The sequence below is a fragment of the Rana temporaria genome, chromosome 7 (genome assembly GCF_905171775.1).
Source record: "Rana temporaria chromosome 7, aRanTem1.1, whole genome shotgun sequence".
Taxonomy (NCBI): Eukaryota; Metazoa; Chordata; class Amphibia; order Anura; family Ranidae; genus Rana; species Rana temporaria.
Genome location: NC_053495.1, coordinates 10,058,247 through 10,112,959, shown reverse-complemented (window position 1 = coordinate 10,112,959; position 54,713 = coordinate 10,058,247). Strand labels below are relative to the sequence as shown.

Below are 54,713 nucleotides of genomic sequence, written 5' to 3'. Positions count from 1 at the left end.
GATTGGGCTTATTTTTTGGCAGATTGCAGGGCGTTTTACTGCTTTTCATTGGTCACTTGACAGCTCAAAACTCCTGCACGAAAAAAACGTCTGTAAAAATAACAACGCCCAGATGTGATGGGAAATCTCCAATGGGGAATTGAGCTGAAACAAAACATTGTTTTCATTAAAATGGGAAGGTTTAGAACCTCTGTCTCAGTGACAACCCTCTATCACTGGTACAGGAAGTCGGGAGAGACCCCCTAAAAGAGGTCACAAGAAGCAATAAAAAAATATTTTTAAATATTAAAGCTGGTTATGGCTGATGTCGAGCGTTGGCCATTTGCCGCCGCCCTATAGAGGCTTTTACTGCTAGAGGGAGGCCGCTCTCTGCAGAATCTTGTTTGTGTGAGTAAAAAAAAAATATATATGTGTATGTATATATATATATATATGTGTGTGTGTGTGTGTGTGTGTGTGTGTGTGTGTGTGTGTGTGTGTGTGTATGTGTATATATATGTATATATATATATATATATATATATATATATATATATATATATATATATATATATATATATATATATATATATATACATACATACATACATACATACATACATACATACATACATACATACATACATACACAAATGTATGTGTGCACTTATGTGTAGGGGGACTAGTCACAGCAAAAGACGATCAGCAGGTGCCGGCCTATATGGATGACCGCTGGCGCCCACTAATCGGCAAAGAGACACACAGGACGGAGCTCTGCCTATGTAAACAATGCTAAGCTCCATCCTGTCTGCTGGATGTGCTGGATTTTGTTTCCCTGAAAAGCAGAGAATAAAATCCATCGCATCCCTTGGACCCCTTTCACACTGGGGTCACCGCTCATTTTAGTGGCGCTTTACCGATGTTTATGTGGCGTTTTTCGGCTGCTAGCGGAGCGTTTTTTTCCCCCGCTAGCAGCCGCGAAGAAGGGGTTAAAAACTCCTGTGTTGCAGCGCTTCCAAATCGCTTTTTCAGGTGCTTCGGAAGCGCTGCCCATTCATTGCAATGGGCAGGGGTGTTTTGGGAGCACCCCCAAACCGCCCCAAAGATGTTGCTTGCAGCACTTTTTCTAACGTCCCGCAAGCGCAAAAAAGGGGTGTTGCCATCCGGGACCTCTGGGCCCTTTAATAAAAATAAAAAAAAGAAACCTCTGGGCCCTTTAATAAATAAATATATATATAAACATTTGTAAAAAAAAAAGGGGGGGGGTTGCCATCCAGTGCCCTGGGACCTCTGGGCCCTTTAATAAAAGGGGACCTCCCGCCCTTTTTTTTTTAAAGGGGGTTGCCATCTGGGGACCTCCGGGCCCCTTACATGTGTACTGCCTGTACACACCCCTGATGGCGGCCTGTGTGAACCTAGGATGAAGGTCATGTTGTGCTGCCCTCTCTCCTCCCCCCTCCCTTACCAATTGACATATTTTATTTATACAAAACTATTATACAGGATTTATAGAGCACCGACAGTTTTGCACAGCGCTTTATCAACATTCGGACAGGCAGTACAATTGCAATGCCGCAGGAATCGAGGGCCCTGCTCGTTAGAGCGCACAATCTAAGATACTTTTGTTTTGCTGCAAACCACTTCCACGTTCTCACCTAGGCAAAACTTTTGACCCCCCTCGCCCCCTGTGCGTGCAGAAATGTGTCACTGGCTCGGGTCCTGAAAAAGCCCTGCGTCACATCTGCGCATGCGTCTGCTTCCTTCCCCTACAGGTTTTCCCGCGCACGTGCAAAAAACATGCTACCAGAGAGGTCCAAAACCCCCTCTTTTTACTGGACATCCTGAAGAAAGGACCCTCCAGTAGTAAGATAATTGCCATTGAGTGTTATCAGAGCGCCACCTGCTGTAATTTAGGACATGACCTCATTCACTCTGCTGACATTATTTTTTTATTGAGATGTGATGTTGTCTATAATGGGACAATTGCACACAGCTCAGTATTGCAGCATTGAGCACTCAGCAGTAAAACAAAAATAGAACATTTTTATTTAACTGCATTGATTTACTATTTGTGGCCCCTTGCACACCGGTGTCATAAGTGTAAATGAGAAATATTACAATACAGTAAAACCTTGTTTTTTTTTTTAATAACTTTTGACTTGATATACAAGTAGCGTCGTGTCACAACCAAGTATAAAAGAGAAGCGAGGCAATATGGTTACATTAACCACTTAAGACCCGACCTTTAGGCAGGTAAAGGACCCGGACAGTTTTTGCGATTCGGCACTGCGTCGCTTTAACTGACAATTGCGCGGTCGTGCGACGTGGCTCCCAAACAAAATTGGCGTCCTTTTTTTCCCACAAATAGAGCTTTCTTTTGGTGGTATTTGATCACCTCTGCGGTTTTTATTTTTTGCGCTATAAACAAAAATAGAGCGAAAATTTTTGAAAAAAAAATCAATATTTTTTACTTTTGCTATAATAAATATCCCCCAAAAAATATATAAAAAAAAAGTTTTCCTCAGTTTAGGCCGATACGTATTCTTCTACCTATTTTTGGTAAAAATCGCAATAAGCGTTTATCGATTGGTTTGCGCAAAATTTATAGCGTTTACAAAATAGGGGATAGTTTTATTGCATTTTTGTTAATTATTATTTTTTTAATACTAATGGCGGCGATCAGCGTTTTTTTTTTTCCGTGACATTTATGGCGGACACTTCGGACAATTTTTGACACATTTTTGGGACCATTGTCATTTTCACAGCAAAAAATGCATTAAAAATGCAACTGATTACTGTGAATATTACAATTGCAGTTTGGGAGTTAACCACTAGGGGGGCGCTGAAGGGGTTAAGTATGACCTCATCTGTGTTTTCTAACTGTAGGGGGGCGGGGGGACCTCTGTCCTCCTCTCTGCTGCTGACTGCTGAGATTGGGGAGGGGGGGGGGGTGGTGTAAGACGAGCTCTCTCTGCGGCTGGAATCGGCCGCAGGCCTTGTGTATGAGACACATGATCTAGGGGCAGGGATCCTCAAACTACGGCCCTCCAGCTGTTGTAGAACTACACATCCATGAGGCATTGTAACACACTGACATTCACAGACATGACTCGCATGATGGGAATTGTAGTTCCTGAACAGCTGGAGGGCCGTACTTTGAAGACCCCTGATCTAGGTGATCCAAGGTTTTCTGAAACTCCTTTCAGTTTTAGGAAGAAATCTTTTGTATTATAAGAAGCATTACAATTTTTTTGTGATTGTAAAGCAAATACTAAAGGAATCCCGCCGGTGACATTTTGTGTTTTCTCTCCCCCATCAGGTGCGAGAGGCTGGAGGAGCAACTGAACGACCTCACGGAGCTCCATCAGAACGAGATCATCACACCTGAAGCAGGAGCTCGCCAGCATGGAGGAGAAGATCGCCTACCAATCGTATGAGAGGGCGCGAGATATCCAGGTAAGACGCGACAAATGTTGCGGAGATCCTAAAAGTAAAAAACTCTGGCAACTATTGAATTTAAAGTTGAGTGTTTGTATGTGAGGCTTTACAAAGAGGGTGTGGTCTCTGAAATAACATCCTATTAGGCTTCAGTAACAGGAGGCGGGGTTTAATATCGCTTAACCACTTGCCGACGGCGCCGCTGTCGCTTTACTGCTACGGTGCGGCAATGCAGAATCCCCTATATACACATGATTCTGGTTTTCTGGGTAGGGGGGGGGGGGTGCACCACCTGTACTGTGATAGATCGCAGCATAAGCCAATCAGCGGGGTGCCAGCAGACATCCATTGGCCGGTGTTCTATTAAAATGGCAAAACCCATCAGATTAGGTAATGGGAGTGACGTTCCGTCGGCTGCGCATGCGTTCCACCGCTGCCAGGTTTGTTCATCTTGCAGAACACCTGCAGTCAGAAGGCGGCAGCGGACATCTTACTACACCCAGCTATATCTTGAATTTCAGAGTAATTTTAGCAATGAAGTGAGTGTATATAAATAAATATACCGGTAGTATATTGACATCTGTGATGCGGTTTGCATGTTACATTTTGAAAGAAGCTGGACGTCAGCAGTAGGAAGGGGGAGGGGGCCATGTTGGTACACCCCGCAGTAGGAAGGGGGAGGAGGCCATGTTGGTACACCCCGCAGTAGGAAGGGCAGGAGGCCATGTTGGTACACCCCGCAGTAGGAAGGGGGAGGAGGCCATGTTGGTACACCCCGCAGTAGGAAGGGGGCGGAGGCCATGTTGGTACACACCGAAGTAGGAAGGTGGCGGAGGCCATGTTGGTACACCCCGCCGTAGGAAGGGGGAGGAGGTCATGTTGGTACACCCCGCCGTAGGAAGGGGGAGGAGGCCATGTTGGTACCCCCCGCAGTAGGAAGGGGGAGGAGGCCATGTTGGTACACCCCGCAGTAGGAAGGGGGAGGAGGCCATGTTGGTACACCCGCAGTAGGAAAGGAAAGGAGGCCATGTTGGTACACCCCGCAGTAGGAAGGGGGAGGAGGCCATGTTGGTACACCCCGCAGTAGGAAGGGGAGGAGGCCATGTTGGTACACCCCGCAGTAGGAAGGGGGAGGAGGCCATGTTGGTACACCCCGCAGGAGGAAGGGGAGGAGGCCATGTTGGTACACCCCCGCAGTAGGAAGGGGGAGGAGGCCATGTTGGTACACCCCGCAGTAGGAAGGGGAGGAGGCCATGTTGGTACACCCCGCAGTAGGAAGGGGAGGAAGCCATGTTGGTACACCCCGCAGTAGGAAGGGGGAGGAAGCCATGTTGGTACACCCCGCAGTAGGAAGGTGGCAGAGGTCATGTTGGTACACCCCACAGTAGGAAGGTGGCGGGAGGCCATGTTGGTACCCCCCGCAGTAGGAAGGGGGAGGAGGCCATGTTGGTACACCCCGCAGTAGGAAGGGGGAGGAGGCCATGTTGGTACACCCCGCAGTAGGAAGGGGGAGGAGGCCATGTTGGTACACACCCGCAGTAGGAAGGTGGCAGGAGGCCATGTTGGTACACCCCGCAGTAGGAAGGGGAGAATGCCATGTTGGTACACCCCGCAGTAGGAAGGGGGGAATGCCATGTTGGTACACCCCGCAGTAGAAGGGGGAGGAGGCCATGTTGGTACACCGCGCAGTAGGAAGGGGGCAGAGGCCATGTTGGTACACCCCGCAGTAGGAAGGGGGAGGAGGCCATGTTGGTACACCCCGCAATAGGAAGGTGGCGGAGGCCATGTTGGTACACCCCACAGTAGGAAGGGGGAGGAGGCCATGTTGGTACACCCCGCAGTAGGAAGGTGGCGGAGGCCATGTTGGTACACCCCGCAGTAGGAAGGTGGCGGAGGCCATGTTGGTTTAATTTTTTTATTTTTATTGGATAGGTTATATACTGTTGCAGAAAGTAAAAAAAAAAAAGTTTTTCAAATCCAAATATTTTCCCCTCGCTGTACCTCTGCTCTCAGCTACAAAACCACCCTATGTCTGTTTCCCTCACTGATGTCTTTTTTAAGCCGAGCCATAAGGTGACCCATTTTTTTTTTTCTCCATCTCTCCTGCAGGAGGCGCTAGAGGCTTGCCAGACGCGGATTTCGAAGATGGAAATCCAGCAGCAGCAGCAGCAAGTGGTCCAGCTGGAGGGTCTGGAGAACGCCACGGCCAGGAACCTTCTGGGCAAACTCATCAACATCCTGCTGGCGCTCATGGCCGTGGTCCTAGTCTTCGTCTCCACCGTGGCCAACTGCGTGGTCCCGCTACTAAAGACTCGCAGTCGGACGTTAGGGACGCTCCTCCTAGTCCTGGTGGCCGCTCTGCTTTATAAACACTCGGATTCCCTCTCGGAATATCTGGAACGACTACTGTGGCCCCCGAGATAACCGCACTCCCCCCGACACAAACTGTGAAGTTTAAGTGGGTACGGTCTTCGGTCTTGCGAAACAAGAAGAGCCCATCGGCCTAATGGGCGGCGGTTGTGGGGGGGTGGTGCGGCGGTGATGCCGTTTTTTTTTATCCGTGGCAACTCAAGTGTTGGGAACCTGCCGTTTCGCACTGGCCCCGCCTTCCTCACGCCTTACAACCCAGGAAGGCGCTGCATTGGGCGCTGCATTGGGCGCTTTCAACCCCCCCCCCCCCCCCCCCCAACACAATCTCTAGAAGTTGGAAGTCATTGGGGCAAGCAGAGGGGGTGGCGAGAGTGTACTGTTTACATAGAATGAAAGAAGTTGTGAACTTTTTACTTATTTTTGGGCGCTTTGTTGCCCGTCGACTGAAGGAGAACTACTGCGTTGTTTTTAAATTTTTCCCTTGGACCCCCCCACCCTTTGCGTTTACTTGGAACTTCCCTTGCTCAGACCTCACTCCCCTGGCGCCAAAACCTCACCCCCCCCCCCCCCCCCACTCTCCCTGGACTTTCAGTACTGTGCCTTCAGGGTCTGCGACAAAAAAAGTTGGGGGGGAGGGGCAACTCTGACTTTAACAAGAAATTCCGGAAGCCCCCCCCCTTTGGAGCTCGGACAGTTTGCATTGCGGCAATAAGGCACAGCGACCTGCTTTCTGCCTAAACCCGGAAAAAAAACATCAACTTTTTTACTTAAGTGCCTTACTGCTTCTGTATCCCAGGGGAGTGGGGGAGGGGGAAGCCGGACATTTCTGCACCTTTGAGGGTCAACAAGGTGGTACCAAGGGGGGGGTCCAAAAACTGCCTTTTACTCTGAAACTCTGGACTTTCTCCCACCTAAGCCCCCCCTCACCTTAACCCTTTTATTTTTATTTTGCACCCCCTCTGCTGAGCCAGCACTAAACCTCCGGCCGCTGCACATTCCTAAGCGGCGGGCGGCGGACAATCTGAGGCGCTATTCACTCCAAAAGGGGGAGGGGCGGGGGGGGGTGGAGATTGCTGTACCTGCGATGCCGTCTCTACATTTTTAGCTTTGACTCCTCCCCTTTTTTGTTGTTGCTCAGGATGTTACCAATAGCGTCTGCCTTCCTGGCCCCTCCCCCCCTCTGTACAAACTGAGAGCAGTATTTATAGGCGCGGATTTCAAAGATGGGAACTCCAGCAGCAGCGAAGTTGTCCAGCTTGGAGCGTCCGGAGAGAACGCCACAGCCAGGAAAACCTAAAAGGGGGGGCAAGACCCATCAACGTCCATGGGGCCCCCCGGGGTCCTAGTCTTTTTGTCTCCACTGTGGCCCCACTGCATCATCGCGCTATTGAAAAAAACAAAAAACAGCGGGCCGGATTTTAGGGACGGTTTTTATTGAACTTTTTTATTATTATTTTATTTTTTAAGTAGTATTGTAGCCGTCATCTGTCCAGGGGGGTCGTGCAGCTCCTCTGGCCGAGAGCGGCTCGTGTACAACTGGCCGCACTTTTTGAGATGCTCATGCTGCTGAGAGCCACTGGGGGGCGCTGTTGGTGTAGTTGGGAGATTTTTTTTTTTTTTTTTGGAAGCAGTACTGATTCGGTACCATTGCTGTAAGTGTTTTATCTCCACCAGGAGGTTTAATATTTGAATTAATATTATTTGGAGTGAGAGGGGCGGGCTCGTTGAATAAATGAGTAATGTTTTTAAACTAAAAAGTGTGTCTCTTTCTTTTATTTTTCTAAATATGTTCTCTCTTTGGGGTCATTCAATGAAGTAGGTTATGCACCGATACCAGGGTTTGACAAATTTGCTTGGAATCTAGCAGCCAGCCCGAAAACGCGCCCCGTTCCCGCCAAGCTTGCGCGCAGAAGCGAACAGATACGTGAGCAGCGCCCGCATATGTAAACGGTATTTCAAACCATACATGTGAGGTATCGCCGCGATCGTTGGAGTGAGAGCAATAATTCTACCCCTAGACCTCCTCTGTAACTCAAAACATGCAACCTGTAAAAAATGTTAAACGTCGCCTATGGAGATTTTAAAGGGTAAAAGTTTGTCGCCATTCCACGAGCGGACGCAATTTTGAAGCGTGACATGTTGGGTATCAATTTACTCGGCGTAACATTATCTTTCACAATATAAAAAAAAAATGGGGATAACTTTACAGTTGTCTTATTTTTTTTATTAAAGAAAAGTGTATTTTTCCCCCAAAAAAGTGCGCTTGTAAGACCGCTGCGGAAATACGGTGTGACAAAGTATTGCAATGACCGCCATTTTATTCTCTAGGATGTTAGAATAAAAAATATATATAATGTTTGGGGGTTCTAATTAGAGGGAAGGAGATGGCAGTGAAAACAGTGAAAAATTACTCATTAGAACTGCTGTTTTTTGCTGTTTGTAATGTAACCTGTAATGCCAACGACCACCACAAGATGGCCACTCCTAGATTCCTTCTGCAGGCCTCAGCTTCCTTCTGTGAAGGCCGCAAAGCCGCGGCTTCAATTACCGGCGGGAGCGGGCCCGCCGCGATCGCGCGCCGGCCGGTAATTGAGACCGCTGCTTTGCGGCCTTCTGCAGCCCTAAGCTTCCCCAGGAGCCAGGTCACAAAGGGCACTCTCTTTGTGTTGTGATCATGCAATAAAACATCCGTTTGGACGCTATTTATGTCGCTCCATGGTGTGCTGACAAATATTCCTACTGTAACGTGTACCGGTATCCAGCTGGTTGTTGCTACGAGCACCCAAACCCAAGAGCAGATCCAGGAAAGTGTACGATGGGAATATGAAGTATAGGTCACAATTTCTTGTCGCAATTGCGACCTGGCGCCCGGATTTTGTCGAGGCCTGACCGATCCTAAGCGTTACGTGCAAACGCCCTAAAACGGATACCTTTTGCGGTGCGATTTGAGCCCATGCAGAATGAATAGGGCTCAAATCGCACTGGCAGCACAGTGGCGTAGTGGTTAGCACTTTCACCTAGCAGCAAAAGGGTCACTGGTACGAATCCCGACCACGACGCCATCTGCCTGGAGTTTGCATGTTCTGCCTGTGCGGGTTTCCTCAGGGTACTCCCGGTTTCCTCCCACACTCCAAAGACATGCTGGTAGGTTAATCAGATCCTGTTTAAAAAAAATAAAAATAATTGGTCCTAGTCTATATGTATATATATATATATATATTAGGGTTGTCCCGATACCACTTTTTTAGGACCGAGTACAAGTACCGATACTTTTTTTTCATGTACTCGCCGATACCGAATACCGATACTTTTTTTAAATGTCATGTGACAGTTTTCAAACCACAATACAGACTAAGGATATTTTCTTTAGAATTATGAAGAACTCTAACTCAAGACATTATAAAAGAATAAAAATTAGTAAAAATGAATAAAACATTTTTATTTGCTTGTCACGCAGTAGTAAAAAACTCAAAGAATTTTCATAGAACATGTTGATAAATACAAAAAAAGTATTCTATTTAGGTATCGGGAGCATTTGCGCGAGTACGAGTACTCCCGCAAATACTCGGTATCGGTCCCGATACTAGTATCGGTATCTGGACAACCCTAATATATATATAAATATGTTTTGGGGACCTTGGATTGTAAGGTCAAGAGCGTCGGGATCCTTCGGGGTAAATGACCGCGCTAGATCAAGAGGCAACTCAACTGCAAAGAACTGCGTATAATTTGAGCAGGAATGTAGTGCGGATCCTGTCTGAATCGCATGCGGTTTTCTGCACCGCTCCGGTATGAACTCAGCCTGGGCTCACACAGGAGCGGTGTGGGAAATCCGCATGTGGTTTGGACAAGATGTGAGTTCTAATGTTTTTAATAAACTGTCCACTAGATGGCGCTTTTCCCTTTCTATACACACACCCACAGGAGTGGCGGGAGGGGGGGCGGTGATATGGCATGTGAGTCGAACAGGAGTCACACCATATGACTGCTCACATTGCAATGCGATTTTTTTTAATTTTTGCAGTGCGATTTGAGCCCAATCCGTTTTCGTTTTGGCTCAAATCGCACAGCAAAAGTATTGGTAGTTGGGTTTCAGCGAGTACTTGAGTTACAATTATCAGTACTCTTGCAGTGAAACCTCGGATTTCGAGTAACACGGTTAACGAGCGTTTTGTAATACAAGCATTTTTTTTTGGAAAATCCTGACTTGGTTTGCGAGCGTTGTCTCGCAAAACGAGCGCGATTCAGGCCAAAGCGGTTTGCAGTACCGCATTTGGCCAGAGGTGGGGCGGAAAAAACGCAGTAATACTCGGTTCCTAAGGTTTTCAGAGTTCAGCTGAGCAGTCCCCAAGCCTTTCCAAGTATTTGAGGCTCTCCGGCGCCCCCCCTCCACCTTTGGCCACATGCGGTATTGCATGCCATAGAAGTCAATGCGGAACATATTTTCGTTTCCATTGACTTCTATGGGGAAACTCGCTTTGATATGCGAGTGCTTTGGATTACGAGCATTCTCCTGGAACGGATTATACTCGTAATCCGAGGTCCTGCTGTATTGGGCATTTGTTTCAGCGAGTACTTGAGTTACAAGTATCGGTACTAATAAAAATAAATGTACTTCTGTGCTACTAATATAAAGTGAGTGCTATATATTAAATCTAAGAGGTTGCTGCTCAACACCCAACTGTTAATAGCAGACCAGAGTAAAAAAGAAAAATATGTGAAGGGCTCCCTCTTTTCCAAAAATGCATTTACATGTGATGTAAATGCAAAATAAATAAAATAGAATAGTGACCCCTAGTGGGAGTATTGCATATGACACCAAAAATATATCTATAGATCACAATGAAAATGGCATGTGCAACCAGTGACCTCTAGTGGTTACAAAACTTATTAGATAGCTCTCTATATCTATCTATCTATATCTCTATCTATCTATCTATATATCTCTCTCTCTCTCTCTCTCTCTCTCTCTCTCTCTCTCTCTCTCTCTCTCTCTCTCTCTCTCTCTCTCTCTCTCTCTCTCTCTCTCTCTCTCTCTCTCTCTCTCTCTCTCTCTCTCTCTCTCTCTCTCTCTTTCTCTCTCTCTTTTCTCTTCTCTCTCTCTCTTTTCTCTTCTCTCTCTCTCTCTTCTTTTCTCTCTCTTCTCTCTTCTCTCTCTCTCTCTCTTCTCTCTCTCTCCTGTGAACCAATGCTGTCCACACACACTCCAACGGTGAATGATGACAAGTGAGTTGCACCGATACCAGTTTTTTTTTTTTTTTTTTTTTTTTTTTTAAGAGTACCGATCCTTTTGGTCAAGTACTCGATACCGGGTATGGATACTTTGCGGTACGATTTGTGACACTACAAAATAAATAGGCGCAAATCGCACTGCAAAGAACCCGCATACGATTTGAACAGGAGTGTGGCGCAATACCTGTCCGAATTCGCATGCGGTTTTCTGCACCGCTCCTGTATGAACCCAGGTTTTCCGTAGTGACTTCTCAGCCTGAGTACACACAGGATCGGTGCAGGAAACCACATGCGATTCGGACAAGATGTGAGTTTTAATGTTTAACTGTCCACTAGATGGCGCTTTCCCCTTTCTATTCACACACCTACAGGAGAAGGGGGGGGGGGGATATTGCATGCAATTCAGATCGGAATTTTACCGCATTCCTGTTCAAATCGCATGCGATTTTGTGCATGTGATTTGAGCCTATTCATTTTGTATGGGCTCAAATTGCACCGCAAAGATATTGGTATTTGGTATCGGCGAGCACTTGATCAATAGTATCGGTACTTGTAAAAAAAAAGCGTGTCGGTGCATCTCGGGGTTTAACTGGGTAACCAGTTTATCGGTGTGTACCGATACTTTTGGTCAAGTACTCGCCAGTACCAAGTATGGATACTTTGCGGTAAAGATTTGCGTTTATACAAAATAAATAGGAGCAAGTCACACTGTAAAGCATTGCATGCCATTTAAAGAAGAAGGCAGTGCGATTCCTGTCTGAAACTCATGCAAATCCCCCACCTCTCCTGTGTGTGTGTGTGTGTGTGTGTGTGTAGAAAGGCAAAAGCGCCATCTAGTGGGCAGTTTATTAGAAGTGTTAGAACTCACAATAAAGGAGAACTATAGGCAAACTTTTTCTCATTTTGGATAGAGTAAGGACGTTTTTTTTTTTGCCATCTTTGTCCCATTGAGGAGATTTCCGGTCACTTCCTGTCTTATTGGGTATCCTCCCCCCCCCCCCCCCCCCAAAACCTGTATATTCAGATTTGGATAGACCAGGGCTGTCTATGGAGGACTCTCATTGAATGGAAGCAGCAGGTTATCTTTGCTTAGACGAGTTATGACCTGGTGGTCACCTATATAAGTTCTCTCCATTACTGATCACTCCTTTTGGTATAAACAGAACAAAGGTATTTTACATAGGCGTGCGCACAGGGTGTGCCTGGACACACCCTAATCACCCCCTGATTCCTGGTGCCCCGTCTCCTCCCTGCAGCGCTGCCAGCTTGTCTCCTCACCTGTCCCTCACCTGTCCCACCAGCTGCTGCGGGGGGATGCTTCTGGATGGAGAGCGGGGGGAAGGGGCTGGTAAGTATTTAATTTACCCATTCCTTTTCTGGATGAACACAGTGATTGGTACCGATCGCTCCTCTGTTCATTCCTAACTGAAGCATAGTAAACTATATTTATTTGTGAGACATCAGGGGTCTGTTTAGACCCTTGATATTTCACCAAAGCCTCCCAATGGGGCTTCTAAAAAAAACAAAAAATAAATTAAAAATTATTACAAAACTAAAATTGTAAAAAATATAATAAAAAATAAAATTGTAAAAAATAATAAAAAATAAAATTGTAAAAAATAATAAAAATGAAAAAACTCCTGACAACTTCCACTGCTCTTCTGATATATAAGCATGTGCGTGTGTGCCCTGGGGTGCACACCTTAATGCAATAGGCTGCGCACACCAATGGTATTTTATTTGTGCCGTCAAATCTCCAGTTGTGACTTCAGTCACTTTTGTGGCTTTTCCTGGAAGTCCCCATTTCTGGATAGGAGTGGCCGCTCATCCCTGGAGAACAGAACCCAGCCAGTGCTGAAATATTACCAGCAGGTGGCGCTCAGACACAGGCTCAATGGTAACACAGATGATGACCTCCTGACGGTGGATACAGCCTGATACACTCAGTGATGAATAAAGCTACAATTGCAATAAACGCGTTGTTTGTTTTTTCACTTCCGAATGTGTAGAAATTGTAAATGTTCAGTCGCATGTGGAACTCCAGTGTTTAGGGGATCCAAGGTTTTCTGAAACTTCTTATAATTGTAGGAAAAGATAAATTTTTCCATTACAAGGAACATAAAAAAAAAAATTGTGATTGCAAATTTGGGTAAATTTCATGACCGGGAAATTTTTTGGTGGTTTGGCCCTTTTGGTGGTATTTGATCACCTCTGCGGTTTTAATTTTTTGCGCTAGAAACAAACAAAAAAAAAAAGACAGACTTTCTGCTTTAACCACTTAAGTATTACCCATTAGTGTGTGTGTTCCTCCTATAGAGGTCTATTTTTTGCTCTTCCTGCGCTGGGGATGCGCCTGCGGTAGTTGTGTTTGTATTGCAGGAAGTTTATAAATATAATTGGATGTATATGAGGAAGTTTACTGTTTTCATTGCCTGTCCTGTGGTCACATTACCAGCACGGCATGCCTCAAGGATGTCCTGGTCTGCTCCGCACATGGAGATTGCTGTCCATCAGAAGACGTCTCGGGATTCTGTGGTGGGATCACACAGCCGCGGCGGTGTTGTCCAGATAGTTCTAAGCTGGCCATACACAATACAATCTGATTGTAGAGTCTCCTTTAGATTTACCAAAACTATACGAGAACAAACCTTCACAATTCCTTCAGCTTGTATCCAGCCAGACCCTTGTACATCATAGACACACCTCCTAACTTTCTGAGACCTATTAGAAAAAGTATGTAGGTATAGGACACACCCCCTGCCACACCCCCTTAAAGGAAAAGTCTACAAAAAAATGATTGGTTAAATAAATCCACAAGTGCTTTTTTTTTTTTTTACCACTACTCTTCCTTTATACTGGCTTTTGGTATTTACAAAAGCAGCTATTTAGAAATTGGATGAGAGGTTTAGTCAGGGCTGCTGCCCCCCTCCTGTGCTCCTGTCCTCTCATGTCCCACTGCCCACCTTCTGTGCTTCTGTCTTCTCATGTCCCACTGCCCCCCTTCTGTGCTTCTGTCTTCTCATGTCCCACTGCCCCCCTCCTGTCCTGCTGCCCCCTCCTGTGCTTCTGTCCTCTCATGTCCCACTGCCCCCCTCCTGTCCTGCTGCCCCCCTCCTGTCCTGCTGCCCCCTCCTGTGCTTCTGTCCTCTCATGACCTACTGTCCCCCTCCTGTCCTGCTGCCTCCCTTCTGTGACACTGCCCCCTCCTGTCCTGCTGCCCCCATCTTGTGCCTTTGCCCTCTCATGTCCCACTGCCCCCTCCTGTGCTGTTCTCTCATGACCTACTGTCCCCCTCCTGTCCTGCTGCCTCCCTTCTGTGACACTGCCCCCCCCCTCCTGTGCTTCTGTCCTCTCATGTCCCACTGCCCCCCTCATGTCCTGCTGCCCCCCTCCTGTGCTTATGTCCTCTCATGTCCCACTGCCCCCCTCCTGTCCTGCTGCCCCCATCCTGTGCTTCTGTCTTCTCATGACCTACTGTCCCCCTCCTGTCCTGCTGCCTCCCTTCCGTGACACTGCCCCCTCCTGTCCTGCTGCCCCCATCTTGTGCCTTTGTCCTCTCATGTCCCACTGTCCCCCTCCTGTCCCGCTGCTCCCTCTTGTCCCACAGTCCCCCCTTTTGTCCTACTGCCCCCCTCCTGTCCCACAGCCCCCCTTTTGTCCTACTGACACCCTTTGTTCCACAGCCCCCTTTTTGTCCTACTGCTCCCTCCTGTCCCGCTGCCCCCCTCTTGTCCTACTACTCCCCTCTTGTCCTACTACTCCCCTCTTGTCCTATTACTCCCTCCTGTCCTGTTGCCACCTCCTGTGCTGCTGTCCTCTCATGTCCCTCTGTCCCCCTCCTGTCCTGCTACCCCCCCCCTCTTGTCCTTCTGCACCCTCTTGTCGTGCTGCCACCTCCTGTGCTGTTGTCCTCTCGTTGTATGGTAACGCCCACATTATGAATAGTGGCCCCCATGGGCATTAGATGCTGTATACTAAATTCTGTATGATAATTATTTGGAAACTTCTAAACGTTCAATACAAAAAATATAGAATTCATACAACACCATTGTGCTTTTCTTTTTAAGCTAGTAAAACATAAAAAAAATAAGTATTAAAACCAAAAATTACATTTTTGGGGAATTTCCATCTTTGAATAATACTTCTGTGGGATAATACATAGGTGTCCTTTTATGAAAGTGCGGTAAAATACCGCTTTTCAGTTCTCAGGCATTCTCAGGGGAGATCGTTCTCCTCTGAGTGCCTGTTCATGAAGCTTTGAAGATCGGTTCTCATGTTGAGATGAGGAGCGATCTACAAACGGCTGGAAACTCCTGAGAACGGCTCCTCTCTCTGTAATCTCACGTGATGTAGCGGGATTACAGTACGAGGAAGTGAACAATACAAAAGTTGAACACGAATCAGCGCACATTATACACCACATATTAATAAAATAATAAAGTTACATTCCCACCAAACAATATACATTAACCTAATTATTAAAAAACATTGGGGCAGATTCTCGTAGATCGCCGCATCTCTGCGGCGGCGTAACGTATCTCATTTACGTTACGCCGCCGCAAGTTTTACGGGCAAGTGCTTGATTCACAAAGCACTTGCCTGTAAAGTTGCGGCGGCGTAGCGTAAATCCCCCGGCGCAAGCCCGCCTAATTTAAATTCGGCTGGTAGGGGGCGTATAGCATTTAAATTAGGCGCGTTCCCGCGCCGAACCTAATGCGCATGCGCCGTCCCTAAAATTTCCCGACGTGCATTGCGCTAAATGACGTCGCAAGGACGTCATTGGTTTCGACGTGAACGTAAATGACGTCCAGCCCTATTCACGGATGACTTACGCAAACGACGTAAATTTTTAAATTTCAACGCGGGAACGACAGCCATACTTAACATTGGTTGCCCCTCATATAGCAGGGGCAACTTTACGCGTCGCAAATCTAACGTAAACGTCGTAACTTCACTGCGGCGGCCGCGCGTACGTTCGGGAATTCGCGTATTTTGCTAATTTGCATACCCGACGGGGAAAACGACGGAGACGACACCTAGCGGCGAAAAAAAAAATTGCATTTAAGATCCGACAGCTTAAGAGCCTTACGCCTGTCGGATCTAATGGTTATCTATGCGTAACTGATTCTAAGAATCAGTCGCATAGATGCGACGGCCCAGATTAGGACTTACGACGGCGCACATTGCGTTGCGCCGTCGTAAGCCCTTTGAGAATCTGGGCCATTGGTTTTATCAATATTTAAAGCTCATACATGTGCCTATTTAAATGTGAATGGTGTATAGTAAATGAATGAAATCCACATATCTAATGCAGCTATAAACCAGTCATATAAATGAAAAATACATTTATAATCATTAAATGTTTTTTTTTAAAAATAAAGTATACAAATATAAACCCGTAAAACTGTAATAGAACAGTCCATAGGTAAAACCATATTCTAGGGTTTACAATTTTTTTGTTACTAATAAATTAGAAATGATATAAAAATGACTTTAATAATTGCATTTTAATGCATGTAGAATTTATATATATATATATATATATATATATATATATATATATATATATATATATATATATATATATATATATATATATATATATATATATATATATATATATATATATATATATTAATCTATCTATCTATATGTGTGTGTGTGTGTGAGCTTATTTTTATACGTATATATATATATATATATATATATATATATATATATAGATATAGATATTTACGTATACAAATAAACACACACACACACATATATCTCACTTTCATAAAAGGACACCAGGGTCATTTATGAGTTCTGGACTTGGTGCTCGTGCTGTCATTATATTTTATGTCCACTAGATGGCAACCAAAGCACATTTCATTTTCTCCCCCTTCAATTGAACATTCCAGGAGAAGGATCTGGGTGTTTATAGCTCTTCTTAATGAAAGAAAAACAAAACAAAAAAAAGTCCATTGTTTGAAATGATTCTGTTTTTACAGCTGTATATCTGTTAGTGAAAAGCCCGCTAAGCCTCTGGCTGTAAAAAAAAAAAAAAAAATCTATTTTGTGATCAGAGGTTGCAGACTGGATGGGCAGCTTCATTATTCTTCAGCTTCATTATTCTTCAAGAGATCATAAAACAATAAAAGTATATGTAAAAAAAAAAACAATGAATAACCCGACGTTCACATCTCTGCGTGTGGCTGCGGGAATCGCAAAAATTCCCGCACCTGCAACCACCACCGGCAGTGAAAACGCAATGCTACCATTTATTCTGAATGAAACCCCAATGCATGTAAAATCGCAGTGCATGTGCGGGAACCGCAGGGAAATCGCATGGTTAATAAACCCAAATTTCTTGGAAATACATAAATAAATAAAATAAATAACATTCAATGCATAAAAAAAAAAATCATCAAATGATAAGCAAAAAAAGATCAGAAGATCCAATCACTATAGTCCTATGTAATTAAAAATGGTTCAGCGCAAAGTCTCAGAATTCTGACTTTTAATCTCAGAATTATGATTTCGAAATTCAGAATTCTGTTGATTTTTTATTTTTATTTACAATTGTGACTTTCAGTCTCAGTTTGAAAGTCAGAATTATGACTTTGAAGCTCAGAATTATGACTTTTAATCTCAGAATTATGATTTTTAATCTCAGAATTATGACTTTGAAACTCAGAATTATGACTTTTAATCTCAGCATTATGACTTTGAAGCTCAGATTTTTGACTTTAACTCTCAGAATTATAATTTTTAATCTCAGAATTATGACTTTTAATCTCAGAATTCTGACTTTGAAGCTCAGATTTTTGACTTTAACTCTCAGAATTATAATTTTTAATCTCAGAATTATGACTTTGAAGCTCAGAATTATGACTTTTAATCTCAGAATTATGACTTTGAAGCTCAGAATTATGACTTTTAATCTCAGAATTATGACTTTGAAGCTCAGAATTATGACTTTGAATCTCAGAATTATGATTTTTAATCTCAGAATTATGACTTTGAATCTCAGAATTATGATTTTTAATCTCAGAATTATGACTTTGAAACTCAGAATTATGATTTTTAATCTCAGAATTCTGTTGATTTTTTTTAAATTTACAATTCCGACTTTCAAACTCAGAATTTTGTATAAAAAATTAAACTGAATTCTGTAAAGAAAAAAATAATAATATTTTTTCAAACTCATAATTCTGTAAATTCTGTTTTTATTTTTATGATGGCCCCAGGGCTCTTCCATAGGAAAAATTCACGTGCCGATATAATCCAGCAATCTCCTGCACCACACGTCACATTCTGCTTATCCCGATCGTCAGATCTCAAAGAAGGAGGTCTGGCTGAGCTTTGGGAAAGATCCCACATGGATGGGTGGATAATGACTGAAAAGTATAGTGAATAACATTAGCGATCTTGTTACAATGACATCTGAAAGTGGGTGGGGATATATTAGACGGCAAGTAAACATGTTGTCCCTGAAGTTGAAAGCAGAGAAAATGGGCAGGTGCAAGGATTTGAGTGACTTTGATAAGGGCCAAATTGCACTGGCTAGACGACTGGTTCAGAGAAACTCCAAACCTGCAGATGTTCTCCGGTCTGCGGTGCCAAAAGTGATCCAAGAAATGAAAACCAATGAATCAGCAACAGGGTGATGGGCGGCCAAAGGCTCATTGATGGAGATGGGGAGGGAAGGCTGACCCTTGTAGTCCAATCCAATAGAAGAGCTACTGGAGCCCAAATTGCTGAAAAAACTAATGCTGGTTCTGATAGAAAGGTGTCAGAACACACAGAGCGTTGCAGTTTGTGGTGTATGGGGCGGATAGCCGCAGACCAGTCAGGGTGTCCATGCTGACCCGTGGCCACAGCCAGGAGTGCCTACAATAGTCACGTGAGCATCAGAACTGGACCACGGAGCAAAAGAAGAAGGCGGCCCGGTCTGATAAATTAAAGAATAGTTTGCAGAACACAACGAGTTTGAGGTGTTAACTTGGCCTCCAATTTCCCTAGATCTCAGTCCAATCGAGCATCTGTGGGATGTGCTAGAAAATCAAGTCCAATCCACGGCGCGGCTCCACCTCGCAACTTACAGGACCCATAGGATCTGCTACTGACAGCTTGGTGCCGGATACCACAGCGTGCCTTCACAGGTCTAGTGGAGTCCATGCCTTGACAGGTTATGGTGGGGGGTCATAATGTTATGGCTGATTGTTGAGTATATCGTCTGTTTGTCTAGCAGTGGCAGCTGGTGCTCAAAAATTTTTGGGGGGCACAAACAAACTGAAAAATTCTGAAACAGAAAAATCAATTGCAGCCAACGTGCCCATCATACGCAGCCAGCTGTGCCCATCATACGCAGCCAGCTGTGCCCATCATACGCAGCCAGCTGTGCCCATCATACTCAGCCAGCTGTGCCCATCATACTCAGCCAACTGTGCCCATCATACGCAGCCAACTGTGCCCATCATACGCAGCCAACTGTGCCCATCATATGCAGCCATTGTTCCCAGCAAATGCAGCCAACTGTGCCCATTATATGCAGCCACTGTGCCCATCATATGTAGCCACTGTGCCCATCATTTGCAGCCACTGTGCCCATCGTATGCAGCCAACTGTGCCCATAATATGCAACCAACGTGCCCATCATATGCAGCGACTGTGCCCATCATATGCAGCCAACTGTGCCCAGAAAATGCAGCGACTGTGCCCATCATATGCAGCCAATGTGCCCAGCAAATGCAGCGACTGCGCCCATCATATGCAACCAACTGTACACATCATATGCAGCCACTGTACACATCATATGCAGCCACTGTACACATCATATGCAGCCACTGTGCCCATTATATACAGCAAACATGCCTATTATATACAGCCAATGTGCCCAGCAAATGCAGTGACTGTGCCCATCATATGCAGCCAACTGTGCCCATAATACGTCAGTATGGGTGTTTGCAAGCTCATCATTTATGAGGGTGTCCAAGTCTTGCACTGACTCAGCAATGATATAATGCAGATAAATCAGGAGACCGACCTCCACAGGAGTTCTGCACTGACTGCCTGCTTGTTCCACGTCGGTGCCTCTGATAGTGCTGCTGTAGGCAGAGAGCCAGGCGATTAGCATTCTCAGGAAGGCAGTGATGATGGATGACATGGTTTCTCTCGGTTTCCTTTAACTCTGGAAGTGATTGTAAGTGTATGTGATGGTGACACGACCTGTCATTCCCCCACATCGATGTCACGGGGGGATTGAAGGGGGCTGGGATGGGGGGGGCTCATTGGAGGCATTGAAGGCCTTTTCCTGTCCCTGGCTTCCCCCGTCCAATGTCATCCTGCCAGGGACTGCAGATTGAATCTCTTATCAGAGCTCCCAGCTTCATTCTCAGCTTCCCCCGGATCTGCAGGCCCAGACCACCGCTAATCATCAGAAGAGCAGACCCTGGAGGAAACCGTGACCCCAAAAGTACTTCTCACCCCATCCCCCCACCGCTATACCGAGGGTGATAATTCCCCACCATCCCTACAGAACACTCCACACTCCGCTCCAAAAAGAGGGTGATCATCTCCCCCATTCCTACAGATACCCCCCCACCCCCCCTTCTTCAAGTCAAACCCTTTAGCGGCGCACATTTTTTTATTTATAGTATAAACTATGGCCCAGATTCACAGAGAGGTGGGCGCACATTACGCCGCTGTAACGCAAACGCTGTATGCCACGCCGACGCAGCGCAGAGAGGCAAGCATGGAATTCAGGAAGCCAGTGCTCCCAACGTTGCACCAGCGTGGCGTGGGTTTCGAAGGCGCAGGCCGGCATAGGTGGAAGTGGGCGTGACCCATGCAAATGATGGGCTGAGCGCCAGACAAGTACGTATAAGGAACTGCGCATGCGCCGTGACGTGGACGCATCCACCCGCGCATGCTCACAACCACGTTGGAACAACTGCCTAAGATACGCCGGATCACTGCGTACGCCATGAACGTAACCTACGCCCAGCCAGACACACGTCCTTGGGGCACTATTTCTCCCACTGACACCAACGATAGGGCAATAATTCCTGCACTGACATCAAACGTGGGGCACAATTCTTTCCTCTGATGTCAATGATGGGATATAAGTCCTTCCACTGACACCAATGATGGGGCACTATTCCTTCTACTGACACCAATGACACCAGTGATGGTGACCTATTCTTTCCACTGATGTCAGTGATGGGGTACTAGTCCTCATACTGACACCGAGGATGGGGCACTATTGCTCCCACGGACATCAATTGATGGGGCACTATTCTTCTTACTGACACCCAGGGCCGCCATCAGGGGGGTACAGGCAGTACACCTGTAAGGGGCCCGGAGCTTCCCAGGGGCCCGGAGGCCCACAGGGCCCCAGATGGCAACCCCTCTTTTTTTATTTATTTTTTATAAAAAATATATATATATTTTAATATATTTTTATTTTATTTTTTATTAAAGTGAAATATTCTTTTTATTGAACGGCCCAGAGGTCCCCAGGGCCCCGGATGGCTACCCTCCCCCGCTTCTCAATTTGCGGCAGGCAAACCCCCCCCCCCCCCCGTTTTTTTATTTTAGGCCCCATAATTCCTGATGGCGGCCCAATAGTCAGTGTCCAGGCAGGCAACCTCAATCTAACCTCTCGCCCCTTGAACCCAATGTGACCATTATTATTCGTACGATCAATACCAGCCCTGATATCCCACTAATAATTGAATGAGAAAATATATAATAATTCTGAGCTCAGACATCTGGACACGCTGACCTCCGTATAACGCAAACAGACATTAGGCACCCCGCCGGCTCGTCTCATTCCAGGCGTTCTGTGCGTCTTGATCACCGGGATGACTCAAACCTCCATGAATAGAAGTTCTATGGCCTGGCCTGGACTCTGACAACAGGTCCCATACCGCCTGGCATGTGGTGGCTCTCCGAACAAACCGCCGCATTCAGCCAATCGGTGACTCAGAGTAACGTGTATATGAGGGCGCCTCGTATAGTCCGCGGTGACCCCCTCCATGCTCCTCGAGCCGCGCTGACTACACCTCCATGGAGTTTGTATTGGGGAGGTGTAGGATTGCCGGGCCTTGATCTTTATTGGCCCTGACCACAACCGTCTGGCTGCTTTGTGATGGCGGCAATAAGTCAACAAATTGTAAAATTGGGTATCACATTTCTGTTCCCTGCAGACCACTGAGAGTTCATTGAACCCGTCCAAATGGGGGTCACAGGAGAGCGTCCCATGGTGGTCCTCCAAGAGACTCTTCACCCAATAAATGCCCATTGTGTGACCAGATCAGAGGCATTTCTATTGGCTACCGCAATGCTGAGCAATATATACAGGGCAGGGTGTGACCAGCGATGCGTCACATTTGTTCCTCAAACTGAACTTTGGGCAAAGAGTAAATTTACTGACAGTTTGTAAAAATCTGTGATTTATTGCAACTGTCTGTAAATATCAGAGGCTGATCATTTGTCATGCAGTGCTGAGTTTTTAAGTCTGAAACAAGCAAATTACCATTTTAGGGGAATTGTCAGTGTTTCTATATTGTTTTTATACTGTTAATATCCGTTGTCTTAGTTTTTAATAAGATATCTGTCACTTTTTCAGGTTGCCAGTAAAAAATATGCTCTGCCAGTAAATTTTACATTGTCAGCAAATTTTTGTCAGTAAAAAATGCTGCGTGAGGAATCAATAAATAAATATATATATATATATATATATATATATATATATATATATATATATATATATATATATATATATATATATCTAAGCTCAGAGTCCCTCTACAGTTCCTACAATTAGAGTGTAAGCTCTTCTTCCTTACTTGCTGATGTCTATGGGCCAGATTCACATAGAACTGCGGCGGCGTAACGTATCGTAGATACGTTACACCGCCGCAAGTTTTCATCTCAAGTGCCTGATTCACAAAGCACTTGCGATGAAAACTACGCTGGCAGCCTCCGGCGCAAGGCGGGCCAATTCAAATGGGCGTGTGCCATTTAAATTAGGCACGCTCCCACTGCGCAATGCTCAGTTTCGCAATTCCCGTTGTGCTTTGCGCGCCGTGACGTAATTTTTTCGAACGGCGACGCACGTAGCGTACTTTCGTATTCCCGGACGGCTTACGCAAACGACGTTAAATTTTAAATTTCGACGCGGGAACGACGGTCATACTTTAAACAGCAATACGATTGCTGAGTAAAGTTAGGGCAGGTCAAACAACGAATAACTTTGCGACGGGAAACTAGACTAGCAGCGACGTAGCGAACGCGAAAATCCGTCTGGAATCGCCGTTACTCCTAATTTGCATACCCGACGCTGGTTTACGACGCAAACTCCCCCCAGCGGCGGCCGTGGTATTGCATCCTAAGATCCGACAGTGTAAAACAATTACACCTGTCGGATCTTAGGGATATCTATGCGTAACTGATTCTATGAATCAGTCGCATAGATAGAAACAGAGATACGCCGTCGTATCTCTTTGGTGAATCTGGCCCTAAGTTCAGAGTCCCTCAACAGTTGCAACAATTAGAGTGCAAACTCTTCTTCCTTGCTGATATCTAAGTTCAGAGTCCCTCTATAGTCCCTACAATTAGAGTGCAAGCTCTTCTTCCTTACTTGTTGATATCTAAGCTCATAGGCCCAGATTCACAGAAAGCAAGGCACACATTTACGCCGCCGTAGAGTAAACACTATACGCTACGCCAAGGCAACGAAGAGAGGCGCAAACATTGCATACGCTGCGCCAGCGTGGGTTTCGAAAGGCGTACGCCGGCGTAGGTGGAAGTGGGCGCGAGCCCATGCAAATGATGGGCCGAGCGCCAGACAGGTACGTATTTATAAACTGGGCATGCGCCGTGACGTGGACGCACCCCTATGCGTCTGCTCACAACCACGCCGGCAAAACTGCCTAAGCTACGCCGGATCACGGCGTACGCCGTGAACATAACGTACGCCCAGCCAGACACACGTCCAACGCACAATACGCTGGCTTGTGTTCCCTGGTGCAGACCTGTTGCCGGGTTGCACCTCCTTTGTGGGGAATAACTTTACGCCGGACGTACAACTTACACGCATCTCGCGTAGCATGCGCTGGGCACACGCACGTTCGTGAATCGCCGTATTTCCCTCATTTGCATGTTTGAATGCCTAATCAATGGGAGTGGCATCATGCTCCCAGACTAAATGTGCGCCCACCCTACGCCGGCGTAAGCAAGATACGTCAGCGGGGTGTAGCCTGTTTTTAGGCGCATATTAGTTTGTGGGTCTGGTGCACCGTGCACAGATACGACGGCGCACATTTGCACTTACGTCGGTGTAACTTGTTATACGTCGGCGTAAGTGCTTTGTGAATCTGGGCCATAGTCTCTCTACAGTTCCTACAATTAGAGTGCAATCTCCTATTCCTTACTTGCTGATATTTAAGTTCAGAGTCTCTCTACAGTCCTTACAATTAGAGTGCTAGCTCTTTTTCTTTACTTGCTGATGTCTAATTGTAGGGACTGTAGATGGACTCCGAACATAGATATCAGCAAGTAAGAAAGAAGAGCTTACACTCTAATTGTAGGGACTGTAGAGGGACTTTGAACTTAGAGTGCAAGCTCTTCTTCCTTACGTGTTGTTATCTAAGTTGAGAGTCCTTCTACAGTCCCTACATATAGAGTGCAAGCTCCTCTTCCTTACTTACTGATATTATCAGAGTCCCTCTACAGTCCCTACATATAGAGTGCAAGCTCTTCTTCTTTACTTGTTGGTATCTAAACTCAAAGTCTCTCTACAGTTCCTACAATTAGAGTGCAAGCTCTTCTTCCTTACTTGCTGATATCTAAGCTCGGAAACCCTGTACAGTCTCTTCAATTAGAGTGTAAGCTCTTCTTCCTTACTTGCTGATGTCTAAGTTCAGAGTCCCTCTACAGTCCCTACAATTCGAGTGCAAGCTCTTCTTTCTTACTTGCTGATATCTAAGCTCAGGGTCTCTCTACAGTTCCTACAATTAGAGTGCAAGCTCTTCTTCCTTACTTGCTGATATCTAAGCTCGGAGTCCCTCTACAGTTCCTACAATTAGAGTGCAAGCTCTGCTTCCTTACTTGCTGATGTCTAAGTTCAGAGTCCCTCTACAGTTCCTACAATTAGAGTGCAAGCTCTTCTTCCTTTCTTGCTTATATCTAAGCTCAGAGTCTCTCTACAGTTCTGATAATTAGAGTGCAAACTCTTCTTCCTTACTTGATGATATCTACGTTTAGAGTCCCTCTACAGTTCCTACAATTAGACATCAGCATGTAAGAAAGAAGAGCTTACACTCTAAGTTCAGAGTCCCTCTATAGGTGCAACAATTAGAGTGTAAGCTCTTCTTCCTTACTTCCTTCTATCTAAGCTCAGAGTCTCTCTACAGTTCCTACAATTAAAGTGCAAGCTCTTCTTCCTTACTTGCTTATATCTAAGCTCAGGGTCACTCTACAGTTCTGATAATTAGAGTGCAAACTCTTCTTCCTTACTTGATGATATCTACGTTTAGAGTCCCTCTACAGTTCCTACAATTAGACATCAGCATGTAAGAAAGAAGAGCTTACACTCTAAGTTCAGAGTCCCTCTATAGGTGCAACAATTAGAGTGTAAGCTCTTCTTCCTTACTTGCTGATGTCTAAGTTCAGTGTCCCTGTACAGTTCCTACAATTAGAGTGCAAGCTCTTCTTCCTTGCTTGCTGATACCTATGTTCAGAATCCCCCTACAGTCCCTACAATTGGAGTGCAAGCTCTTCTTCCTTTCTTGCCCCCTCCCCATCAGAACTCTAAAAAAGGGCGACCAAATTGTTTTTCACACATTGCTCATTCCTCTAATCCTTGTCCCTGGTGCAATTCAGAGCTCGCTTCCCTTTCTGGGTCCTCAGAGACCCTTTCTATCGCTCAGAAGTGACCCCAATTACTGCCAAGAGTCCCAACAGTCCTACGAGGGATGTGAGACGCAGGAAAAACAAATTGTCACTAATTCTCCACCTTTACAAGGGAAGGGGGGGGGGGGGAGACCCCTCAGATGGAGAAGCAGGATGTGGCATTAAGTGTGATAATGAGTCATTTCCTCCTCCACCGTCCGCGTTCCTGAGGGATGCCAGTCTGGTTTAATAATCGCTGCCACTTAAGCGCGCTTTTCTTTACCAGATCCTGATAAGCGCCTGATAGAGGCTCTGCTTTCCTCAATTCATTCAGTGTGGAAACTTCTCCTGGATGGGAAAATAAGGCAGTCCTTACCTGGATACAAGAGTGTCAGAGTCATACAGGGGGGGGGGGGGGGGGGGGGGGTTAGTGGTGTGCCACTATTGGCTCCTGTCTAAATTGGCCCTAGTATGCGTATGTATGAATGTGAGTGGGACCTTAGACTGTAAGCTCTTTGAGGGCAGGGACTGACCAGCTACCCCCACACTGGTACTGCTAGCCCACCCCTCCATCCTTCCGCCACCCCATAATGGTACTGCTAGCCCACAACCCCATCCTTCAGCCACCCCATAATGGTACTGCTAGCCCACCCCTCCATCCTCCAGCTACCCCCACACTGGTACTGCTAGCCCACCCCCCCATCCACCAGCCACCCCATAATGGTACTGCTAGCCCACCCCCCATCCTTCAGCCACCCCATAATGGTACTGCTAGCCCACCCCCCATCCTTCAGCCACCCCATAATGGTAATGCTAGCCCACCCCCCCCCCCCATCCTCCAGCCACCCCATGATGGTACTGCTGCCTCCCCCCCCCATCCTCCAGCCACCCCATGATGGTACTGCTGCCTCCCCCCCCCCATCCTTCAGCCACCCCATAATGGTACTGCTAGCCCACCCCTCCATCCTTCAGCCACCCCATAATGGTACTGCTAGCCCACCCCTCCATCCTCCAGCCACCCCATAATGGTACTGCTAGCCCATCCCCCCATCCTTCAGCCACCCCATAATGGTACTGCTAGCCCACCCCCCCATCCTCCAGCCACCCCATAATGGTACTGCTAGCCCACCCCTCCATCCTCCAGCCACCCCATAATGGTACTGCTAGCCCACCCCCCCCCCCATCCTCCAGCCACCCCATGATGGTACTGCTGCATCCCCCCCCCATCCTCCAGCCACCCCATAATGGTACTGCTGCCTCCCCCCCCCCCATCCTCCAGCCACCCCATGATGGTACTGCTGCCTCCCCCCCCATCCTTCAGCCACCCCATAATGGTACTGCTAGCCCACCCCTCCATCCTTCAGCCACCCCATAATGGTACTGCTAGCCCCCCCCCCCCCCCATCCTTCAGCCACCCCATAATGGTACTGCTAGCCCACCCCTCCATCCTCCAGCCACCCCATAATGGTACTGCTAGCCCATCCCCCCATCCTTCAGCCACCCCATAATGGTACTGCTAGCCCACCCCCCATCCTTCAGCCACCCCATAATGGTACTGCTAGCCCACCCCCCCCCATCCTCCAGCCACCCCATGATGGTACTGCTAGCCCCCCCCCCCCATCCTCCAGCCACCCCATGATGGTACTGCTGCCCCCCCCCCATCCTCCAGCCACCCCATAATGGTACTGCTAGCCCACCCCTCCATCCTCCAGCCACCCCATAATGGTACTGCTAGCCCATCCCCCCATCCTTCAGCCACCCCATAATGGTACTGCTAGCCCATCCCCCATCCTTCAGCCACCCCATAATGGTACTGCTAGCCCATCCCCCCATCCTTCAGCCACCCCATAATGGTACTGCTAGCCCACCCCCCATCCTTCAGCCACCCCATAATGGTACTGCTAGCCCACCCCCCATCCTTCAGCCACCCCATAATGGTACTGCTAGCCCACCCCCCCATCCTCCAGCCACCCCATAATGGTACTGCTAGCCCACCCCCCATCCTTCAGCCACCCCATAATGGTACTGCTAGCCCCCCCCATCCTTCAGCCACCCCATAATGGTACTGCTAGCCCACCCCCCCCATCCTCCAGCCACCCCATAATGGTACTGCTGCCCCCCCCCCCCCCCATCCTCCAGCCACCCCATGATGGTACTGCTGCCTCCCCCCCCCATCCTCCAGCCACCCCATGATGGTACTGATGTACCCACCCATCCTCCTGCTGACCCATGCTGGTACTGCTAGCCCACCCTCCATCCTTTAGCCACCCCATACTGGTACTTCTAGCCCATCTAGGTTAGTGCAGTGGTCAGGTAGGTCAGTGTAGGAATCAGGTAGGTCAGTCTAGTGGTCAGTGTAGGAATCAGGTAGGTTAGTGCAGTGGTCAGGTAGGTCAGTGTGGGAATCAGGTTGGTCAGTACTACTGTACTAATGGAAGGGAGTTCTAAAAGTCTGGTAGGAGGGTGGAAATTTCTTGACTTGTCCCAAGCGCTGACAACACGCTACATCACTGACTGAATATATAACTGGAGGAAAATATGAGTATAAAATTGTTTACCATTTGCCCAAAAAAAAAATGTCCCCCCTGAGCGCCCACCCTACCACAGCCCCCCGACTCCCCGATTTCCTGTCTCCCATTGTAGCTGCATCCTGCTCTGTCCCCACATCCTCTCCACATCTTATTGCAGCTTCCAGCCCTCGACTTCCTCCGCTACTTCCTCATTTCACAACAAGATCCAAACCCCCGGGGGGGGGGCATGTATGTGAGCGCTGAGACCGAATGTAAAGTAGGGGGGGGCATGTATGTGACGCTGAGAACGAATGTAAAGTAGGGGGGGCATGTATGTGACGCTGAGACCGAATGTAAAGTAGGGGGGGCATGTATGTGACGCTGAGACCGAATGTAAAGTAGGGGGGGGCATATATGTGACGCTGAGAACGAATGTAAAGTAGGGGGGGGGCATGTATGTGACGCTGAGACCGAATGTAAAGTAGGGGGGGGCATGTATGTGACGCTGAGAACGAATGTAAAGTAGGGGGGGGCATGTATGTGACGCTGAGACCGAATGTAAAGTAGGGGGGGGGCATGTATGTGACGCTGAGACCGAATGTAAAGTAGGGGGGGGCATGTATGTGACGCTGAGACCGAATGTAAAGTAGGGGGGGGGGGCATGTATGTGACGCTGAGACCGAATGTAAAGTAGAGGGGGGGGGGCATGTATGTGACGCTGAGACCGAATGTAAAGTAGGGGGGGCATGTATGTGACGCTGAGACCGAATGTAAAGTAGGGGGGGGCATGTATGTGAGCGCTGAGACCGAATGTAAAGTAGGGGGGGGGGCATGTATGTGACGCTGAGACCGAATGTAAAGTAGGGGGGGGCATGTATGTGACGCTGAGACCGAATGTAAAGTAGGGGGGGGCATGTATGTGACGCTGAGACCGAATGTAAAGTAGGGGGGGGCATGTATGTGACGCTGAGAACGAATGTAAAGTAGGGGGGGGCATGTATGTGACGCTGAGACCGAATGTAAAGTAGGGGGGGGGGGCATGTATGTGACGCTGAGACCGAATGTAAAGTAGAGGGGGGGGGCATGTATGTGACGCTGAGACCGAATGTAAAGTAGGGGGGGCATGTATGTGACGCTGAGACCGAATGTAAAGTAGGGGGGGGGCATGTATGTGAGCGCTGAGACCGAATGTAAAGTAGGGGGGGGGGGCATGTATGTGACGCTGAGACCGAATGTAAAGTAGATGTAAACCTGATTATTAGATTCTTCGATTACCTCCAACAGCTAGAAGTCATTTTCAATGTTGTTATATCTGCAGTTTACAAACAATCCCTGGTGCAGGGCCGGGACTAGGGGTGGGCAGGAGGGGAAGCTGCCATGGGCACTGTGGTATCAGGTAGGGGGAGGGGGCACCACAAGGGGCACTTTACAGGGCACAGCGGCGACGAAGGGCACAGTCAGTGACATCAATGGGCACAGTGGGGACAATTGGCACAGTGGGGACGAAGGGCACAGTCAGTGACATCAATGGGCACAGTGGTGACAATTAAAGGGCACAGTGACATCAACAGTGGTGACAATAGGCACAGTGGGGACAATTAAAGGGCACAGTGGTGACAATTGATGGCACAGTGGCTGCGTTTGATGGCATGGCACAGTGGTGACAATTGATGGGCACAGTGAGGCTGCATTTGATGGGCACAGTGAGGCTGCAATTTTTTTTTCGTTTGCGCCCCCAAAAAATGTTGAGCACCAGCCGCCACTGGCTTAGAGGATAAGCATGCAAATTAGTGATCAATTTTATGTTTTGTTTTTTGGGGGGAGGGGGGGCAATGCGTGTAGCAATGAGGACAAAGGGAAATTTCTGGACGGCCGCACTCCAAAAAATATTTGCCTTTAATAATAAAGTAGGATCAAAAGATACACGTCACAGCAGACTGGAAAAATAACTGACGCGTTTCACACTATTACTTAGTGCTTAATCATGATCAAGCACTAAGTAATAGTGTGAAACGCGTCAGTTATTTTTTCGGACTGCTGTGACATGTATTTTTTGATCCTACTTTATTATTAAAGGCAAACATTTTTTGGAGTGCGGCCGTCCAGAAATGTCCTTTTATCCCCATAGTTTCTGACAGGAAGGAGAGGAGGGAAGCCAACAGCACTGTGTGAGTGTGGGGGGGGGGGCACACAGGGGGGTCTGTGCAGCAGGGGGAAACGTATGGTGCACAGGGAGGGTTGGGGGCTGGGCATTACTGGAACTGATCCCTTGTGTGGCGCTCTCTGCAGCAGCCAAAAGCCGGCGGGAGGGAGAGGAGAAGAAGCCGGGAGGAGGGTGTGAGGAGAAGAAGCCGGCGGGAGGGAGAGGAGAAGGAGCTGGAGGGAGAGGAGAAGGAGCCGGCGGGAGGGAGAGGAGAAGAAGCCGGCGGGAGGGAGAGGAGAAGAAGCCGGCGGGAGGGAGAGGAGAAGAAGACGGCGGGAGGGAGAGGAGAAGAATCCGGCGGGAGGGAGAGGAGAAGAAGCCGGCGGGAGGGAGAGGAGAAGAATCCGGCGGGAGGGAGAGGAGAAGAATCCGGCGGGAGGGAGAGGAGAAGAATCCGGCGGGAGGGAGAGGAGAAGAAGCCGGCGGGAGGGAGAGGAGAAGAAGCCGGCGGGAGGGAGAGAAGAAGAAGACGGCGGGAGGGAGAGAAGAAGAAGCCGGCGGGAGGGAGAGGAGAAGAAGACGGCGGGAGGGAGAGGAGAAGAAGCCGGCGGGAGGGAGAGGAGAAGAAGACGGCGGGAGGGAGAGGAGAAGAAGACGGCGGGAGGGAGAGGAGAAGAATCCGGCGGGAGGGAGAGGAGAAGAAGCCGGCGGGAGGGAGAGGAGAAGAATCCGGCGGGAGGGAGAGGAGAAGAAGCCGGCGGGAGGGAGAGGAGAAGAAGACGGCGGGAGGGAGAGGAGAAGAAGCCGGCGGGAGGGAGAGGAGAAGAAGCCGGCGGGAGGGAGAGAAGAAGAAGCCGAAGGGAGGGAGAGGAGAAGAAGCCGGCGGGAGGGAGAGGAGAAGAAGACGGCGGGAGGGAGAGGAGAAGAAGCCGGCGGGAGGGAGAGGAGAAGAATCCGGCGGGAGGGAGAGGAGAAGAATCCGGCGGGAGGGAGAGGAGAAGAAGCCGGCGGGAGGGAGAGGAGAAGAAGCCGGCGGGAGGGAGAGGAGAAGAAGCCGGCGGGAGGGAGAGGAGAAGAATCCGGCGGGAGGGAGAGGAGAAGAATCCAGCGGGAGGGAGAGGAGAAGAAGCCGGCGGGAGGGAGAGGAGAAGAAGCCGGTGGGAGGGAGAGGAGAAGAAGCCGGCTTTCAGCTGATGCAGAGAGAGCAATACAGGGGATCAGTTCCAGTAATTGCCCCCGTGCCGCGCCGATCACCATGCCACATCTGATTAACCCTGCTGCCCGGGCCCCATACTGGAGGACTGGTGTCACCCCCTTATCCACAATCCTGATGGGCAGTGCATGTTACAGCAACACAAAAAATGTAAATGGGCCCCTAATGTGCGCCCGATGATACCGCAAAATGCTGCGAAAATTAGCAGAAATCGCACTCTTTTGTTGCCAGCGTGGGAGGGACGTCTCTGGGATTCTCTGACGCTCGCCGACTATTTTCATTAGATAAAGGCGCAAAGGAGACGACCCGCGCCCGGCGTCTTATCAGGAGTCGGTCCCCTCACATGCTGAACGTTCTTCTCTGCGCTTCAAAGAAAAATGATGTATTCAGAATTTCCACCAGACGCTTCTTGGACTTCACCCAAAAAGATATCAGCGGGCGACATTTCCCCTCCCCCCCCCCCCCCCCAGTGCAAGAACTCTCCTCTCCTGAAATGCTCTGCACTGCTGGAGGACTCTGCTCCTTCCTCTATAACTCTCCTCTCCTGAAATACTCTGCTCTGCTGGAGGACTCTGCTCCTTCCTCTATAGAATGTCTGGCAGTTGAGGGTTTCGCGGTATTCTGAGGTCAGGTTGTCTTTAAGGAATTCCTGATGGATGGGAAGTCGCGGAAAACAGGAATCGGAGTTCCTCGGTCAGCGTGCCGGAGGAGGCGGCTTCCTTCCTGACATTGCTGAGCAGCTCTGAGCCCCCCCCCCATTATCAGGGAGCTTTGTGTGCGGCCCCCCCCCATTATCAGGGAGCTTTGTGCGCCCCCCCCCCCATTATCAGGGAGCTTTGTGTGCGCCCCCCCCCCCATTATCAGGGAGCTTTGTGCGCCCCCCCCCCCCATTATCAGGGAGCTTTGTGTGCCCCCCCCCCATTATCAGGGAGCTTTGTGCGCCCCCCCCCCATTATCAGGGAGCTTTGTGTGCCCCCCCCCCCCCATTATTAGGGAGCTCTTTGTGTGCGCCCCCCCGACACCTCGGTGACCACCGCAGACAATGGGGGCGGAAACTCTGGAACTGACTTCAGGTGCCCAGGCCAATGTTCAGCTTTCAGCCCCATCACACTTTGAATGACGATTGCACAGTCCTGCAACACTGTACACTTTTTTTAAGCATTCCCCCCCCCCCAGATACAAATACCCCCCAGATACAAATACCCCCCAAATACAAATAACCCCCCCAGATACAAATACCCCCCAGATACAAATACCCCCCAAATACAAATACCCCCCCAGATACAAATAACCCCCCCAGATACAAATACCCCCCAGATACAAATACCCCCCAAATACAAATACCCCCCAGATACAAATACCCCCCAAATTACCCCTTTTTTAAAAGTAGACAGTCCAAGGTGTTTAGTAAGAGGCACGGCGAGTTTTTTGAAGTTGTACATTTTTGTCACATTTGATTGGCGCTGCATTGATGGGCGCTGGTGAGGCTGCATTGATGGGGGGTGGTGAGGCTGCATTGATGGGGGGTGGTGAGGCTGCATTTGATGGGTTCTTCATTAAAAAGGTGGGGTATATATGGGCAGGGCAAAGGGGGTGGGGTCAGGGGCGAATCCAAGGAGACTACGAAATGAGATTTTGCATAGGGTGTCAAAAATCCTTGCACCAGCCCTGGATTCATGCACTGGTGACAATATGTAAAAAGAAAAAAAAAACGTATTTTTTCTTTTTTATTACATTTTTTTTTTTACATTCTAAGACCCTGTGACCCGAGCGACACCGTGTCACAGTCACATTGTACGGCTCTTGGGAAGTGATCAGGAGGTTTTTTATTTTTTTCACACATTAGGATTTCTTATACAAGTGAATTTCACTGTTGTGAGCAACCATTTTTACGAAATGAAATGGATGAATTCAGTCTGTTTTGTTGTGATTAGCTGTGATTGTCCAGAGCTAATCACATGGTACAGATGGGCTGGGATTGGCCCTGTCTGTACCATGTGATCACTGTGACCAATCACAGCTAGCGACACAATTGTACATAATGGATGGCATGAAAGGAAGCCATCCGTTTTTTACAATTGTCATGTGATCTGCTGCGATTGGTCACAGCGATCACATGGTACCGGCAGTGGGCTGGTACATGGACCAGCCGGGCGGACACAGCCGTGATAGATTGAGCTGCAGTGTGACGTCATATGATGTCCACCCGGATCTATGAAAGTCGCACCCGGCTGGGCGGGAAGTGGTTAAAGGTGCAGTGCCCTGGAACAAGCATCTTCCTGTGCGCTCTTGCCTTTGCTGCACTGTTATCAGTTACATTCGCCCAGATTCAGTAAGCAATTGCGCCTGCGTAACCATAGGTTATGCAGCGCAATTGCTGACTTGCGCTGGCGTAACGAGTTCTCCTGATTCAGAGAACTCGTTACGCCGACTGCAGCCTAAAATCTGCGCGGCATAAGGCTCTTATGCCACGCAGATTTTAGGCTGCATTTTTGCGTTGACCGCTAGGGGGCGCTCCCATTGTGCTCAGCATGTAGTATGCAAATTGCATACTTACGCCGATTCACAATGTTGCGCGGGCCCTGCGTACGCAAGGTACGGAGTTTCCGTACGGCATCTTTAGCGTAAGGCTGCCCCTTCTAATAGTAGGGGCAGCCAATGCTAAAGTATAGCCGCCGTTCCTGCGACGTGAAATTAGAATTTCACGTCGTTTGCGTAAGTGATTCGTGAATGGCGCTGGACGCCATTCACGTTCACTTTGAAGCAAATGACGTCCTTGCGACGTCATTTGCCGCAATGCACGTCGGGAAAGTTTCCCGACGGAGCATGCGCTCTACGCTCGGCGCGGGAGCGCGCCTAATTTAAATGATTCCCGCCCCCGGCGGGATCATTTACATTGCGCACGCTTACGCCGGGCAATTTTGCCGGCGCGCCCTCGCAATTTACGGAGCTACTGCTCCGTGAATCGAGGGCAGCGCAAAATATTTGCGTGGGCAAAATCGTTGCCCTGCGCCTCCGCAAATATAGCGCAGATCTCTTTGAATCTGGGCCACTGTTCCCAGCTCGGGTTTTTGGACTACAGAACACAAGAGACGAGGAGGAGGGGGGGTGTTCTGTAGTCCTGACACACTTCCTGACCTAAGGTGATATAGATCATGAAAATTAGTCTCTGGCCGGGGTTCTGCCGCTCCCTCCGTCCAAACCGAAGCGAGACTTTGTGGCTCAGTGCCGGGCTCAGTCTCAGCCTCGCTGGTTTGTGGTCAGTGATTCATCAAGTGACGAGACAATCAGGCAGGAGGAATGTTCAGCAGGAGGTCAGCAGCCTCTAAGTCTGACCTCCCCTTCAGTCTCGCACAGTTGTAGCGGCTCCTCTCCTGGACTGAAACGGCTCCCTTCTGATTTCACCGCACGCTGTGAGCTTCTCACCATGTGCATCAGAAGCTGCAGCAAGTCAGATGGAGACTTCCCCTGGCCCTCCCCTCTTCACTCATTGGGGTAGATTCAGGAAGCTTTTACGGCGGCGTATCTCCAATTTCAAATCTGCGCCGGCTTATCGTTACGCCGATTCTCAAAGGCAGATACGCTAAAAAAAATAGGCTTCCTCCGCCGACGTTACTTGAATGCGGCGGCGTAGAATTGTGTGCAATATTACGTTGGCCGCTAGGTGGCGCTTCCGTTGTTTTCGGCGTAGAATATGCAAATTACCTAGATACGCCGATTCACAAACGTACGTACGTACGGCCGGCGCAATTTATTTACGTCGTTTACGTTAGGCTTTTTCGGCGTAAGGCTGCTCCTGCTTTTAGGAGGTGCAGCCAATGTTAAGTATGGACGTCGTTCCCGCTTCGAAATTTGAATTTATTACGTCGTTTGCGTAAGTCGTTCGCGAATAGGGCTGGACGTCATTTACGTTCACGTCGAAAGCAATGACGATTCGCGTCGGAATTTCGAGCATGCGCACTGGGATTTTTTCACGAACGGTAAAAAACGTAAAATACGCGGGGTCAACCTAATTTAAATAAAACACGCCCCCCTCAACATCATTTGAATTAGGCGCGCTTACTGCGGCCCCATTTACGCTACGCCGCCGTAAGTTAGGAGGCAAGTGCTTTGTGAATACAGCACCTGCCTCTCAAACTTACGGCGGCGCAGCGTAAATACGCTGCGCCGCCGTAAGAAGGGGCGCAGCTACCTGAATCCAGCCCATTGGATTTAAAAATTCTTTCAATCACAGAGGCTCACATGAGGAGGCGTTGCCCTATTAAAATCCAGCCTGCTTAGGTTCCGCCTACTCCTCCAGGGTGGCACCAACCCATCAAGACCATTTGATATTTGCATAACTCCTCCCAAGAGCCGGCCCACTGCTTGTATCAGGACTGAGGGCTCTTGAGAGGAGCACTGAGGCAGGGCAATAGGCATGCGCACAGGGTGTGCCGGGTGTGCCTCCAGTTGTGTGACAGTAGCGAATGAATATTCACCATTGTCACACTGATTCTCCCCCCGGCCAATCAGGACCCGTTTCCCGACTGGCCGAAAGGAGAAGCGATCCTATTGGCCTAAGAGGAGGAGGAGGAAGGAGACGCATGGCCGCCTTGATGCCAAGGAGGAGACACCACCCATTGCTTAGAGCAGTGATGGCGAACCTTGGCACCCCAGATGTTTTGGGACTACATTTCCCATGATGCCCATGCACTCTGCAGAGTGCATGAGCATCATGGGAAATGTAGTTCCAAAACATCTGGGGTGCCGAGGTTCACCATCACTGGCCTAGAGGGAATCGCTTACCGCGCCATAGAGGAGAGATAAGTGAGGGGCTGGTAACCGACCGGGAGGGGTGCGGGTGACCCGACTGACTGGGGAGGGGAGGGGTATGGGGGGGGGTGCATTGTTTGCCGCCTCCCCCCAAAAATAGACCACCAGCCGTCACTGAGGGCGGCCCCCGTTCACATATAGCATTGCGAGAACAAGTGTTCCTGTTAGCGATTCCGAAAGCGCGATTTACACACGTTTTGCGCATAGGGACAATCGCAGAATCACAGAGCGCTTGGGCGCCGTTAAGAATCATGGCGCCCAAACATGCGTATCGCACTTTGCCGCAATCTGGAATCACAGGCAGAATCGCGATTCTGAATCGCCCAATGTCAACGGGCCACGAGCGAACGGGCTGCCCTATGCGCCACGCGCAGAAACAGATGATCAAAAACGAAAAAATCGCAAACAGGAACGCGACTTCCCGCTACGCAATGGGGCCCTAGAGAGGTCATAAAACACAGAGGGGGAGATCTACTAAAACTGGATCACTCTGGTGCAGCTGTGCATGGCAGCCAATCAGCTTCAAGCTTTTATTGCCCAATCTTAATTGAACAAGCTGAAGTTAGAAGCTGATTGGCCGCCGCCCACGCACAGGCGCACCAGGTACCGAGTGCTCCAGGTTTTAGTAAACCTCCCCCAATAATGTGGGGGCGATCTCTTTAAAAAAAGGTGGATGACTTCCAATACGGATGATTGGGCGCGATCCTGGCGCCGATCCGGCTGTGGATTTGCATGCGAAGGTCAGATCGGGGGATGATAATCGGGGGGGGGGGGAGACGTAGATTGCGCTGTCGCTTTCTCTCCTCGATCGCATTAGGCATTCATCACAACCTGCTGAACTCACATACATAAAAACAGTGTAAACCTGCGACACCCGTCTACGGCAAATCCGCGCCACCTTGTCCCACATTCCGCCAACACACGGGAAATAATAAAAGTCGAGTTTCTTTAAGTTCTCGAAGAAAGTTTGTTTAAAGGGGAACTCCGTACTTACCTGGAAAAGCATCATTCCAGCTTAAAGCGGTATTAAACTCCTCCCCCCGGGTGTTTTATGGCGTAATGTGCACCGCATATTGGCACATTATGGCAAATTACCTGTCAAACATCACTGCGCTGTCACTCCAAGGATCGCTCTCACTGGTCACTTGAATGACCGAGACGCATTTAAGTCACCCCCACACATGCTAGAGTCACGTCTTAGGCATGTGCACAGGGTGTGCCAGATGTGCCTGGGCACACCCTAATCTCCCTGTGCAGCGCCCATTCCCCCTGCTTCCTAGCGCCCCCTGTCTCTCCCCTACAGTGCTGCTGGCTTCCCTCCTCCCCAGAGTTCACCCTTACATAAGAGACCCCACTTTCATTAGGATCCCGAAGTCCCCCCTTGCATCAGGGTCCCCATAGCCCCCCTTACATCAGGGTCTTCAGAATCTCCCTTCCTTAAATCAGGGACCCCAGAGTTCCCTCTTACATCAGAGTCCCCCTTACATCAGGGTGCCCAAAGTCACCCCTCCCCCATACACAAGGGTGCCAGAGACCACTTTCATCAGGGTCCCCATAGCCCCCCCTTACATCAGGGTCTTCAGAATCTCCCTTCCTTAAATCAGGGACCCCAGAGTTCCCTCTTACATCAGAGTCCCCCTTACATTGGGGTGCCCAAAGTCACCCCTCCCCCATACACAAGGGTGCCAGAGCCCACTTTCATCAGGGTCCCCAGAGCCCCCCTTACATCAGGGTGCCTAAAGTCACACCCGCTTACATCAGGGTCCTCAGAGCCCCCCTTACATCACGGTCCTAGATCCCCCGTTATATAATTGTCCCCAGAGCCCCCATAACATCAGGGTCCCCAGAATCTCCCTTCCTTAAATCAGGAACCCCAGAATTCCCCCTTACGTCAGGGTGTTCAAAGTCGCCCCCCTTAAATCTGGGGTGTTCGGGTAGGTACATTCAGGTAGGTACATTCGGGTAGGAACATTCGGGTAGGTACATTCTGGTAGGTACATTCAGGTCGGTACATTCGGGTCGGTATATTCAGGTCGGTACATTCGGGTAGGTACATTCGGGTAGGTACATTCGGGTAGGTACATTCAGGTCGGTACATTTGGGTCGGTACATTTGGGTCGGTACATTCAGGTAGGTACATTCAGATAGGTACCACCAGGTAGGTACATTCAGGTAGGTACAATTGGGTCGGTACATTCGGGAAGGTACATTCGGGTAGGTGCATTCGGGTAGGTGCATTCGGGTAGGTACATTCGGGTAGGTACCGTCAGGTAGGTACATCCAGGTAGGTACTTTCAGGTAGGTACATTCGGGTAGGTACATTCGGTTGGTAAATTCGGGTAGGTACATTCGGGTCGGTACATTCGGGTCGGTATATTCAGGTCGGTACATTCGGGTAGTTACATTCGGGTCGGTATATTCAGGTAGGTACATTCAGGTAGGTACATTCAGGTAGGTACACGGAGAAGGAAGAAGTCATAAGCGCAGGAACGGTTATTTCTGTTTTCTTCTTCATCATAAATAAAAAGGTGTGAGAAGAAGCCGTCACAGAATCCCGAACATCGCCTGGCAGACACTCCTGTCACTCGGATGGTGACACGCCGCGTTTATCATACATTAACACAGGAGAAGCTTCCGCATCACAGCTGGCAGCCAGAGACACGGCGCAGAGACACGCCGCGGAGATACGGCGCGGAGACACGCCGGTGTGAAGACATCTTGGCCCGGATTCAGAAAGATCTGCCTATCTTTAGGCGGGCGTAGCGTATCTCAGATACACTCCGCCGCCGTAACTTAGAGCGGCAGGTCCCGTATTCAGAAACAACTTGCGCTCTAAGTTACGGCGGCGTAGTGTATCTGACACGGCGTAAGCCCGCCTAATTCAAACTAGGCTGGTAGGGGGCGTGTTGTATGTAAATATTTTGTGACCCCACGTAAATGACGCTCTTTTCGAACGGCGCATGCGCGCGCATGCTCAGTATCACGTCAAATTTTCAAAGTAAATTACGCCCGCTCAATACTTAGACGACGGGAACGTAACCTACGCCCAGCCCCATTCACGGACGACTTACGCAAACCACGTAAAATACGACGCTGTTCGGACGTTTCCGACGTCCATACCTAACATGACTTACCCCTGCTTTATGAGGGGTAACTTTACGCCGGTCCGACGCCTTACGTAAACGACGTATCTTGATACGCCGGGCGGACGTACGTTTCTGAATCGGCGTATCTATCTCAATTGCATATTCTACGCGGAAATCAACGGAAGCGCCACCTAGCGTTCAGAGTAAATATTGCACCCTAAGATACGACGGCGTAGGAGACTTACGCCGCTCGTATCTAGGCAACATTGAGGTGTATCTGATTCTATGAATCAGGCGCCGAGATGCGACGGCCCGCATTCAGGGTTACGACGACGTATCTGGAGATACGCCGTCGTAACTGCTTTCTGAATCCGCGCCCTTATTTTTGGGAGCGTTGGGTAAGTCTGCGAAGGATAAGAGCCCGGAGCTGGAAGGGGATACAGCGACCTATGAGACGTTATCATCGCCACGGACTGATCGATCGGATATACGCGACACCCAGAGAGCGCGCCTTATAAAAAGACGCGTGTTAAGGGACAGTCCGCCCCCAAAACATGGATTAAATCAGAGCTACAGTTATGGCTCTCCCAATTTAGAAGCAGTGGTCTCTCTGCAGACACACCTCCTGATGGATTTCAGCTAAAGCAGGAACGGCTCTCCAATCAGCAGGGGGCGCAATCTCTGCTGACTGCAAAGCTGTAGATCTCCCTGTGTGGAAGCAGTGGTCTCTCTGCAGAGGTCTGACACACCCCCTGCTGGGCTACAACTAGAGCTCTCCAATCAGCAAGGGGGCATGATCCTTGCTGATCACAGGGCTGTAGATATCTAAGTGGAAACAGTGGTCTCTCTGCAGAGGTCTGACAACCCCCCCTCTGCTAAATGACAGTAGAGCTCTCCAATCATCAGGGGGCATAATCTTTAATGACTGCAGAGCTGGAGATCTTCCGATATGGAAGCAGTGGTCTCTAGGCATGTGCACTGCCGAAAAATGTGTTTGTTTTAATCTCATTGGCCTGGATTCAGAAAGAAGATACACCGTCGTATCTCTGAGTCCGGCCGTCGTATCTATGCGCCTGATTCATAGAATCAGGTTACGCATAGATATCCCTAAGATCCGACAGGTGTAAGTGACTTACACCGTCGGATATAAGGCTGCAATTCCAGGCCGGCCGCTAGGTGGCGCTTCCGTTTGTATACGCGAGGAATATGCAAATGAGGAGTTACGCCGATTCAGAAACGAACGACCGCCCGGCGCTTTTTTTTTACGTCGTTTGCGTTCGGCTTTTTTCGGCATATAGTTACCCCTGCTATATGAGGCGTAGCTAATGTTAAGTATGGTCGTCGTTCCCGCGCCAAGTTTTGAAATTTTGCGGAAGTCGTTCGCGAATACGGATGGACGTAATTTACGTTCCCCTTGATACCAATGACGTCCTTGCGACGTCATTTAGAGCAATGCACTCTGGGATTTTTTTGGGACGGTGCATGCGCAGTACGGTCAGCGCGGGGGCGCGCTTCATTTAAATGATACACGCCCCCTACCCGCCAAATTTGAATTCCGCTGGGGGATTTACGATACGCCGCCGCAACTTTACAGGCAAGTGCTTTGTGAATAAAGCACTTGCCTGAAAAACTTGCGGCGGCGTAACGTAAATCAGATCTAAAGAACCGCTCACCTATCTGAATCTAGCCCATTGTTTTTTTATAATTTTTTCCGTTTTGCAGGTAATTCGTTATGATCAAAATTTGGAAATTCGAAAATTGTAAATTTGAAAATTCTGAAATTTCTAAATTCAAAAATCCGAAATCCTTAAATTCGTAAAATTCCGAAATCCAGAAATTCGAAATTGCGGAAATTAGAAAATTCATAAATTCGAAAATCTGGAAATCCGTCAATTTTAAAGTTTGAAAATCCGTAAATTTGACAATTTAAAATCTGAAATCCTTATATTCGTAAATTTGAAAATCCGAAATCCAGGAAATGTAGGAAATTTGAAAATCGTAAATTCGAAAATCCGGAAATTCGAACGTTCGAATATTCTGAAATTCTGGATTTTCGAATTTACGAAAATTTTGTTAAAAGGTTTTTCGTTAATTCGATATTTCCAAATTTTGCGAATTTGTCGAAATTTGATAAAAAACAAAATTGCAACAAAACGAACTAGTGGTCTCTCTGCAGAGGTCCGATCTACAGATCTGCAGTCACAGCAAAGCTCATACTCCCTGCTGATTGGAGAGCTCTGGCTGGCTTCCAGCATCTCAGACCTCTTCAGAGAGACCGCTGCTTCCACACAAAGAGCAGTGTAAGACTTTGCAATCCGCCTGGACTGTATAAAGCTGATTTAAACTGAAAATTTGGGGCTTTAAATCCACAATAAAATGATCCCAAACCTTTGTGTAGGGCGACCCCCCTCAATCCTCATCCGTCCGCCCAGCAATATTACCCCTCCCCCGTTGGATGCTGGGTGAGTGCTGATTGGCTGTAGAGATAATTTTTTGGTAAATTATTTTTAGCTTCAAGGCCAGTCCTAGCTCTGATGGAGGGGATGGCGGGTCCTCGGCTCACACGGGGAACTCGATTAACCCTTCGTAGCCCAAATCCCACCAACATTCTGCCTCGGAGTCACCAGCCTAAAATATATATTTTTTTTTTTTTAAAATCAAACAACGGCCCGAAAAATCGCACAGCGCAACTCAGACCCCGTCACTGCACCGCGCTGCCCACTATGACAACGTGATCTCATCTCCCACATACAATGTAACGCTTGTGTGCGATGGAAACATTGGAACTCTCTGAGACTCCAATGCAAGAAAAATATTTCATCTCGAGTAATTTTCATGACATTATTCATCAATAAAGAGCAATAATCACTCAGATCAATGTATTAGTATTGTTACAATGTTTTTTTTCTTACTTTGAAAATGTGTGCCTATCCTCACAGGGCCGCTGATAGAAATCGTGGGGCCCCGTACAGTCTACCTGACGTGGGCCCCCTTCAACCCCACCCCTGGTCCCTCCTTCAGCCCCACCCCTGGCCCCTCCTTCAGCCCCACCCCTGGCCCTTCCCTAGACCCCGCCTTGAAACAAAGTGCAGATTTGTCTTCAAGTGATATTAATCACTGCAGGCAGTGCCATCCATGCCGAAAATGCCATAATGTACTGCAGACAGTGCCATCCATGCCGAAAATGCCATAATGTACTGCAGACAGTGCCACCCATGCCGCCAATGCCATAATGTACTGCAGACAGTGCCACCCATGCCGCCAATGCCATAATGTACTGCAGACAGTGCCATCCATGCCGCCAATGCCATAATGTACTGCAGACAGTGCCAACCATGCCGCCAATGCCATAATGTACTGCAGACAGTGCCACCCATGCCGCCATTGCCATAATGTACTGCAGACAGTGCCGCCAATGCCATAATGTACTGCAGACAGTGCCGCCAATGCCATAATGTACTGCAGACAGTGCCACCCATGCCACCAATGCCATAATGTACTGCAGACAGTGCCACCCATGCCATCAATGCCATAATGTACTGCAGACAGTGCCACCCATGCCGCCATTGCCATAATGTACTGCAGATAGTGCCATCCATGCTGCCAATGCCATAATGTACTGCAGATAGTGCCGCCAATGCCATAATGTACTGCAGACAGTGCCACCCATGCCGCCAATGCCATAATGCACTGCAGACAGTGCCATCCATGCCGCCAATGCCATAATGTACTGCAGACAGTGCCAACCATGCCGCCAATGCCATAATGTACTGCAGACAGTGCCACCCATGCCGCCATTGCCATAATGTACTGCAGATAGTGCCGCCAATGCCATAATGTACTGCAGACAGTGCCGCCAATGCCATAATGTGCTGCAGATAGTGCCGCCAATGCCATAATGTACTGCAGATAGTGCCGCCAATGCCATAATGTACTGCAGATAGTGCCGCCAATGCCATAATGTACTGCAGACAGTGCCACCCATGCCACCAATGCCATAATGTACTGCAGACAGTGCCACCCATGCCGTCAATAGCATAATGTACTGCAGACAGTGCCGCCAATGCCATAATGTACTGCAGACAGTGCCACCCATGCTGCCAATGCCATAATGTACTGCAGACAGCGCCGCCAAATGCCATAATGTACTGCAGACAGTGCCATCCATGCCGCCAATGCCATAATGTACCACAGACAGTGCCGCCAATGCCATAATGTACTGCAGACAGTGCCATCCATGCCGCCAATGGCATAATGTACTGCAGACAGTGCCACCCATGCCGCCAATGCCATAATGTACCACAGACAGTGCCGCCAATGCCATAATGTACTGCAGACAGTGCCATCCATGCCGCCAATGCCATAATGTACTGCAGACAGTGCCACCCATGCCGCCAATGCCATAATGTACCACAGACAGTGCCGCCAATGCCATAATGTACTGCAGACAGTGCCATCCATGCCGCCAATGCCATAATGTACTGCAGACAGTGCCTCCCATGCCGCCAATGCCATAATGTACTGCAGACAGTGCCGCCAATGCCATAATGTACTGCAGACAGTGCCACCCATGCCACCAATGCCATAATGTACTGCAGACAGTGCCACTCATGCCGCCAATGCCATAATGTACCACAGACAGTGCCGCCAATGCCATAATGTACTACAGACAGTGCCATCCATGCCGCCAATGCCATAATGTACTGCAGACAGTGCCTCCCATGCCGCCAATGCCATAATGTACTGCAGACAGTGCCGCCAATGTCATAATGTACTGCAGACAGTGCCGCCAATGCCATAATGTACTGCAGACAGTGCCACCCATGCCTCCAATAGCATAGTGCAATTGGCAGCATGGGTGGCGCTGTCTCTGCAGGCAGCACATGCGTTATGGCATTGGTAGCATGGGTGGCGCTGTCTCTGCAGGCAGCACATGCGTTATGGCATTGGTAGCATGGGTGGCGCTGTCTCTGCAGGCAGCACATGCGTTATGGCATTGGTAGCATGGGTGGCACTGTCTTCAGCACATTACAGCATTGGCAGCATGTGTGGCACTGTCTCTACAGGCAACACATGCGTTATATGCATAGGCGTGCGCACAGGGTGTGCCCAGGCACACCCTAATCACCCCATGCGCATTAGTAATATCACTCTGTGTCGCAGCAGGAACATGTGAAAGATCTCCCTCTTACCTGCTCTGCCATAAAAGAAGTGTCTATGCTCTTCTCTTTCACTGTGCCGGCAGGGAGGTCAGTGTTCCGGGTCATATATATGTAGACACACACACACATGCATGTGTGTTTGAGGTTTAGGGTGCACACCCTAATGCAATATGCTGCGCACACCTATGGTTATATGCCATAGCCTGGGCATTAAAGGAGCTGAAGTGGCATAGCCTGGGCATTCTCTTGTGTCACCTTGTTAGCAGCAGGGAGGATACATCCGTATGCTATACACAGGTTTACACAAGTACCGGCGTATACCTGTGCACAGTAGGGTGACCACTTGTCCCGGATTGCCAGGGACAGTCCCGCATTTTGCAGGTCTGTCCCGGGCACCTTCAATCCGGGACAATACAGTGTCCCCGAATGAAACTGACACAGCCCCCCCCCCCCCCCCCTCCGAGCCAATCTGATGCCCCCAAAAAAGGCCGCCACATCACTGCTTTACTCACTGACAGTACTTGTCCCGGCCAGGAATGCCTGGAGGAGCACAATCCCCGCCCACGTTTGTGATTGGAGAAATCATAAATCTCGCCTCTTGGCCCGGATTCACATACATCGGCGCATATTTATGCTACTGTAGCGTATCTAATATACGCTACGCCGACGCAGCGCAGAGAGGCAAGCACCGAATTCACAAAGCACTTGCCTCCCAAACTGCGCTGGGTTTCCTCAGCGTAATCCGGCGTAGGTGAAAGTGGGCATGAGCCATGCTAATGAGGCGCGACCCCATGCAAATGATGGGCCGAGCGCCAGATAGATACGAATAACGAACGGCGCATGCGCCGTCCCGTGGACGCATCCCAGTGCGCATGCTCAGAATCACGTCGGAACGAATGCCTAAGTTACGACGGATCACTGCCTACGGCGTGAACCTAACCTACGCCCAGCCATATTCACGTCCAACGTAAACGACGTAAAATACGACGGCTTGAGTTCCCTGGTCCATACCTTTGCATGGGTTGCGCCTCATATATGGGGAATAACTTTACGCCGGACGTACGACTTACGTAAACCGCGTATATTATGCGCCGGGCGCAAGTACGTTCGTGAATCGGCGTATCTCACTCATTTGCATATGTGCATAGAAAATCAATGGGAGCGGCAAATGCGCCCAGCGTAAATATGCGCCTACGATACGCCGGGGTAGGCAAGTTATGTCGGTCGGATGAAGCCTATTTTCAGGCATATCTAGTTTTGTGGGCACGGCGCACAGATATGACGGCGCATATTTGCACTTACGCGGCATATCTCGAGATACGTCAGCGCAAGTGCTTTGTGAATTTGGGCCCTTGTGTCCAATCACTGTGCTGTGATTCGTTACAGCACAAGCTGATTTTTCGGAAGGGAGGGTGTCCCTGAATTGTAGTTTGGAAATGTGGTCACCCTAGTGCACAGCCATTCAAGGGCTTCCTACCTGGCCTCATATGTCCATAGGCATGAGGTCTTTGGGTTCAAACACTGTAGCATATATTACTGTGTAGGCTCAAGTTTTCAGCCCCTCCCACTGGACCTATCATTTTCCCCTCGGGGTGCCCAAGGTTGGAACCCCCCCCCCCCCCCCCAGGAACATAAAAGGATCTACGATCCTGCTAGCAGATCCTGTTAGCCTTGAGCTTCTAGTAGCCAAGGGTGGACTGCCCCTTTAAATTGCTTCCCCCGGAGCTCCGTTATCTGGGTGACAAATCACTAGAGTGCATTTCTTGTAGACTTCCTGTTCATGAAAACTTCCCCTTGCCAATGTTATCTCCAGCGTTCTCCAATGATGGGTGGGGCACTATTCCTCCCACTGACACCAATGATGGGGACACTATTCCTCCCACTGACACCAATGATGGGGCACTATTCCTCCCACTGACACCAATGATGGGACACTATTCCTCCCACTGACACCAATGATGGGACACTATTCCTCCCACTGACACCAATGATGGGACACTATTCCTCCCACTGACACCAATGATGGGACACTATTCCTCCCACTGACACCAATGATGGGACACTATTCCTCCCATTGATGCCAAAGATGGGGCACTATTCCTCCCACTGACACCAATGATGGGACACTATTCCTCCCACTGACACCAATGATGGGACACTATTCCTCCCACTGACACCAATGATGGGACACTATTCCTCCCACTGACACCAATGATGGGGAACTATTCCTCCCTCTTACACCAATGATGGGACACTATTCCTCCCACTGATACCAATGATGGGACACTATTCCTCCCACTGATACCAATGATGGAACACTATTCCTCCCACTGATACCAATGATGGGACACTATTCCTCCCACTGATACCAATGATGGGACACTATTCCTCCCACTGATACCAATGATGGAACACTATTCCTCCTACTGATACCAATGATGGGACACAATTCCTCCTACTGATACCAATGATGGGACACTATTCCTCCCACTGATACCAATGATGGGACACTATTCCTCCCACTGATACCAATGATGGGACACTATTCCTCCCACTGATACCAATGATGGAACACTATTCCTCCTACTGATACCAATGATGGGACACAATTCCTCCTACTGATACCAATGATGGGACACTATTCCTTCTACTGATACCAATGATGAGACACTATTCCTCCTACTGATACCAATGATGGGACCCTATTCCTCCCACTGATACCAATGATGGGACACTATTCCTCCTACTGATACCAATGATGGGACACAATTCCTCCTACTGATACCAATGATGGGACACTATTCCTCCTACTGATACCAATGATGGGACACTATTCCTCCCACTGATACCAATGATGGGACACTATTCCTCCCACTGATACCAATGATGGGACACTATTCCTCCCACTGACACCAATGATGGGGCACTATTCCTCCCACTGACACCAATGATGGGACACTATTCCTCCCACTGATACCAATGATGGGACACTATTCCTCCCACTGACACCAATGATGGGGCGGTATTCCTCCCACTGACACCAATGATGGGACACTATTCCTCCCACTGATACCAATGATGGGACACTATTCCTCCCACTGACACCAATGATGGGACACTATTCCTCCCACTGACACCAATGATGGGGACACTATTCCTCCCACTGACACCAATGATGGGGACACTATTCCTCCCACTGACACCAATGATGGGGCACTATTCCTCCCACTGACACCAATGATGGGACACTATTCCTCCCACTGACACCAATGATGGGACACTATTCCTCCCACTGACACCAATGATGGGGCACTATTCCTCCCACTGACACCAATGATGGGACGCTATTCCTCCCACTGACACCAATGATGGGACACTATTCCTCCCACTGACACCAATGATGGGGCACTATTCCTCCCACTGACACCAATGATGGGACACTATTCCTCCCACTGACACCAATGATGGGACACTATTCCTCCCACTGACACCAATGATGGGACACTATTCCTCCCACTGACACCAATGATGGGACACTATTCCTCCCACTGACACCAATGATGGGACACTATTCCTCCCATTGATGCCAAAGATGGGGCACTATTACTGTACACCACCACAGTGACACTGTCAGACTGATATTTTTCTGGATAACCATACAAGTGATGGGCTCTGTCCATCAGAGAAAGTCCTTTGGCTCTTATTTAGGTAAGTTGTCAGGCAGTCTGAATTTGTGTCCAATGGCCCTCTACTGGCTCAGAACGCCTTTCCAGCCGCAGGGACTTACTTCTGTGGTGAGCACTGCATACTTGTGAGGTAGGAATAACCTGCCCGGGGTTAACACTGGAGATTGCAGCCACCACAACAGTGAGAGGAGTGCGGAGACGAGGGTGAGAGGAGTGCGGAGACGAGGGTGAGAGGAGTGCGGAGACGAGGGTGAGAGGAGTGCGGAGACGAGAGTGAGAGGAGTGCGGAGACGAGAGCGAGAGGAGTGCGGAGACGAGAGCGAGAGGAGTGCAGAGACGAGAGAAAGAGGAGTGCGGAGACGAGAGTGAGAGGAGTGTGGAGACGAGAGTGAGAGGAGTGCGGAGACGAGGGTGAGAGGAGTGCGGAGACGAGAGTGAGAGGAGTGCGGAGACGAGGGTGAGAGGAGTGCGGAGACGAGAGAGAGAGGAGTGCGGAGACGAGAGCGAGAGGAGTGCGGAGACGAGGGTGAGAGGAGTGCGGAGACGAGGGTGAGAGGAGTGCGGAGACGAGAGCGAGAGGAGTGCGGAGACGAGAGCGAGAGGAGTGCGGAGACGAGAGCGAGAGGAGTGCGGAGACGAGAGTGAGAGGAGTGCAGAGACGAGAGTGAGAGGAGTGCAGAGACGAGAGTGAGAGGAGTGCGGAGACGAGAGCGAGAGGAGTGCGGAGACGAGAGCGAGAGGAGTGCGGAGACGAGAGCGAGAGGAGTGCGGAGACGAGAGCGAGAGGAGTGCGGAGACGAGAGTGAGAGGAGTGCGGAGACGAGAGTGAGAGGAGTGCGGAGACAAGAGGGAGAGGAGTGCAGAGACGAGAGTGAGAGGAGTGCGGAGACGAGAGCGAGAGGAGTGCGGAGACGAGAGCGAGAGGAGTGCGGAGACGAGAGTGAGAGGAGTGCGGAGACGAGAGTGAGAGGAGTGCGGAGACAAGAGGGAGAGTGGTTCGGAATGGAGAGAGAGCGCAAGCCACAACAGCCCCTGATTTAAAGCCCCCCCCCCCCCCATGCTCACAAATGCTTAAAGTTACAGTGTTAAAAAAATGTAATAAATAAATAGAATGTAAAGTGCCCCCCATCCCCCATGCTCACATGCAAATTCAAAACACGCACGTTGGTCCCGCATAGAGTTGCCACCTCATCCCTTTAAAAAGGAACACATCTGAATTACACAGGTTCTGAGGCTAATTTAATGCAGATAAGGCACCAAGTGAGTTTAATTACCTCCTTAATCAGCCAGAGAACCCGTGTAATTCAGATGTGTTCCTTTTTAACCACTAGCTGACGGCCGTACGACTTTGTACGGCCTCAGCGCGGCTCCCAATCTCTAACAGGCCGTGTTTTTACGGCCTCTCCTTTACACGTTCCCCGCGCGCGTTCCCGAGCGCGCAGCGGGGAACTGCTGTGCTGGCCGTGTCCCTTGGACACAGCCAGTCACAGATCGCCGTGAACGGCCAATCAGAGCGGCCGTTTCCTAGGCGATCTGTGCGGCCAATGAGAGATGATCTCATATGTTTACATATGAGATCATCTCTCATTCCCGGCTCTCGCAGACAGCGGCGCTGTCAGGGGAGAGAGGAGACGGATCTGTGTCTCTTGTACATAGAGACACAGATCGGTCACCTCCCCCAGTCACCCCCCTCCCCCACAGTTAGAACACTAATTAGGATACACATTTAACCCCTTCCTCACCCCCTAGTGTTAACCCCTTCCCTGCCAGTCACATTTATACAGTAATTAGTGCATATTTATAGCACTGATTGCAGTATAAATGTGAATGGCGCCAAAAATGTGTCAAAAGTGTCCGATGTGTCCGCCATAACGTCGCAGTCCCAATAAAAATCGCAGATCGCCGCCATTTCTAGTAAAAAAAATAAAAAAAAAATAATAATAATTCTGTCCCTTATTTTGTAGGCGCTATAACTTTTGCGCAAACCAGTCGCTTATTGCGATTTTTTTTTTTTTTTACTAAAAATATGTAGAATACGTATCGGCCTAGACTGAGGATAAAAAAAAAAACGTAAAAAAAAAAATTGAGCTATTTATTATAGCAACAAAGTAAAAATATTTTATTTTTTTTCAAAATTGTCGCTCTATTTTTGTTTATAGCGCAAAAAATAAAAACCGCAGAGGTGATCAAATACCACCAAAAGAAATCTCTATTTGTGGGGAAAAAAGGACGTTAATTTTGTTTGGGAGCCACGTCGCACGACCGCGCAATTGTCAGTTAAAGCGACGCAGTGCCGAATCGCAAAAAGTCCTCTGGTCAGGAAGGGGTTTAAGTGCCCAGTAAGGAAGTGGTTAAAGGGATGAGGTGGCAACCCTAGTCCCGCACACCTATGTAAACAGCGATCGCACCACACATGTGAGATATCACTGCGATCGTCAGAGCGAGAGCAATAATTCTACCACCAGACCTCCTCTGTAACTCATAACTGGTAACCTGTAAATGCTTTTAAAGCGTCGCCTATGGCGATTTTTAAGTGCCATAGTTTGTCGTCATTCCAGGAGTGTGCGCAATTATAAAGTGTGACATGTTGGGTATCTATTTACTCGCTGTAACATCATCTTTCACATTATACAAAAGAATTGGGGTAACTATTGTGTTTTTATTTTATTTTTTTTTCACAAGAAATTGCATCTGCAAAACCGCTATGCAAATACTGTGTGATTGTAATGATCATCATTTTATTCTCTAGGGTCTCTGCTAAAAATAGAACTCCCAAACATTATAAATTTTCTAGCAAAACGTGCTGATTTAGATTTGTAAACAAAAAGTGCCAAAAAAAGCCGGGGGGGTCAAGTTGTTAAAAGGGGGAGGAGTTCTCCTTAGGTTGTAGTGAATGAGAAGCACATGGCAGTGATTCAAATGCGAGTCCCCCCTCCCCCTCTCTCTGTGTTTGTAGTGAGCATGGCCCCAGGATGTCTGTGGGGGAGGGGACCCTGTGAGGAAGCTGGCTCACAATGTGATTGGAGTCTTCCCAGATCCGTAGTGCAGACACAGAACGTCCCTCACACCTCTCAGCCAGGACAAGAAGCCTCCATCTTCCATCGGGGACAGGGAGGAGAACTTTCCCCTGATTGGGGACACTTGTGAGCCGGAGGAAGAGAAGCCGAGAGATTTCCCCCTTCATGTCCAGTCACCGTGCTGGGAAGAGTCAGAAATCACCCGACCATAGAAGAGGAGCCAAGAGGGACCATCCGAGAGGACCCCAACCATAGAAGACTCATCAGAGGAGCCAAGAGGGACCATCCGAGAGGACCCCAACCATAGAAGACTCATCAGAGTAGCCAAGACGGACCATCCGAGAGGACCCCAACCATAGAAGACTCATCAGAGGAGCCAAGAGGGACCATCCGAGAGGACCCCAACCATAGAAGACTCATCAGAGGAGCCAAGAGGGACCATCCGAGAGGACCCCAACCATAGAAGACTCATCAGAGTAGCCAAGAGGGACCATCCGAGAGGACCCCAACCATAGAAGACTCATCAGAGGAGCCAAGAGGGACCATCCGAGAGGACCCCAACCATAGAAGACTCATCAGAGGAGCCAAGAGGGACCATCCGAGAGGACCCCAACCATAGAAGACTCATCAGAGTAGCCAAGAGGGACCATCCGAGAGGACCCCAACCATAGAAGACTCATCAGAGGAGCCAAGAGGGACCATCCGAGAGGACCCCAACCATAGAAGACTCATCAGAGGAGCCAAGAGGGACCATCCGAGAGGACCCCAACCATAGAAGACTCATCAGAGTAGCCAAGACGGACCATCCGAGAGGACCCCAACCATAGAAGACTCATCAGAGGAGCCAAGAGGGACCATCCGAGAGGACCCCAACCATAGAAGACTCATCAGAGGAGCCAAGAGGGACCATCCGAGAGGACCCCAACCATAGAAGACTCATCAGAGGAGATCCACATTACCCTCCAGACCAGGACACCATCAGCCAGGTACTTGTCTCCCACTGAGTACCACTATCTCCCCTCATACCCCCCTAATTCCCCCATCCACCCCTCTTTCCTCCCTGTCCACCACTCTGAGCACCACTGCCTCTTTTTCTTTCTACTGAATACCTATATTCCAATTTTTCCAAAAAAAAAAATCACTAATGTTCAACATTTCCCTTCATTGAATATTCCCCCCCAACCCCACTGACCTCAGATAACGGGCATTTCTGATTTACCTCTCACATCCCACTTCCCTGTCACCCCAACTGCCTCCCTGTTCACCCCATTTCCTCCCCGTCACCATGTTGTATGTTACTAGACTGCTCCTTAACCGTTCGAGTTCACCAGATTGTATGTAAGATCTGTATCTGCCTGTGTGTGGTCAGCCAGCTAGATATGGGCGGAGTCTCCCTCTAGTGGTGATCAGAGGTATTGCAGGCTGTGCCAAGTCTATCACAGTTGGTTTTACTGGCTAGTAGAGATGGGCTTGAGCGTTTTTCGCAACCCCACGTGCCCGATCCCGCCAGGAAGCCGGCACTGCAAAGCACTAATCACAGGCAGTGAGACATTTCCCGATCCGCAGCGGCACAGACCAGGAAATGTCTCGCTGTCTGTGATTAGTGATGTGCAATGCCGGCTTCCTGGCGAGATCCCGAACACGCCCGAGCCCATCTCTACTGGCTAATAATAATCTCCCTCTCCTTCCCTCCTCCACCAAACAAGGTCCTCTCCTGGCTTTCTAGTTCCCATGGGGCTTCCCTCCTTGTCATGTGTGTGGCAGTGGTGGGATAATAGAGTGTGTGTGCTGTTATACTGCTGTTACACCTGTCTGGGGTGGGAACTTGGGGTCCTCCTGACAATCTGCCAGCGTGCTGGGTGATTTCTGTGGATATACAACAGAAGGTGATACCCCGTGTGTTGTCTGACCCCCCACATCCCTGTACCCCGATACTAAATGCCTCTCCACTCTATATATTGTACATTACGATACTGCTCACCCACCTGTGTGTGAGTATATATATATATTAGTGCTGTCAGTTAAACGCGTTATTAACGGCGTTAACACAAACCCATTTTAACGCCGTCAATTTTTTTATCGCGCGATTAACGAGGTTCACCCTTTAAAACATTTTTTTTTTTTGTCAGCACGTACCTCTTAACCCTTTCACGCTGACGGGACACATATATGCGTCCTCGGCGTTCGGGGGTTATACCAGGATGATGCCTGCAGCCGCAGGCATCATCCCGGTACCGTTGTTTAGAGCGTGCGATCGGCTATCCAAACATAACAACCGATGCCGCTAAAAGCCGCTCGGTTGTTATGCCGGAGGAGCGGGAGGGGACATCCCCCCCCCCTCCCGCCGCCTTTCGCCGCTCTGACCGGGCCTCCCGTCCCACCGGGAGACCCGATCCTCCATCCGCCGCGTTCTGTGTTCAGGCGGAGACTGAAACTAATCCGTAAGCGGCTTTGATTCAGTCTCCGCATTGAAACCACGGAAGCGGCGTCATGACGTCACTTCCGGGTTTCTCGGCTGTCAATGGCGCCGGATTTAAAAAAGTACACAGTATTCAGAATCGCCGTTTTCGGCGATCTGAATACTTTGAAGTGCAAAGGAGGGTTCGGAGGTCTTTTAGACCCCCGATCCCTCCATAAAGAGGACCTGTCACCACCTATTGCTGTCACAAGGGATGTTTACATTCCTTGTGACAGCAATAAAAGTAATTAAAATGTAAAAAAATAAAAAAACACAATTTAATATTATAAAAAAAAAAAAAAAAAATAAGAAAACAAAAAAAAAATGTTTTAAAGGGTGAACCTCCTTAATCGCGCGATTAATCGTGAGTTAACTATGACATTAATGCGATTAATCGCGCTTAGAAATTTTAATCACTTGACAGCACTAATATATATACGAGCAGGGCCCTCTGATGCCTCCTGTATTATTGATTGTATTGTGACTGTACTGTCTTCCCTGATGTAAAGCGCTGCGCAAACTGTTGGCGCTATATAAATCCTGTATAATAATAATAATTATATATATATATATATATATATATATATATATATATATATATATATTAATCAGTAATCTACAAAATACACATAGGGCTAGATTCAGCAAGATTTTACGCTGCGTAAATTCAAAGCTGCGCCGGCGTATCTTCTTTCTGTATTCAGAAAGCAAGATACGCCAAAAT

General features: G+C 48.7%; 1 protein-coding gene across 1 annotated transcript; it reads left to right on the top strand.

Moving 5' to 3' along the window:
- Positions 1 to 3,265: 3,265 nt before the first annotated feature.
- Positions 3,266 to 7,544, top strand: LOC120945027 (transmembrane and coiled-coil domains protein 1-like). Its single transcript, XM_040358857.1, has 2 exons — positions 3,266 to 3,435; positions 5,527 to 7,544. Exons 1-2 carry the CDS (start codon positions 3,385 to 3,387, stop codon positions 5,839 to 5,841), a joined length of 366 nt encoding a protein of 121 aa, XP_040214791.1. The 5' UTR covers positions 3,266 to 3,384; the 3' UTR covers positions 5,842 to 7,544.
- The last annotated feature ends 47,169 nt before the right edge of the window (positions 7,545 to 54,713 follow it).

Excerpts from the sequence above, each read along its gene's own strand:
- LOC120945027 (XM_040358857.1), top strand. The coding sequence starts at position 3,385 with ATGGAGGAGAAGATCGCCTACCAATCGTATGAGAGGGCGCGAGATATC. Across the intron at positions 3,436-5,526 it reads AGAGGGCGCGAGATATCCAG|GAGGCGCTAGAGGCTTGCCA; the intron begins GTAAGACGCGAC and ends TCTCTCCTGCAG.